This window comes from Opisthocomus hoazin, chromosome 3, assembly GCF_030867145.1.
Source record: "Opisthocomus hoazin isolate bOpiHoa1 chromosome 3, bOpiHoa1.hap1, whole genome shotgun sequence".
Taxonomy (NCBI): Eukaryota; Metazoa; Chordata; class Aves; order Opisthocomiformes; family Opisthocomidae; genus Opisthocomus; species Opisthocomus hoazin.
In genome coordinates this window covers 26,766,398-26,822,449 of record NC_134416.1, presented here as the reverse complement: position 1 = coordinate 26,822,449, position 56,052 = coordinate 26,766,398, and the positions used below count along the sequence as shown (strand labels likewise).

At 50.0% G+C, this 56,052-nt stretch overlaps 6 protein-coding genes across 6 annotated transcripts; all 6 read left to right on the top strand.

The window, feature by feature from the left end:
• The first annotated feature begins 1,161 nt into the window (after positions 1–1,161).
• Positions 1,162–5,664, top strand: LOC142360924 (uncharacterized). Its single transcript, XM_075417239.1, has 5 exons — positions 1,162–1,174; positions 1,279–1,436; positions 2,427–3,448; positions 3,697–3,826; positions 5,557–5,664. The coding sequence occupies exons 1-5, from the start codon at positions 1,162–1,164 to the stop codon at positions 5,662–5,664; spliced, it is 1,431 nt and encodes a 476-aa protein (XP_075273354.1).
• Positions 5,665–10,107: 4,443 nt separating this feature from the next.
• LOC142360923 (syntabulin-like) lies at positions 10,108–17,144 on the top strand. Its single transcript, XM_075417238.1, has 5 exons — positions 10,108–10,129; positions 13,339–13,441; positions 14,321–14,524; positions 15,101–15,250; positions 16,106–17,144. Exons 1-5 carry the CDS (start codon positions 10,108–10,110, stop codon positions 17,100–17,102), a joined length of 1,476 nt encoding a protein of 491 aa, XP_075273353.1. The 3' UTR covers positions 17,103–17,144.
• A 3,314-nt stretch (positions 17,145–20,458) lies between these two features.
• LOC142360922 (uncharacterized) lies at positions 20,459–26,983 on the top strand. Its single transcript, XM_075417237.1, has 5 exons — positions 20,459–20,525; positions 22,588–22,745; positions 23,746–24,680; positions 25,017–25,146; positions 26,876–26,983. The coding sequence occupies exons 1-5, from the start codon at positions 20,459–20,461 to the stop codon at positions 26,981–26,983; spliced, it is 1,398 nt and encodes a 465-aa protein (XP_075273352.1).
• A 1,426-nt stretch (positions 26,984–28,409) lies between these two features.
• LOC142360921 (syntabulin-like) lies at positions 28,410–36,768 on the top strand. The gene is made up of 6 exons (XM_075417236.1): positions 28,410–28,543; positions 32,649–32,671; positions 33,005–33,107; positions 33,987–34,190; positions 34,767–34,916; positions 35,772–36,768. Exons 1-6 carry the CDS (start codon positions 28,410–28,412, stop codon positions 36,766–36,768), a joined length of 1,611 nt encoding a protein of 536 aa, XP_075273351.1.
• A 5,500-nt stretch (positions 36,769–42,268) lies between these two features.
• LOC142360920 (syntabulin-like) lies at positions 42,269–49,525 on the top strand. Its single transcript, XM_075417235.1, has 6 exons — positions 42,269–42,357; positions 45,277–45,299; positions 45,633–45,735; positions 46,616–46,819; positions 47,396–47,545; positions 48,400–49,525. The coding sequence occupies exons 1-6, from the start codon at positions 42,269–42,271 to the stop codon at positions 49,394–49,396; spliced, it is 1,566 nt and encodes a 521-aa protein (XP_075273350.1). The 3' UTR covers positions 49,397–49,525.
• Positions 49,526–51,136: 1,611 nt separating this feature from the next.
• Positions 51,137–55,650, top strand: LOC142360919 (uncharacterized). The gene is made up of 5 exons (XM_075417233.1): positions 51,137–51,149; positions 51,254–51,411; positions 52,322–53,346; positions 53,683–53,812; positions 55,543–55,650. The coding sequence occupies exons 1-5, from the start codon at positions 51,137–51,139 to the stop codon at positions 55,648–55,650; spliced, it is 1,434 nt and encodes a 477-aa protein (XP_075273348.1).
• The last annotated feature ends 402 nt before the right edge of the window (positions 55,651–56,052 follow it).

Below are 56,052 nucleotides of genomic sequence, written 5' to 3'. Positions count from 1 at the left end.
AGAAGGCCTTGTTTAACCCAGCTGGTGGGAGCCACGCAGTCTCGCTGTGCACGCTGAGATGCCACTGTGACCATCAAACCACAAATTCTCCATGTCCAAAACTTCAGATCTGTCCATAGATCAGAGGAGGGCAACACTACCCAACAGATGAAACCGTGGCATTTGTCTGGCCCCACCCAACCTTTCAGCAACACCTCTGGCCACTGTAACCTCGCCGGCCTCCTGTTTTCTCCTCCAGCCATGCAAGTGTAGTATTTCCCGGTGCAGCCCAGAGCAGAAGAGGTCTAGTGAAGCCAGGCAGTGCCATGCATTGCTCTGCAGCTTTTGGGAAGAAGGGAGTTCGTAGTAAGCTGCAAGGGAGCAGGAATAGCTGGCCAGCACGGGGGGAGCCTTTGCAACACTCAAGAGGGTGACACACACCGATGCACACAGAGGCAACGCAGAGACCCCTCATGTCCCTGTGGTGCCCGGGTTCTGAATTACTTGTGTTTGCAAGGAAGAATAGGGGAGGTTCACAAAGGGTTATATTAAGAAAGACAAATCTAACAGACAGTTTGATGTAACACAGTCCCCAGGAGCTCACAAAGATGCCCACGAGAGCATCTTGCTTTCTCTGCCGGTCACTTTCTCTTCCATGCTCTCCTGCCTTCCTGGGTTCCTGCAGGCCAGCTGGCTTGCCTTGTGACACTTCTGCAATACATAGCTCACTTTCACCCAAAGATCACTTTCAAAAGCTTTTTCTTTTAATTGCATGGACACAAGGGCCAAAAGCAATAGCTGGGGGAGGGGGAACGTGCTAATCCAAATTTTACACAACCATGGCATTTCATCATTCCTTTTGGGCCTGGAACACATTACAGAAAATGCCTTATTCCTGCTTCAAAGTACATCTGTTCAAGGCTGAGAGCGCAATATTTTATACCCAATTTTACCAACTTTATTACAATTTTGGATTTCTCTTTTACACTCACTGTTGTGTAAACGATCTTCACTTTGTGTCCTCGTGAAATAGAGCATCATTTAGAGGAAAAAGTGATCTTCAGTTCGAGGAGAGACATTCACCTGCGACTACACGGGTTTCTTTTGCAGTAGGCAGGCAATAAAGCAGCACAAACCTACACTCATGTTCAACATTTCAAAAGGCTGAACTCATTCCAAACCATGTTTCAGGCAGGCTCCATTTAGCAGCAGTGTTTTTAAACGTGCTGTTTATAAGGCGCTAACACCAGAGTAGTGCCAAAGTTGTTTCCTGCCCTTAAAATCTTTCTGTCCTCTCAGCTTTCATAAGGTACTTCTGCTCAGCAAGAGGTGACAGAGCTCCCGTCACCCTCCCGGTAAAAGTCCTTGCTCTGATCTTTACCCAAAACTCAGATGCTTCCAAGCCTCCACCTTTCCTCCTCCATACTGAAGGGTGTAGGCAGCTGAAGGTGCCCTTTGTGAGCAGAGGCCAGAAGTGCCACGATCATTGCTCCACTCTCAGACTTCAGGGGACTGGCCTTTGTTCCGCCATCTACAGAGGATACACCAGCTGTTGCTGCAGACATACCATCGTAATTTTGTTCCCCTCTAATATTTGGTTTTAGCCTTGATCACAGAATCACAGAATCACAGAATGTTCGGGGTTGGAAGTGACCTCTGTGGGTCATCTAGTCCAACCCTCCTGCCGAAGCAGGGTCACCTACAGCAGGCTGCACAGGACTGCGTCCAGGCGGGTCTTGAATATCTCCAGAGAAGGAGACTCCACAGCCTCCCTGGGCAGCCTGTGCCAGGGCTCCGTCACCCTCAGAGGGAAGAAGTTCTTCCTCATGTTTAGACGGAACTTCCTGTGCCTCAGTTTGTGCCCATTGCCCCTTGTCCTGTCACTGGGCACCACTGAAAAGAGTCTGGCCCCATCCTCCTGACAGCCACCCTTGAGATATTTATAAGGTCCCCTGGCAGCCTTCTCTTCTTCACGCTGAACAAGCCCAGCTCCCTCAGCCTCTCCTTGTAGGGGAGATGTTCCAGTCCCCTCACCATCCTCGTAGCCCTCTGCTGGACTCTCTCCAGTAGCTCCTCATCTTTCTTGAACTGGGGAGCCCAGAACTGGACAGAGTACTCCAGATGGGGCCTCCCTAGGGCAGAGTAGAGGGGAAGGAGAACCTCCCTCGACCTACTGGCCACACTCCTCTTGATGCACCTGTAGAAGACTGCTACAAACTGCTTTTGTCTCGACATTGCCATTGTCGTCCCTTCCTGGCCTCTGAAAAAAACGCCTCAACGACCTGCAGGAAAGCACTTGCGCACAGAGTAGCGCGTGGACGGGTCCCACTGTGATTCTGTGATTCTGTGATTCTGAGTTAAGGAACCAGCTCCTGAGGAAGGCAGACTCCTTGGCGGAAACAGAAGTAGCGCTGGCAGGGAAAGGGGTGCGATCGATCTATCCCCAGGAGGACTTGAAGGGAGCAAAAGGGACTGTAGGGAGCCCCCCCCACAAGTACCCGTTGGTTAAAACAGAATTCGTATATGAAGATGACGGTGATAATCGCCCCCTGATTATTACTAAAGAAATCCCTTTTGCGGCAACTGAATTGGCAAAGCTGCGGAAAGATTTTGCAAGAACCACGAGAGAACTGGAGACAGAATATGTCTGGTGGGTGTCCCTGTCGGGGTGGGACAGGATCTTGTTGTTGGAAAGGGAAGCGGAAGGGTACTGGGGCCCGGGCGTGTTCTTAACCCCCAGTGAACGCCGAGCCCTGTGGTCGCTGACTCAGAGGGCCGAGCACTGGGCCGCGGGGTTGAACCCGCTGGAGAGGGGGGATCCCCTGGCCACCACAGGCACGACAGATCAGTTATTGGAAAGTGTGCAGAAAGTGGCTTGCCTTCAGATGATGTATGACCGGGAGCTCAAGCCTAATCTGAGCTCCCCGATGCTGCTGCTGGCAGACCCCGAAAGAATGACTCCCCAGCTACGGGGGCTTCCCGATTCCCTGAAACCCACAGGGATCCAGCGGCAGAGGAGAATTCAAAACACCCCCAGCGAGGGGAGAACCGCGGCTACCCTGGAGGGGGGAGTGACCCCCGACCGTCGGCAGCCGGGGAGCAAAGTGTGGATGTGCGGGGAGATAGCCCAAGAGCTGATTAGCTGTGGGAGGAGATACGGACCTGTTAACCGGCCATATCAAAGGGCTGAAACCAGAGCCCTGCGAGCCGCAGAACAAGGGAGTGGGCAGTCGTTTTTCTCGGGGAGAAGCCCGGATCTGGCTGGGAAAGAAAAGCCCCTAATTCGGCAGGGGATCTGGCAGTTAGGGCTTCAGAAGGGCATTCCCCGGGACCTCATGCATGGACTCCTGACCAAGAAGGTGGAACAGCTTGTGCAGAGATGGTCAGGGCGAGAAATCGCTTTTGGGCCAGATCCTAGTGCCCCACCCTTGGTGAATCTGGGGGGGGGAACGAAACAGGGAAGAAGCTGGTGGGAAACTAAATCCTCCCCTCCCCCAGGGTGAGGGGGGAGGCGGAGGGTGGATGTGTGTAAGACAGCTCACCTGCAATAACAAAGGGGATTTATTGATTACGGTGGCGGTAGGGCCAAAGAGGAGACCGGTAAGCTTTTTGATTGACACCGGAGCACAAATTACTGCGCTAAGCCGGGTCGAGGCAGAACGGTGTGGAATTTCGGTCCCGTCCGAAAGCCTCCGCCTTCCCTCCTCCATGCTGAAGGGTGCAGGCAGCTCAAGGTGCCCTTTGTTACGTGTGGCTGGTGAGGCCAGAGGATTTTGCAGCCCGGGGGGTTTCTCCTCGCCTCCCGGCGGCCGAGACCCCCGAGGCCTCCCCATCCCAGTCCGGCCCGGTTTGCGGGCGCGCGGCGCTGGGGCGGAGCAGGGCGCGGGGCAGCTCCTGCCCCCGCCCCGCGCTCGGGGACCCGGGGCCGGGCGGCCCCGCTGCCGGGGGCGTCTGACGGCCCCGCCGGGCCCGCCCCGCCCCGCCCCGCCGCCCCGCGCCCGGCAGCCGCGCAGAGCCCGCCGCGCCCCGCCATGGGCTGCTCCAGCAGCGCCCGCAGCCGCCCCGCCGGGCCGCCGCCGCGGGGTGAGCCGGGCCGGGCCGGGCCGTGCTGGGCCGCGGGGAGCCGGGCGGGGTGGGGGGTCCCCGCGAAGCCCGCCGGGGGAGGGGGTCCCGTCGGGGGGCTGGCGCCGCGGCTGGGCGTCCCGCGGGGGCCGGGAGCACGGCGGGGTCCCTGGGCGTGCGGTGGGGCCCGGGGCCGGGGACGTCGCACGCTGCTGCTGCTCGCAGGTGGCCGGGTCGCCGCTTCCCACAGAATCACAGAATAGTGGGGGTTGGAAGGGACCTCTGTGGGTCATCTAGTCCAACCCTCCTGCCGAAGCAGGGTCACCTACAGCAGGCTGCACAGGACCTTGTCCAGGCGGGTCTTGAATATCTCCAGAGAAGGAGACTCCACAACCTCCCTGGGCAGCCTGTGCCAGGGCTCCGTCACCCTCAGAGGGAAGAAGTTCTTCCTCATGTTCAGACGGAACTTCCTGTGCCTCAGTTTGTGCCCATTGCCCCTTGTCCTGTCACTGGGCACCACTGAAAAGAGCTTGGCCCCATCCTCCTGACACCCACCCTTCAGATATTTGTAGGCATTTATAAGGTCCCCTCGCAGCCTTCTCTTCCTCAGGCTGAACAAGCCCAGTTCCCTCAACCTCTCCTCGTAGGGGAGATGCTCCAGTCCCCTCACCATCCTCGTAGCCCTCCGCTGGACTCTCTCCAGTAGCTCTTCATCTTTCTTGAACTGGGGAGCCCAGAACTGGACAGAGTACTCCAGATGAGGCCTCACCAGGGCAGTGTAGAGGGGAAGGAGAACCTCCCTCGTCCTGCTGGCCACACTCTTCTCGATGCACCCCAGGATCCCATTGGCTTTCTTGGCAGCCAGGGCACACTGCTGGCTCATGGTTAACCTGTCGTCCACCAGGACACCCAGGTCCCTCTCCGCAGAGCTGCTCTCCAGCAGGTCCACCCCAAGCCTGTACTGGTGCATGAGGTTGTTCCTCCCCAGGTGCAGGACCCTGCACTTGCCCTTGTTGAACCTCATCAGGTTCCTCTCTGACCAGCTTTCCAGCCTATCCAGGTCACGCTGAATGGCAGCACAGCCTTCTGGTGTATCTACCACACCTCCCAGTTTGCTGTCGTCAGCAAACTTGCTGAGGGTACATTCTAACTCTTCATCCAGGTCGTTGATGAAGAAGTTAAACAAGACTGGGCCCAGTACTGACCCCTGGGGGACACCACTTGTCACCAGCCTCCAACTAGACTCAGCGCGGCTGATGACAACCCTCTGAGTTCTGCCATTCAGCCAGTTCTCTATCCACTTCACCGACCACTCATCCAGCCCACACTTCCTCAGCTTCCCTAGGAGGATATCATGGGAGACTGGGGCCCATCCCGCGGGCTGGGGTTTTGCTTGAGTTTACAGACAGGTCCTTTAGTGTAACGCCTTGGAAATCCAGTGCTTCCCCCCGTTCCCCCTTCAAAATAATGCGGGCCGGCAGGTTCTGACCCCGCGATCCTTCCTGCTGCTCACAGACTCTGCACGTCCACCCCAGCGCAGTCTGCGGCGCCGGCAGCGCTCCGGTGCCTCTGGTTTGGCTCCAGCCGCCGGGCGTTAACTTTGGGTGGAAGCCGGGTTTGTAGGATGCTCCAGAAGAGTGTCCTTGCTGTTCAGTGGAAGTTAAAGAAAACTTTGTTTCCCTATTCATCGTATTTGGAAGTTTGGAAATGCTTTTATAAGACCCCGAATGCTGCAGTTACAGCTACTGGCTTCTCCAGAAAGATACATCCTGAAGACAGATACGTAAAAGTTGTTTGCGTTTAGTTCGGCTGCATTTCTTCCCTGTGTTCTTGAGTCATTATCTGTTGCTGTTACTCTGGCTGCGGCATCCATGTTTTCTGCATGCGTTTATTCTCCGTGTGCTGTCTCGTGGTGGGGTGGTTTGCGGCTGCCGAGGTGACAACAGGTCGTGTGGGGCGAGCGCTGTCGCACCGCTGCCGACCCAGCACACGCCGGCGAACCGAGGAGCCCCGCTCTGAGATGGACATCAGAACCACAGGCATTCCCCTCCACCCCCACACCTCTCCTTCCAGCAGACATTAACTTTTCTTCTGCACAAAAGCGCTGTTGTCCGCTATGCACGCTTTTCCCAGAGGAATGCCACTGGAAACACAAACAGTGAAAAGTGCTGTTAACTGAACAGAGAATTTTCACACTAGCTTTATTCACTACACAATCTTTTTTGTTATACTACCTATGCAAGGGGTGTAAGGTGTCAATAAACACATAGCTGACGAGAGCAAAGGAAAAAAACACCACAACAATCCGCTCATTTTACTCCCCCACTTCGTCTAGAACACATCACTGAGTGGCACAGGGGCAACAAGGACCCATACTCCAAGTGGCACATTGCAGCTCTCTCCTGTCTTGCATAAGTAGTAAGAGACTGGCATGAGGAGGTCACTCCTGCTTCGGAGTCAGTTGATTTTATATGAAAAATCTGCTAAGATGTTTGCAGGAGGACTTTAAAAATAAAAATGAAGCTTCACTCACTTGAAAAAGTGAAATTTAACACAGATTCGGTAAGAATAAAGAATTATTTATTAGAATAAAGAATTGTAATTTAGAGTAGATTTTCTTATATTCCCCACACCTCTGAATTCATGCAGAAGGGAAGAAGCTACCTACACCCCAGCCAGCGTGTGGAGACAGCAGAGTTCCAAAAAGCCTTACGAGGTGTTAAGCAATGCTGCTATTCGTCTGCGATTCTGAAGTGAGGAGAGTCACAGCAGACCGTGTTTCTTCTCCCCCTGATAAACCGCAGGACGCAGAACTGCTCTGCACAGACAAGTGCTTTCCGTGCCATCTACTGGCTGAGTCATTTTATTGGACTTCAGTTACGCCCAAATGAGAAGAGACCTTTGCAGCACCACAGGTAGAGGAACAGAAGTCACAAAAGAATTCAACAAGTAGCTTACCACACAGTGACTGCCTCTCCACTCGTTTTTCACTTGGTCGTTACTCAAAACATTGATCTCTACTCCAAACCTCCTGCATGTTTTGGACATTATGCTACTACCGTCGAGGGTCAGAAAGGTTTCATTTCTCCATAAAGGAAGAGCCTATGACAAACTGCAGCCATATCTGGCTCACTTTGTCCGGGTTCCAAAGCAAGGAGTTCAGCACAGACTGGACGGAATGATGTAAGTTGTTTAAACCAGGAAAGGACCCATTCCTGGTGTCACTCGTGCTTTGCATTCCTAACACAAGTTACGTCCAAAAAGACCTAAACCTCTCTCCTCAGTTAGCAGAACACTAATTATAATCACAACACTGTTAGAGATATGCTTCTTCTAGGATGTTTTTATTTACTGTATGCATACTGAAAAACTGTAATAAGAATGGTTTCATAGCATTTGGTCTTTGACCTCACCGCAATTAAAATGCACCACCATTTAGCTTACCTGTTCCCACTGGGAGGAAAAACTTCATTGGTATTAGAAAGTCGAAAGGTGCAGATAGGTATCTACAATTTGCAGAACAAGCCAACATCGAACTAACTTCAGTGAACTGAAAATCCAGTTTATCATCCACTACGCTGCTTCATCACTGACTGGAGAATTTCAGTGCATCCCAGCCCAGAACCTGCTGGGGGGGGACGGGGGAGCGGGGCAAGGAGTCAACAGAGTGCAGGAACTTCTCAGGCACTAGTAGCCTACTCCTCAGCACTGTCCGCCAGCATGCTTCGATTCCAGGAAGCATGTGGCTTACTACGCATGCTCCTTGCAACTGCTCGGCATCTGCACTGAGTCACCAGTGACGTGCAGAAACAAAGTCCACAACTCACAGAGAGTTATAAAGCAGGTATGTTTCTTATGGCGCCGGGTGCAAGGGGGATCGCTCCTCCTGACTTGCACACCAAGTCACAAAGCATGCACCTATTTATTACAAAGTTTATCTAAGTAGGCTGGACTATTGTAATTGTTTCTAGGAATAGGCGTGATTCTTGTAATTATTTCTAGGAATTCATTATCACCCAGATCCGCAGCTTTGCAAGGCACAATTTGTGCTTTTCCTGCCCTATCCTTCATGTCTCCATACCGTGCCGTTTCACATCTAGTGAGTTAATAGGAATGAAAGAATGAAAAGAGTAACTTATAACAATTAGTATTCCATTAGAAATGTCATTTAACTTTGAGCCGTTGTAAGCGTTGTTGTACTCAGCATGTGTTGCCAGTATGTTCTTCTCTGCTTCTTGATAGTGAATTTGTCAAGTCATAAGTGTGAGCCGTGGGTTAGGATGTCCCAGTCTGAACACAATCATCTTTGCAGGCTTTAGGACGGTTAGGAATTTGAGGAGAGACAGGTGGAGCAGACTGTGTTGGACTGAAATTGGTTCTGAGTACGGTGCAGGTGCGGTTGCTTTTTTACTCAACATTGGAGCTGACTGTAGTTAAGAAAAAGGAGGCAAGGGAAGTGACCCTGGGCATCTGGGAATATGACAGTTCGAGTCAAATAAGCTAAACAGATTAGACTGGAAATGCAGGTGTTAGCTGCAAATGATGGCTAGATGTTAAAAATGCCTAGCTGGTAAAATGTAATGCTATTCCCACTTATTACGTTGCCTTGTCTGGTATGTGAGGTTTAGATTCCCAGGAGACTAAATGTGCAGGAACTTCTTCTTGGGGACACCCTGTGCAAGCAAATAGTGGTGGTGAATTAATCCGTTAGGGTAAAAATAGCAGAATAGTTTATCCATATTGCTACTCTACTTCCATACGTGTCTGTACTCTAAAGGCAGTCGCTTTGGTTGTTTTAAAAACAAAATGTAAAAGCTGTGATTGAAGTTATGTTACTGACATGTGGCCATATGACTTTACAGATCTCTTGTCAGCTCGCTCCCTCTCTTCAGTAGAGTGGTGTGGGAATAATAGTGTCTGACACTGATACGTACCTATGTATGTGCTTCACTTCAAAAACAGAGGAGTTGGTGTCTAAGTTCTGCAAGAGGAATGCCTTAGAGGTAGCTCTGGAAATATACTTCACCCTCACGAACTTGACTTTTCTGGTTGCAGAAGCATGCAATGATAGGACTTTGTTTTCTCTTGGGAAGACTGATAAAGTATCAGAAAGACACATTTGACTGGTGCATTTGTGCAAGAACATTGTATCTTGTATTTGCATGGCTTTTGTTCGTTCCCTGTACCAGATTTCTGCAAGCAGTGGGAAAAATAATAGAACTGTTGTCCCCGTTGTTCAGGAACAGTGGTACAGAACACCAGGTTACCGAACGTGCTAACTTGAGTAGATCCTGTGGCATGCAAAGAGCTTCCTTGTTCTTCATAACTGCTAGTTGGTACTTCTACCTCTTACGTTGAAATACTTTTTAAAATGCTGCTGGTGTACTATGTATTTGAAGGCAAACTCACATTCATTGGTTGTTGGAAAAAAAAACCAAACAAAACAACAAAAAATACTCAAGAGAAAACCAGTATTTGGAGGTAGCAATCTGGCTTGACTGATCCCTAAAATAAATGGGCGTGCCTCATTTGAAAAGCAGGATGGTGCAAAGGTAAGAGCGATGAGAAGACTGGTGACCTCAGCGTAATGTGTCTCTCTTTCTGCTGTTACTTAGCAGTACTTTATAGCCCACATTCCAAGACTGCGCCTTTCTGGGACAGGGGAAATGAAGAACAAGGTTATGTCAAAGAACATTTAACTCGGTTACAAATGCACGATTTCATCAGAGTACGCCGTGCTCCCATCCTGCAACCAGTCATAACCTTGCTTGCGCTGTGAAGGTGGGAAGGTTTGTGCTTCTGTTCCTGAGACTGTGCAGATAGTTCAATGTGTGGCTGCTGTCATGTGCATAAGCATACTGAAGTGGGGAAATGAGCTACACCTGATTCAGTGTTCTTGAAATATGTGGTCATAGAACAAAAAATGGACTGAAGATGGACCGGAGAACGTACGGTCGTAGGCAAGGTGCTCCATCATTTGCTATCAACTTACTTCACTCGGTCCTCGGTCCTTACTTCACTCGGTACATATGTTCAGGACCGAGTGAAGTAAGTTGATAGCAAATGATGGAGCACCTTGCCTACGACCGTACGTTCTCCATGTCTATGGAGATACATAGTGGTCAATGACACATGCTTCTGGAAGGCTTTCCACCTGCTTCTTAAAACCTCACCTTGGCAAGCAAAAACGAGGATGTCGTTGAACATGTGTCATCTTTCCCCGATCTAAGTGCATGGTTCAAATGCTACACTTCTGTCCCACACCTGACAGCAGACAACGTAACCATCCTGACATTCGGGTCCAATGGCACACAACGCTTGTTTCCTCTACAGTTTTCATCTCACTCTTCTCCCTTTCTTACACATGGACCTCGTAATATTCTTTGGGACAGTAAAGTTCCTGAGATCTTTTCTTCCTTCTCTTTGCCTTTCATTTTCGACCTACACAAAATAGCTACTGCTGCTGTTTTGAAATCAAAGTGTTTCCGGATAATGATGCTCCATGCACTGAGCCCTCCTGCATATTTTACTGATGGGATCCACTTTAATTTCACATCCGTTGCTGTGGAGTGGTGCAGATTTGCTGGAGTTGCCGGCACAGGGAGCTGCGAAGGACCCGGTCGCCAGGGGTGCCGGAGGATGGGGAGATGCATGCGCACACCTCTCCCTCCAGCAGCGAGGATGCCGTGTCCAGGCACCAGCCCGTGCTACCCTCCGAGCTCGCGTCCTGGAGCCGGGCGTGGAGGGCCGTGGGGTGAGGCTGCTGGGCGGCGGTGGGGTGGCAGGGGCTGCTGGGGGCCCTCTATTTGCATTGGTCCAGCCCCCCGCCTGCTTCATAATGGCCAGGTCTCCATGGCGCCAGTGTTAGGGAACGGTCCCTCCCAGTGGGCCAGCAGACCCGGCACAGCCGGCAGGTCCCCTTGGAGCTCCTCTGTCTGCCATAGATCCCTCGGGGTCTGTGGTCCCGAAGAGGTAACATCTGCACCTGCGGGCCTCCTCGGACAGGCTTCAGGCGCTGTGGGCTGCGGACGGGGAGGTCTCTCCTCATCTGGTCCAGCGACTGGTCCCATTGCTGCGGGAGGCAGAACAGCCTAAACAGGTGGATCTGCCATTACTTTTCTTCTAGGGGTTACGGCAGCTGTTTTGGGCATGGAGGAGATGTGGATTCACGGTCTTGAGCCAAACTGGGTAGAGCGGAGACGGCTTGTGATTTATCTGACCTCAATTCCCTATCTTTAATGTCGCTGTAATCTTGCTTGCACAAGTGCACTGAGGGCCTATTTTGTTCTAAAGGAGATATGATGAATAAGACCAGTCAATCTAGTGTGCCATCTTTCTAACCTGACGTATAAGCGTTTACTTCAGGAGAAGAGAAATAGTACCTTGAGCTCAGTGGTTATACTGACTAACTGTCCGTTGACTAAAAATGGGAGGCAAGGCTGGCTTGGAGATGGGTGTCTGCGTTAGGGACGTCCACGTTTAGTCAGACGAATTCCACTCCTGTCTCCCGTGTTCCTCGTCAGGTCTCTGACCACTCTGCTGTTAGCTCTTATCGAAGCCAAGTACAATCTCTGTCTCTTTTACATCTCTTGGTGTGTTTTTTTTTTTTTTGAACAGAAAGGAAAGTCAGTCGTAGACGTTCGGTTGCAGAAGAAAGTTTGCGTTTGAACCACGCATGTATCTTCAAGTAGGTCTAATTAGATGCCTTTTCGTCTTCTGCTCATCCCTGATAAGCTTAGGCACTGTCCGTTTGTCCTGTTTCTCAGGACCCCTGCCCAAGGTGCCTAGCATTGCACAGGGAGATTCTGTATCTCATTTTACACTGGGAATTCCCAGGAATGAAGTATTTGTAGAAGGCAAGCTAAGTAAATTGCACGGAAGTGAAAAAAGCGCTTGGTACCTTCCAAGAGATAATACTGGAATAGAGTCAGAAAACACATGTTTTGAGCAAAAGATACCTAGAAAGCGAAGTAAAACTTATTAGCGTAGAGCTATTGCTTTAGTTTGGATTTACATATGTTTTAGGTTTCAACTTTGAATTTCCATAAATTTGCTTGAATTGTTGTTGAAAACATGTTCAAATAGCCAAGTGTTTCTTTCAAATGGGAAGAAGCAAAGTAGCAGCTACAAAGAGTGTTTCAGCTTTCAAGTGGTCTGCGTTTTTGAGCCCAAATCTACAAGTCCCTGTTAAATGACAGTGGCCTAGAAAAACAACCTTGCAATTCTGTGTCGCCAATTTTATAATCCACCCCCCTCTAAAAATTGTATTAGATGTTGCTTAGTAGAGACATAGGCAATTAGTGGTTGGGCTGTGGCCTCTCAAGACATGTATCTCTTTTTGTTCAGAAGACTCTCGGGCTGCAGCAAGCGCCCACAAGTCCCAGCGAAAACGGAGGACGCAAAATACAAGCCAGCAGGTTGCCACGGAGGATCCGGCAAGTAGAAGGTGAAAGCCTGAGTCCCACCTGTCCTACAAAATGACCTGCCCAGCTGTGGGCTGGTGGCACAATCCACCTCCAGTGCAGGGTCTCGATGGCGAGAAGCTGGGCACAGCAGTGCCCGAGGGTACCAACAGGCGTAGCCTTCCCTGGCCACTGCGCTGGCCAAGGAAGCCACCACTCCCCACTCTTGGGTGGACACCCACCCTACTGCTTGCCAGTGCTCGCTCAGCAGGCAGATCCCTTCATCACATTTCAGCTGATTGCATGGTGCAGCAACAGCTGGTAACTTGGGCAGCTGGCAAAGATGCGCTCAGAGGGGATGTGGAGCAGAACTTTCAGTGTGACCCTCCATAAATCCTGATATACCCTGCTAGGCTATACACATTTATACATACACACATGTATGCGTACATCATCTCAGAAACCAAAACAGAAGCGGCTTTCTTCACAGCAAGGAGCATTTTCATGCGGTTTAAAGCAAGAGAAATCTCTACTTGCAGTTGTGTGCTCCTGAAGGAGCCACGTGAGCAGCCGCATTCGTCTGCTGATGGCTCTGAGAAAGCAAACAGGTTGTCACAACAAATGTGCCTAGCCGACTCCTAAAATGGCTTCTGTAGCGTGAGGGTTTTGTGTCCGAATGTTTTTTCTGCTCTTGTCGAAGTGCCAGTTCTGAAGCAATGTTGAAAATCTGGAACAGATCCAGCGCTTGTCCTCAGGGACGTTTGAAAATTCATGCAACTGCTGAAATTCACACAGGACGGACAAAGGAAGGGTGCTCGTGATTCACCGTTATTTTGAAAACAGTCTTTGAGTTAGAATTTCCATCATGTTTTCACTCTTCCCTTTTCCTTTCCAGGAACTGAAGCCGATTTGAGCTCTTCAAGCAGCACAGGCAGTATTTCAGCACCTGAAGCCCGTGTGACTGCTGCTGGAAGCCAAAGATCTTCTTTTTCTCGCAAGTAAGCAAAGCAGCTTTTGCTGAATCTTGCAAGTGTTGCTAGTGCAAAGACAGACTACTGGGTAAGGTCTTGCAGTTAATACACACACAACTACTATTGTGAGTTTTAAACCAATTTTTATTGAACATTACTTAAGCGCTCCCTAGATTATATCTCAACAAGGAAAGGTATTGGCTGGGAGCAAAAAACAATACGAAGTATAATTTAAAGCCCTAAAATTACCTGACTTTCAGAAAGAATAGATATCATTTCGTATATTACTATACTGCCCTGCTTAATTGAACAGAAGTCCTCTGTAACAAGGCTCCTTCAGATGCATTGCTGTGTTAGGCGCAGCCTGTGCAAATGCTGCCTCACACAAGGGTTGATGCTGTACTGCACAAAGCGGAAGGAGATGTCTCCTTTGCAATATGTTCTTTTTCAACCGTTCCACTTAACTCTCTATGAAACATGTCAGTGCTGTCACAAACCACAGTCCTGCACTTCATTGTAAAACAATGATAAAATCACCCAAACCGCAGCAGTATGAGGCAGGTTTGCAGCAGCCCCTCACCCACCTGTTCCTTATAAACTGTTCCATTTTCAGAGAAGGGGAAGCTCAGGGGACGTGGGTGATCCGACGGAGTCACTGGGAACTGTGAGATCCGCAGAGAAAAGTGAAAATGGCCAAGGTTTCCCTAGGTCACGTAGTTCAGACTGAGCACCCCACAGCTAGTGAAAAAACGTGCAGTGGCTGATGACTTCAGGACTTTCTTGCGGGCACTCACAGTTCTCTGTCTAGTTTAGTGTTCAGACAACTCTGTGTGTAAAAGAAGACACACAAAGAGTTGCGCGACGAGGATAATCCAATATGCTTTAACCATTCTGGTTCCCCTCCAGTCGTGGCCCTTACGGTCAGAATAACGGATCCTTATCCTGCAAGTCCGCAGCCAGCCCACCTGCTTCCCGTCAGAAGGAGCCTCTGTCAGCCCTGTGCAAAAACCAGCTGACTCCTGCCAACATCCGTCAGAATTACAGGGCTTCTTCAGGCACCAGCAGCAGCTCAGGCTCCTACAAAGGAAGCGACAGCAGCCCAGCGCTGAGGCAAGTCTTTATTTCAGCGTCCCGGTGTTGAGCGCAACGAATTGCCTTCTCTGCTCTGTAACGGGGGCTCGGCTGTGCAAGTTGCCGAGCAGGTCACCGTGCTTCTCAGCATAGGTGTGACTGCTCGTGTTGGTGGCTTGACAGCCAGCAGGCTGCTCCATCCCACGGAAAAACTTGATTGTCTCAGCAGTGTAAAACTGAAGGTTCCTTTCTGTCAAAGCCCTTTGAGTTTTTTTGAGGCGCTCCCTCACCTGGCTGTGTCTACAGCTGGGTGCTTGCTCTTGGGCATGCCACCAATTTCGAGCGAGGGGACAGCTGGGTATTTTAAAGTTCAATGTCTCGTGTGATGTAATGGCACTGACACCAAGCAAAATAAGTAGTAGATTTTGCACTACAGCCACAGATCAGCCGTTTCCTCGAGTACTTTGATTTGCCAGAGGGAGTCACTTGTGCGGACTCTGAGGAGCCCCAGAGGAGGCAAGCTTTGTATCAGTCAACGGGACACTTTTCTTTTGGCTAGGACCGCAGAACTGTAGCAGTGATGTTATGTGACGCTTTGGGTTTTTTTCTTTTCAGGTGTTCAGGGGGATGCCATGCTTGTGGTGCCCACTACAAGATTAAGCCACCAAATCCAGAGCAGGATTTGACTGCTCTGCAGCAGAAAGAAGCTACATTGCGGCATTTGAAAACAAAGCTGAAGGAATCGGAGAGCAAACTTAAAGAAAGGTACATTTCACTTCAGAAATCAGTTAGAAAGGTTTGTTCAGAAGCATCTAGGGGCGGGAATCCTGAACGTTTTTACTCATTTCTGGACCACATAAATTGTTGATGAAGAAATCTGAACTATTATCCGTCTGATGAGGTTGTTTTCAGGTATTTCAGGTTTCATAGCATGTTCAGTGAAGCTGTACCATGCAGCTGAGTTCTGAATATGTCTGACTTTTCTCTTGTTTTGAACTTTCCCAACTGAATAATTTTCAAGGATAATTTTTCACCAGTCTGATTTAGCATTGAGACCTGTGATACATCCAATAGTTTCTACCTGCCAGCATGTATTTCCTGAGTCTCCTGTTCTACCTCACTCCGCGAAACAGGACTCCAAATGTCCCCCTTCTCCCCTAAAGAAAGAAAAGCTCTTACACGGACCAGCATGCCCGTCTGTGTTTTTGTCGCTTCAATATTGAAGTTTTCTCAGCAGCCCTTTGTATGGACGCTGAGCAAAGAAGTGACAATGTGCATTACACAGCAACAGATGTCGTCTTTTCTACTAAAACCGCGCCCTCCTGAGAGCCGGCTCTCCGCACACACAACCCAAGCGGGCACACAGCGGGGTCTGAACGGAGCCCCAAGGCAGAGTCCCAGGGACCCTGCGGTCCAGTTCGGGATAGCCCGACCTCTGCATCAGCGAGGGCTGGATCTCACACAGAGATCTCTCCCCACTCGCTTGCAAGCCTTGGAAGGAATCTGCTTCCTTCCTGGAGAGTCTCTGCAGCGCAGCCACCCCCAGTGCGCTGGAGCCTCATGTTGTCTCTTGAACTGACCACCCAGCAGAGCTGTTACACCATTTTTCTTTTGCTACAGGGAAATAGAAATAGCAGAGCTCAAAGCTCAGCTGGGACGCATGAAGGAAGACTGGATTGAAGAAGAGTGTAAGCATGTGGAGGGGGATCTGGCCTTAAACGAAGCAAGAAGCAAAATTAAGCAGCTCGAGCAGGTTATTGAAGCCATGAAAAACAATGCTGTTGAGAAAGACCAAAAAATTCAGAAATACTTCTTAGACATCAGCATTGAAAATAAGAAACTGGAATCTTTGCTGCAGAGCATGGAAATGGCTCAGAACAGCTCTGCGATGGACGAGCAGTGCCTGCAGTACAGCTGTGACGCAGAGGGGAAGCCATCAGCGTTGTGTGCCACGATGCCAGAGAGCCTCATGGCAGAGGACCAAGCTCTGGAGGAGGTGGCAGATAGCAGGCTTCTTCTTAGTGAGGACACATCTAATGGGACTGATTCAGCTGAAGAGAGCTGGAGCAGCACAGGTTGTGAGTGGAGTGATCCCGCTCCCTCCAGTTGTGTTGTGAAGAAACTGATGCTTGACAGTGTTGCAGATGAAAAACTAACTTCTTCGCGGCAGGAGGAGAAAAGCAGCAGTGTGATGGTGGAACAGGCCGTCCAGACTGACGCGGTGCCATATAGCCTAGATGTGGAGCAGCTCATTCAGAACGTCTTCAGAGCTCAGGATGCCTGTTCTCCTGTGCAGTCTCTATGCAGGAAGGTGGAGCACAGAGTTGGTGAAAACCATTTCATGAAAGAACTTGATTTTACAGACCCTCATGATGATGAAGCCTTTGGGTATGTCAATACTTGCTCGCAGGCAGGAAGAAAGAGGAGATATTGGAGCAGCAGTCTCCTGAGAGATGTTCCGGCTGTAGCTGCCCCTGTTGTATCAACTGTCATGTGGGCTTTCAGTACTCAGAGAGGAGGATTAGATTACATTTACAATATTGGAGCATTGCTTCGTGGTTGCTGCCTCGTAGCCCTGCACTCTTTACGCCATACGCTCTTCAGTGTCAAAACTTAAAGTCCACTCTGTCCCCAGGCCCCAGCTGGCCTCAGCACTGAGAATGAGGGATGAGATAGATAGGTCATAAAAAGTTATTGAATATTCTGGCAGAGCCCACGATTTTGCTACATATACCTGTATTGTGTTTTAACTTATTGTTTACTGAATTGCTTTATTATAGATAACCTTTATAATCAGAAGTTCAGTAAAGCATGTTAGAAATATTAAAGGTGTGCGAGTATCTTCTTGAAGTACAGCTGCAGAGAACACCCCATCTCAGCTGAGCTGCCAGGCCCAGGCTGCGCAGGGGCAGGCACTGCGTCAGGGCATAAGGACCCATCAGGACCCAGAGACCGGAGTTAGGCTGAGAAAACCTAAGTACAGCTCCAAGCATAAGCGCTCAGCTGGAGAAGAAGGCTCCGGTCGGTCTGCGATTGTACACGCCACCTGCTCTGCCACACCCATGCTGCATTCACAGATACAAGTGACCTGATCTTTAACCCAGTGCAATCTTCTGGAAGCTTGTAACTTCTCATTTCTGCACTGCCAGGAGAGTATCAGTCTTCCTGGCGTTTAACAGAAGTCCAGAAGGCCTTGTTTAACCCAGCTGGTGGGAGCCACGCAGTCTCGCTGTGCACGCTGAGATGCCACTGTGACCATCAAACCACAAATTCTCCATGTCCAAAACTTCAGATCTGTCCATAGATCAGAGGAGGGCAACACTACCCAACAGATGAAACCGTGGCATTTGTCTGGCCCCACCCAACCTTTCAGCAACACCTCTGGCCATTGTAACCTCGCCGGCCTCCTGTTTTCTCCTCCAGCCATGCAAGTGTAGTATTTCCCGGTGCAGCCCAGAGCAGAAGAGGTCTAGTGAAGCCAGGCAGTGCCATGCATTGCTCTGCAGCTTTTGAGAAGAAGGGAGTTCGTAGTAAGCTGCAAGGGAGCAGGAACAACTGGCCAGCATGGGGGGAGCCTTTGCAACACTCAAGAGGGTGACACACACCGATGCACACAGAGGCGACGCAGAGACCCCTCACGTCCCTGTGGTGCCCGGGTTCTGAATTACTTGTGTTTGCAAGGGAGAATAAGGGAGGTTCACAAAGCCTAGCTGTATGGTCTTCCCAGCTGATGTCAGGGTGTTTGAAGTCTCCCATGAGAACCAGGGCCTGTGACTGTGACGCTGCTTGCAGTTGCCTGTAGAAGGCCTCGTCAACCTCCTCCTCCTGGTCAGGTGGCCTGTAGTACACACCCACCGTAATGTCACCCGTGTGAGCCTGTCCCTTAATTCTAACCCACAAGCTCTCAACTCCTTCTTCATCTGCCTCCAGGCCAAGCTCAATGCATTCCAGTTGCTCCTTCACATATAGAGCAACTCCCCCACCTCTCCTTGTTGGCCTGTCTTTCCTAAAGGGTCTGTAGCCATCCATGACAGCGTGCCAGTCATGCGAGTTGTCCCACCACGTTTCTGTGATGGCGACCAAGTCGTAGCCGTCCTGCTGTACAATGGCTTCCAGCTCCTCCTGTTTATTGCCCATGCTACGTGCATTGGTATAGACACACTTGAGCTGGGCTGTCAATCTCACCCCTGGCCTTGGCACACCAAGCCTAGGCTCATCCCTAGTGAACGGGGTGATGTCCCCTTCCCCCTTCGAACCTAGTTTAAAGCCCTCTCAATGAGCCCCGCCAGCTCGTGGCCAAGAATCCTTTCTCCCCTTTGAGATAGTTGCGATCCGCCTGCTGCCAGCAGGCCCGGTGCGATCTACACCTCCCCGCGATCAAAGAAGCCAAAATTTGACTGATGGCACCAGTCCCTGAGCCACCTGTTAACCAGGTGAGTTTTCCTGCCCCTTTCAGTGCTGTTCCCTGCCACTGATGGGATGGAGGAAAACACCACCTGCGCCCCTGATCCCTCAACCGGTCGCCCCAGTGCCCTGAAGTCCCTTTTGATGGCCTTGGGACTTCTCTCTGCTGTCTCGTCCCCGCCAACCTGCATTACCAAGAGGGGGCAGTAATCAGAGGGCCGCACCAGACCAGGGAGTTTCTTCACAACATCCCTAACCCGGGCCCCAGGGAGGCAGCAGACTTCCCTGTGGGATGGGTCCGGTCGGCAGATCGGGCCCTCTGTTCCCCTCAGAAGGGAATCGCCTATGAACAAAATTTCAAATGGACTGATGCCCTCTTTGCTCCTGGGTTTTACTCTGATTCTCAGTAAAGCTAAGGGTAGAGCTTTGTCCCAAGACAAATTTGCCTCCTGACCAATTTTTGCCAGTTGTTGTTTGATCAAATGATTCATTTTTTCTATTTGGCCACTTGCCTGTGGTCTGTAGGGGGTGTGTAGCTGCCAATCAATACGCAATATTTTACTGATGTGTTGTACTACATGTGTGCAAAAATGTGACCCTCTATCCGAGGATATGATTGCTGGCACCCCAAACCGTGGTATGATTTCATTTAACAAAATTTGTACCACTTCCCGAGCCTTATTTGTTCTACAGGGAAATGCTTCAGGCCATCTGGAAAACGTGTCTGTTATAACCAATAAGTATCAATACCCCCCTTTTCTTGGAAGTTCTGAAAAATCTATTTGCCAATGTTGCCCTGGTATGTTCCCCTTTCCAGTTTTCCCAAAGTGTACTTTGCATGTTGTATTTGGATTATTTCTCAGACAAATTTCACACATTTGGGTTGCTTGTTTTACAGTAGCACACAGGTTTCTGCCTACTATTCTCTTGTTGAGATCCTTATATAGTGCATCTGCTCCCCAGTGAGTTTTGTTGTGTTCTTTTCTGACTACTTCCCATAATAGATTGGAAGGTATAACTATACGATTATCTGGTATTAAATACATCTTACCTTGTTCACTTGCTCCCAAATCTTTTACTAATTTCATATCTTTTTTTGAATATTTAAATTCCATTTCTGTATCTACGAGTTTACCATCTGGTACCAGTGCCAAGGTTTTTACAGAATCTCTTTCTGCTGCCCTTTTAGACTCTTGATCTGCTAGTTTATTTCCCAGTTCCTGTTCAGTGTTACCTTTTTGATGCCCTCTGCAATGCATTATTGCCACTTGTTCTGGTAGATGTATAGCTTCCAAAAGCTGTAAGATTTCTTTTGCATGCTTGATCTGTTTACCTTGAGCTGTAAGCAGTCGTCGTTATTTCCACAATGCTCCATGAGCATGGACGACCCCGAAGGCGTATTTGGAGTCTGTCCAAATATTTATTTTCTTTCCTTTCGCCAATTCTAAGGCTCTGGTTAAAGCGATTATCTCTGCCTTTTGAGCAGACGTACCTGCAGGTAAAGGTTCTGCCTCGATTACCTTGTGTGCGGGGGTTACTGCATACCCTGCTTTATGAGCCCCGTCCTTTATGAAGCTGCTTCCATCGGTGAACCAGGAGTCTTCTGCGCTTTCCAATGGTTCCTCCTTTAAACCAGGTCTGCTGGAATAGACTGTTTCAATAGTCTCCAAGCAGTCGTGCATCAGAGGTTCCATAGTGGCGGAAGCTTTACTAAGAAAAGATGCTGGATTTACAATGTTAGCTGTCACAATCTTAATATCATCTTGTTCCACCAAAATAGCCTGGTACTTTAGGAATCGGGATGGTGAGAGCCAATGGCCCCCCTTTTGTTCAAATACTGCAGAAACTGTATGTGAGACTATGACTGTCATTTTCTGGCCCATAGCAAACTTACGAGCTTCTTGAATGTTAAGGACAACTGCTGCAACAGCTCGCAGACACCCAGGCCATCCTTTGCTTACCTCATCCAATTGCTTGGAGAAATATGCCACTGCTGTCTTGGACGGCCCCAGCTGTTGAGCCAGCACTCCCAGGGCAATGCCTTGTCTCTCGTGAGAAAATAACCAAAAGGGTTTTAGAACATTTGTAAGTCCGAGAGCCGGGGCTCTCATAAGTTCTCTTTTTAATTGTTCACAAGCTCTTTTTACACCTCCGGTCCAAATCAGTTGTCTGGCATTGTTTTTCAACAGTTCATAGAAGGGTTTTACCATTAATGCATAATTATATATCCATAGTCTACACCATCCTGTCATTCCTAAAAAGGTTCGTAATTCTTTTACCGTTTGTGGTTCTGGAGTCGGCAGACTGCTTCTTTCCTCTCTCTTCCCAGTTCTTGTTGTCCTCTTGAGATTTTGAGTCCGAGGTTAAGTCACTTGTTGTTGAATCATCTGAGCTTTCTGTTGAGAAACTCAATAACCATTAAGTCCCAGAAAATTAAGAAGACTCACTGTCCATTTTTTGCAATCCCCCTCTGTTTCGGCAGTGATGAGGAGATCATCGACATATTGTGACAAAGTCCCCTTTTGTGTCAGAGGATTCCATTTTTCGAGATCCCGAGCTAGCTGATTCCAAAGATGGTAGGGCTATTTTTGAAACCTTGGGGTAACACTGTCCGGGTTAACTGGGTTTTTCGTCCAGAATCTGGATTTTCCTATTCAAAAGCGAACAGGCTCTGACTGTTTGAGGCCAGAGGTCTAGTGAAGCCAGGCAGTGCCATGCATTGCTCTGCAGCTTTTGGGAAGAAGGGAGTTCGTAGTAAGTTGCAAGGGAGCAGGAATAGCTGGCCAGCACGGGGGGAGCCTTTGCAACACTCAAGAGGGTGACACACACCGATGCACACAGAGGCGACGCAGAGACCCCTCACGTCCCTGTGGTGCCCGGGTTCTGAATTACTTGTGTTTGCAAGGAAGAATAGGGGAGGTTCACAAAGGGTTATATTAAGAAAGACAAATCTAACAGACAGTTTGATGTAACACAGTCCCCAGGAGCTCACAAAGATGCCCACGAGAGCATCTTGCTTTCTCTGCCGGTCACTTTCTCTTCCATGCTCTCCTGCCTTCCTGGGTTCCTGCAGGCCAGCTGGCTTGCCTTGTGACACTTCTGCAATACATAGCTCACTTTCACCCAAAGATCACTTTCAAAAGCTTTTTCTTTTAATTGCATGGACACAAGGGCCAAAAGCAATAGCTGGGGGAGGGGGAACGTGCTAATCCAAATTTTACACAACCATGGCATTTCATCATTCCCAGAGATCTCCTTTTGGGCCTGGAACACATTACAGAAAATGCCTTATTCCTGCTTCAAAGTACATCTGTTCAAGGCTGAGAGCGCAATATTTTATACCCAATTTTACCAACTTTATTACAATTTTGGATTTCTCTTTTACACTCACTGTTGTGTAAACGATCTTCACTTTGTGTCCTCGTGAAATAGAGCATCATTTAGAGGAAAAAGTGATCTTCAGTTCGAGGAGAGACATTCACCTGCGACTACACGGGTTTCTTTTGCAGTAGGCAGGCAATAAAGCAGCACAAACCTACACTCATGTTCAACATTTCAAAAGGCTGAACTCATTCCAAACCATGTTTCAGGCAGGCTCCATTTAGCAGCAGTGTTTTTAAACGTGCTGTTTATAAGGCGCTAACACCAGAGTAGTGCCAAAGTTGTTTCCTGCCCTTAAAATCTTTCTGTCCTCTCAGCTTTCATAAGGTACTTCTGCTCAGCAAGAGGTGACAGAGCTCCCGTCACCCTCCCGGTAAAAGTCCTTGCTCTGATCTTTACCCAAAACTCAGATGCTTCCAAGCCTCCACCTTTCCTCCTCCATACTGAAGGGTGTAGGCAGCTGAAGGTGCCCTTTGTGAGCAGAGGCCAGAAGTGCCACGATCATTGCTCCACTCTCAGACTTCAGGGGACTGGCCTTTGTTCCGCCATCTACAGAGGATACACCAGCTGTTGCTGCAGACATACCATCGTAATTTTGTTCCCCTCTAATATTTGGTTTTAGCCTTGATCACAGAATCACAGAATCACAGAATGTTCGGGGTTGGAAGTGACCTCTGTGGGTCATCTAGTCCAACCCTCCTGCCGAAGCAGGGTCACCTACAGCAGGCTGCACAGGACTGCGTCCAGGCGGGTCTTGAATATCTCCAGAGAAGGAGACTCCACAGCCTCCCTGGGCAGCCTGTGCCAGGGCTCCGTCACCCTCAGAGGGAAGAAGTTCTTCCTCATGTTTAGGCGGAACTTCCTGTGCCTCAGTTTGTGCCCATTGCCCCTTGTCCTGTCACTGGGCACCACTGAAAAGAGTCTGGCCCCATCCTCCTGACAGCCACCCTTGAGATATTTATAAACATTTATAAGGTCCCCTGGCAGCCTTCTCTTCTTCACGCTGAACAAGCCCAGCTCCCTCAGCCTCTCCTTGTAGGGGAGATGTTCCAGTCCCCTCACCATCCTCGTAGCCCTCTGCTGGACTCTCTCCAGTAGCTCCTCATCTTTCTTGAACTGGGGAGCCCAGAACTGGACAGAGTACTCCAGATGGGGCCTCCCTAGGGCAGAGTAGAGGGGAAGGAGAACCTCCCTCGACCTACTGGCCACACTCCTCTTGATGCACCTGTAGAAGACTGCTACAAACTGCTTTTGTCTCGACATTGCCATTGTCGTCCCTTCCTGGCCTCTGAAAAAAACGCCTCAACGACCTGCAGGAAAGCACTTGCGCACAGAGTAGCGCGTGGACGGGTCCCACTGTGATTCTGTGATTCTGTGATTCTGAGTTAAGGAACCAGCTCCTGAGGACGGCAGACTCCTTGGCGGAAACAGAAGTAGCGCTGGCAGGGAAAGGGGTGCGATCGATCTATCCCCAGGAGGACTTGAAGGGAGCAAAAGGGACTGTAGGGAGCCCCCCCCACAAGTACCCGTTGGTTAAAACAGAATTCGTATATGAAGATGACGGTGATAATCGCCCCCTGATTATTACTAAAGAAATCCCTTTTGCGGCAACTGAATTGGCAAAGCTGCGGAAAGATTTTGCAAGAACCACGAGAGAACTGGAGACAGAATATGTCTGGTGGGTGTCCCTGTCGGGGTGGGACAGGATCTTGTTGTTGGAAAGGGAAGCGGAAGGGTACTGGGGCCCGGGCGTGTTCTTAACCCCCAGTGAACGCCGAGCCCTGTGGTCGCTGACTCAGAGGGCCGAGCACTGGGCCGCGGGGTTGAACCCGCTGGAGAGGGGGGATCCCCTGGCCACCACAGGCACGACAGATCAGTTATTGGAAAGTGTGCAGAAAGTGGCTTGCCTTCAGATGATGTATGACCGGGAGCTCAAGCCTAATCTGAGCTCCCCGATGCTGCTGCTGGCAGACCCCGAAAGAATGACTCCCCAGCTACGGGGGCTTCCCGATTCCCTGAAACCCACAGGGATCCAGCGGCAGAGGAGAATTCAAAACACCCCCAGCGAGGGGAGAACCGCGGCTACCCTGGAGGGGGGAGTGACCCCCGACCGTCGGCAGCCGGGGAGCAAAGTGTGGATGTGCGGGGAGATAGCCCAAGAGCTGATTAGCTGTGGGAGGAGATACGGACCTGTTAACCGGCCATATCAAAGGGCTGAAACCAGAGCCCTGCGAGCCGCAGAACAAGGGAGTGGGCAGTCGTTTTTCTCGGGGAGAAGCCCGGATCTGGCTGGGAAAGAAAAGCCCCTAATTCGGCAGGGGATCTGGCAGTTAGGGCTTCAGAAGGGCATTCCCCGGGACCTCATGCATGGACTCCTGACCAAGAAGGTGGAACAGCTTGTGCAGAGATGGTCAGGGCGAGAAATCGCTTTTGGGCCAGATCCTAGTGCCCCACCCTTGGTGAATCTGGGGGGGGGGAACGAAACAGGGAAGAAGCTGGTGGGAAACTAAATCCTCCCCTCCCCCAGGGTGAGGGGGGAGGCGGAGGGTGGATGTGTGTAAGACAGCTCACCTGCAATAACAAAGGGGATTTATTGATTACGGTGGCGGTAGGGCCAAAGAGGAGACCGGTAAGCTTTTTGATTGACACCGGAGCACAAATTACTGCGCTAAGCCGGGTCGAGGCAGAACGGTGTGGAATTTCGGTCCCGTCCGAAAGCCTCCGCCTTCCCTCCTCCATGCTGAAGGGTGCAGGCAGCTCAAGGTGCCCTTTGTTACGTGTGGCTGGTGAGGCCAGAGGATTTTGCAGCCCGGGGGGTTTCTCCTCGCCTCCCGGCGGCCGAGACCCCCGAGGCCTCCCCATCCCAGTCCGGCCCGGTTTGCGGGCGCGCGGCGCTGGGGCGGAGCAGGGCGCGGGGCAGCTCCTGCCCCCGCCCCGCGCTCGGGGACCCGGGGCCGGGCGGCCCCGCTGCCGGGGGCGTCTGACGGCCCCGCCGGGCCCGCCCCGCCCCGCCCCGCCGCCCCGCGCCCGGCAGCCGCGCAGAGCCCGCCGCGCCCCGCCATGGGCTGCTCCAGCAGCGCCCGCAGCCGCCCCGCCGGGCCGCCGCCGCGGGGTGAGCCGGGCCGGGCCGGGCCGTGCTGGGCCGCGGGGAGCCGGGCGGGGTGGGGGGTCCCCGCGAAGCCCGCCGGGGGAGGGGGTCCCGTCGGGGGGCTGGCGCCGCGGCTGGGCGTCCCGCGGGGGCCGGGAGCACGGCGGGGTCCCTGGGCGTGCGGTGGGGCCCGGGGCCGGGGACGTCGCACGCTGCTGCTGCTCGCAGGTGGCCGGGTCGCCGCTTCCCACAGAATCACAGAATAGTAGGGGTTGGAAGGGACCTCTGTGGGTCATCTAGTCCAACCCTCCTGCCGAAGCAGGGTCACCTACAGCAGGCTGCACAGGACCTTGTCCAGGCGGGTCTTGAATATCTCCAGAGAAGGAGACTCCACAGCCTCCCTGGGCAGCCTGTGCCAGGGCTCCGTCACCCTCAGAGGGAAGAAGTTCTTCCTCATGTTTAGACGGAACTTCCTGTGCCTCAGTTTGTGCCCATTGCCCCTTGTCCTGTCACTGGGCACCACTGAAAAGAGCTTGGCCCCATCCTCCTGACACCCACCCTTCAGATATTTGTAGGCATTTATAAGGTCCCCTCGCAGCCTTCTCTTCCTCAGGCTGAACAAGCCCAGTTCCCTCAACCTCTCCTCGTAGGGGAGATGCTCCAGTCCCCTCACCATCCTCGTAGCCCTCCGCTGGACTCTCTCCAGTAGCTCTTCATCTTTCTTGAACTGGGGAGCCCAGAACTGGACAGAGTACTCCAGATGAGGCCTCACCAGGGCAGTGTAGAGGGGAAGGAGAACCTCCCTCGTCCTGCTGGCCACACTCTTCTTGATGCACCCCAGGATCCCATTGGCTTTCTTGGCAGCCAGGGCACACTGCTGGCTCATGGTTAACCTGTCGTCCACCAGGACACCCAGGTCCCTCTCCGCAGAGCTGCTCTCCAGCAGGTCCACCCCAAGCCTGTACTGGTGCATGAGGTTGTTCCTCCCCAGGTGCAGGACCCTGCACTTGCCCTTGTTGAACCTCATCAGGTTCCTCTCTGACCAGCTTTCCAGCCTATCCAGGTCACGCTGAATGGCAGCACAGCCTTCTGGTGTATCTACCACACCTCCCAGTTTGCTGTCGTCAGCAAACTTGCTGAGGGTACATTCTAACTCTTCATCCAGGTCGTTGATGAAGAAGTTAACAAGACTGGGCCCAGTACTGACCCCTGGGGGACACCACTTGTCACCAGCCTCCAACTAGACTCAGCGCGGCTGATGACAACCCTCTGAGTTCTGCCATTCAGCCAGTTCTCTATCCACTTCACCGACCACTCATCCAGCCCACACTTCCTCAGCTTCGCTAGGAGGATATCATGGGAGACTGGGGCCCATCCCGCGGGCTGGGGTTTTGCTTGAGTTTACAGACAGGTCCTTTAGTGTAACGCCTTGGAAATCCAGTGCTTCCCCCCGTTCCCCCTTCAAAATAATGCGGGCCGGCAGGTTCTGACCCCGCGATCCTTCCTGCTGCTCACAGACTCTGCACGTCCACCCCAGCGCAGTCTGCGGCGCCGGCAGCGCTCCGGTGCCTCTGGTTTGGCTCCAGCCGCCGGGCGTTAACTTTGGGTGGAAGCCGGGTTTGTAGGATGCTCCAGAAGAGTGTCCTTGCTGTTCAGTGGAAGTTAAAGAAAACTTTGTTTCCCTATTCATCGTATTTGGAAGTTTGGAAATGCTTTTATAAGACCCCGAATGCTGCAGTTACAGCTACTGGCTTCTCCAGAAAGATACATCCTGAAGACAGATACGTAAAAGTTGTTTGCGTTTAGTTCGGCTGCATTTCTTCCCTGTGTTCTTGAGTCATTATCTGTTGCTGTTACTCTGGCTGCGGCATCCATGTTTTCTGCATGCGTTTATTCTCCGTGTGCTGTCTCGTGGTGGGGTGGTTTGCGGCTGCCGAGGTGACAACAGGTCGTGTGGGGCGAGCGCTGTCGCACCGCTGCCGACCCAGCACACGCCGGCGAACCGAGGAGCCCCGCTCTGAGATGGACATCAGAACCACAGGCATTCCCCTCCACCCCCACACCTCTCCTTCCAGCAGACATTAACTTTTCTTCTGCACAAAAGCGCTGTTGTCCGCTATGCACGCTTTTCCCAGAGGAATGCCACTGGAAACACAAACAGTGAAAAGTGCTGTTAACTGAACAGAGAATTTTCACACTAGCTTTATTCACTACACAATCTTTTTTGTTATACTACCTATGCAAGGGGTGTAAGGTGTCAATAAACACATAGCTGACGAGAGCAAAGGAAAAAAACACCACAACAATCTGCTCATTTTACTCCCCCACTTCGTCTAGAACACATCACTGAGTGGCACAGGGGCAACAAGGACCCATACTCCAAGTGGCACATTGCAGCTCTCTCCTGTCTTGCATAAGTAGTAAGAGACTGGCATGAGGAGGTCACTCCTGCTTCGGAGTCAGTTGATTTTATATGAAAAATCTGCTAAGATGTTTGCAGGAGGACTTTAAAAATAAAAATGAAGCTTCACTCACTTGAAAAAGTGAAATTTAACACAGATTCGGTAAGAATAAAGAATTATTTATTAGAATACAGAATTGTAATTTAGAGTAGATTTTCTTATATTCCCCACACCTCTGAATTCATGCAGAAGGGAAGAAGCTACCTACACCCCAGCCAGCGTGTGGAGACAGCAGAGTTCCAAAAAGCCTTACGAGGTGTTAAGCAATGCTGCTATTCGTCTGCGATTCTGAAGTGAGGAGAGTCACAGCAGACCATGTTTCTTCTCCCCCTGATAAACCGCAGGACGCAGAACTGCTCTGCACAGACAAGTGCTTTCCGTGCCATCTACCGGCTGAGTCATTTTATTGGACTTCAGTTACGCCCAAATGAGAAGAGACCTTTGCAGCACCACAGGTAGAGGAACAGAAGTCACAAAAGAATTCAACAAGTAGCTTACCACACAGTGACTGCCTCTCCACTCGTTTTTCACTTGGTCGTTACTCAAAACATTGATCTCTACTCCAAACCTCCTGCATGTTTTGGACATTATGCTACTACCGTCGAGGGTCAGAAAGGTTTCATTTCTCCATAAAGGAAGAGCCTACGACAAACTGCAGCCATATCTGGCTCACTTTGTCCGGGTTCCAAAGCAAGGAGTTCAGCACAGTCTGGACGGAATGATGTAAGTTGTTTAAACCAGGAAAGGACCCATGCCTGGTGTCACTCGTGCTTTGCATTCCTAACACAAGTTACGTCCAAAAAGACCTAAACCTCTCTCCTCAGTTAGCAGAACACTAATTATAATCACAACACTGTTAGAGATATGCTTCTTCTAGGATGTTTTTATTTACTGTATGCATACTGAAAAACTGTAATAAGAATGGTTTCATAGCATTTGGTCTTTGACCTCACCACAATTAAAATGCACCACCATTTAGCTTACCTGTTCCCACTGGGAGGAAAAACTTCATTGGTATTAGAAAGTCGAAAGGTGCAGATAGGTATCTACAATTTGCAGAACAAGCCAACATCGAACTAACTTCAGTGAACTGAAAATCCAGTTTATCATCCACTACGCTGCTTCATCACTGACTGGAGAATTTCAGTGCATCCCAGCCCAGAACCTGCCGGGGGGGGACGGGGGAGCGGGGCAAGGAGTCAACAGAGTGCAGGAACTTCTCAGGCACTAGTAGCCTACTCCTCAGCACTGTCCGCCAGCATGCTTCGATTCCAGGAAGCATGTGGCTTACTACGCATGCTCCTTGCAACTGCTCGGCATCTGCACTGAGTCACCAGTGACGTGCAGAAACAAAGTCCACAACTCACAGAGAGTTATAAAGCAGGTATGTTTCTTATGGCGCCGGGTGCAAGGGGGATCGCTCCTCCTGACTTGCACACCAAGTCACAAAGCATGCACCTATTTATTACAAAGTTTATCTAAGTAGGCTGGGCTATTGTAATCGTTTCTAGGAATAGGCGTGATTCTTGTAATTATTTCTAGGAATTCATTATCACCCAGATCCGTAGCTTTGCAAGGCACAATTTGTGCTTTTCCTGCCCTATCTTTCATGTCTCCATACTGCCGTTTCACATCTAGTGAGTTAATAGGAATGAAAGAATGAAAAGAGTAACTTATAACAATTAGTATTCCATTAGAAATGTCATTTAACTTTGAGCCGTTGTAAGCGTTGTTGTACTCAGCATGTGTTGCCAGTATGTTCTTCTCTGCTTCTTGATAGTGAATTTGTCAAGTCATAAGTGTGAGCCGTGGGTTAGGATGTCCCAGTCTGAACTCAATCATCTTTGCAGGCTTTAGGACGGTTAGGAATTTGAGGAGAGACAGGTGGAGCAGACTGTGTTGGACTGAAATTGGTTCTGAGTACGGTGCAGGTGCGGTTGCTTTTTTACTCAACGTTGGAGCTGACTGTAGTTAAGAAAAAGGAGGCAAGGGAAGTGACCCTGGGCATCTGGGAATATGACAGTTCGAGTCAAATAAGCTAAACAGATTAGACTGGAAATGCAGGTGTTAGCTGCAAATGATGGCTAGATGTTAAAAATGCCTAGCTGGTAAAATGTAATGCTATTCCCACTTATTACGTTGCCTTGTCTGGTATGTGAGGTTTAGATTCCCAGGAGACTAAATGTGCAGGAACTTCTTCTTGGGGACACCCTGTGCAAGCAAATAGTGGTGGTGAATTAATCCGTTATATATATATATATATAATATTCTTTGGGACAGTAAAGTTCCTGAGATCTTTTCTTCCTTCTCTTTGCCTTTCATTTTCGGCCTACACAAAATAGCTACTGCTGCTGTTTTGAAATCAAAGTGTTTCCGGATAATGATGCTCCATGCACTGAGCCCTCCTGCATATTTTACTGATGGGATCCGCTTTAATTTCACATCCGTTGCTGTGGAGTGGTGCAGATTTGCTGGAGTTGCCGGCACAGGGAGCTGCGAAGGACCCGGTCGCCAGGGGTGCCGGAGGATGGGGAGATGCATGCGCACACCTCTCCCTCCAGCAGCGAGGATGCCGTGTCCAGGCACCAGCCCGTGCTACCCTCCGAGCTCGCGTCCTGGAGCCGGGCGTGGAGGGCCGTGGGGTGAGGCTGCTGGGCGGCGGTGGGGTGGCAGGGGCTGCTAGGGGCCCTCTATTTGCATTGGTCCAGCCCCCCGCCTGCTTCATAATGGCCAGGTCTCCATGGCGCCAGTGTTAGGGAACGGTCCCTCCCAGTGGGCCAGCAGACCCGGCACAGCCGGCAGGTCCCCTTGGAGCTCCTCTGTCTGCCATAGATCCCTCGGGGTCTGTGGTCCCGAAGAGGTAACATCTGCACCTGCAGGCCTCCTCGGACAGGCTTCAGGCGCTGTGGGCTGCGGACGGGGAGGTCTCTCCTCATCTGGTCCAGCGACTGGTCCCATTGCTGCGGGAGGCAGAACAGCCTAAACAGGTGGATCTGCCATTACTTTTCTTCTAGGGGTTACGGCAGCTGTTTTGGGCATGGAGGAGATGTGGATTCACGGTCTTGAGCCAAACTGGGTAGAGCGGAGACGGCTTGTGATTTATCTGACCTCAATTCCCTATCTTTAATGTCGCTGTAATCTTGCTTGCACAAGTGCACTGAGGGCCTATTTTGTTCTAAAGGAGATATGATGAATAAGACCAGTCAATCTAGTGTGCCATCTTTCTAACCTGACGTATAAGCGTTTACTTCAGGAGAAGAGAAATAGTACCTTGAGCTCAGTGGTTATACTGACTAACTGTCCGTTGACTAAAAATGGGAGGCAAGGCTGGCTCGGAGATGGGTGTCTGCGTTAGGGACGTCCACGTTTAGTCAGACGAATTCCACTCCTGTCTCCCGTGTTCCTCGTCAGGTCTCTGACCACTCTGCTGTTAGCTCTTATCGAAGCCAAGTACAATCTCTGTCTCTTTTACATCTCTTGGTGTGTTGTTTTTTTTTTGAACAGAAAGGAAAGTCAGTCGTAGACGTTCGGTTGCAGAAGAAAGTTTGCGTTTGAACCACGCATGTATCTTCAAGTAGGTCTATTTAGATGCCTTTTCGTCTTCTGCTCATCCCTGATAAGCTTAGGCACTGTCCGTTTGTCCTGTTTCTCAGGACCCCTGCCCAAGGTGCCTAGCATTGCACAGGGAGATTCTGTATCTCATTTTACACTGGGAATTCCCAGGAATGAAGTATTTGTAGAAGGCAAGCTAAGTAAATTGCACGGAAGTGAAAAAAGCGCTTGGTACCTTCCAAGAGATAATACTGGAATAGAGTCAGAAAACACATGTTTTGAGCAAAAGATACTTAGAAAGCGAAGTAAAACTTATTAGCGTAGAGCTATTGCTTTAGTTTGGATTTACATATGTTTTAGGTTTCAACTTTGAATTTCCATAAATTTGCTTGCATTGTTGTTGAAAACATGTTCAAATAGCCAAGTGTTTCTTTCAAATGGGAAGAAGCAAAGTAGCAGCTACAAAGAGTGTTTCAGCTTTCAAGTGGTCTGCGTTTTTGAGCCCAAATCTACAAGTCCCTGTTAAATGACAGTGGCCTAGAAAAACAACCTTGCAATTCTGTGTCGCCAATTTTATAATCCACCCCCCTCTAAAAATTGTATTAGATGTTGCTTAGTAGAGACATAGGCAATTAGTGGTTGGGCTGTGGCCTCTCAAGACATGTATCTCTTTTTGTTCAGAAGACTCTCGGGCTGCAGCAAGCGCCCACAAGTCCCAGCGAAAACGGAGGACGCAAAATACAAGCCAGCAGGTTGCCACGGAGGATCCGGCAAGTAGAAGGTGAAAGCCTGAGTCCCACCTGTCCTACAAAATGACCTGCCCAGCTGTGGGCTGGTGGCACAATCCACCTCCAGTGCAGGGTCTCGATGGCGAGAAGCTGGGCACAGCAGTGCCCGAGGGTACCAACAGGCGTAGCCTTCCCTGGCCACTGCGCTGGCCAAGGAAGCCACCACTCCCCACTCTTGGGTGGACACCCACCCTACTGCTTGCCAGTGCTCGCTCAGCAGGCAGATCCCTTCATCACATTTCAGCTGATTGCATGGTGCAGCAACAGCTGGTAACTTGGGCAGCTGGCAAAGATGCGCTCAGAGGGGATGTGGAGCAGAACTTTCAGTGTGACCCTCCATAAATCCTGATATACCCTGCTAGGCTATACACATTTATACATACACACATGTATGCGTACATCATCTCAGAAACCAAAACAGAAGCGGCTTTCTTCCCAGCAAGGAGCATTTTCATGCGGTTTAAAGCAAGAGAAATCTCTACTTGCAGTTGTGTGCTCCTGAAGGAGCCACGTGAGCAGCCGCATTCGTCTGCTGATGGCTCTGAGAAAGCAAACAGGTTGTCACAACAAATGTGCCTAGCCGACTCCTAAAATGGCTTCTGTAGCGTGAGGGTTTTGTGTCCGAATGTTTTTTCTGCTCTTGTCGAAGTGCCAGTTCTGAAGCAATGTTGAAAATCTGGAACAGATCCAGCGCTTGTCCTCAGGGATGTTTGAAAATTCATGCAACTGCTGAAATTCACACAGGACGGACAAAGGAAGGGTGCTCGTGATTCACCGTTATTTTGAAAACAGTCTTTGAGTTAGAATTTCCATCATGTTTTCACTCTTCCCTTTTCCTTTCCAGGAACTGAAGCCGATTTGAGCTCTTCAAGCAGCACAGGCAGTATTTCAGCACCGGAAGCCCGTGTGACTGCTGCTGGAAGCCAAAGATCTTCTTTTTCTCGCAAGTAAGCAAAGCAGCTTTTGCTGAATCTTGCAAGTGTTGCTAGTGCAAAGACAGACTACTGGGTAAGGTCTTGCAGTTAATACACACACAACTACTATTGTGAGTTTCAAACCATTTTTTATTGAACATTACTTAAGCGCTCCCTAGATTATATCTCAACAAGGAAAGGTATTGGCTGGGAGCAAAAAACAATACGAAGTATAATTTAAAGCCCTAAAATTACCTGACTTTCAGAAAGAATAGATATCATTTCGTATATTACTATACTGCCCTGCTTAATTGAACAGAAGTCCTCTGTAACAAGGCTCCTTCAGATGCATTGCTGTGTTAGGCGCAGCCTGTGCAAATGCTGCCTCACACAAGGGTTGATGCTGTACTGCACAAAGCGGAAGGAGATGTCTCCTTTGCAATATGTTCTTTTTCAACCGTTCCACTTAACTCTCTATGAAACATGTCAGTGCTGTCACAAACCACAGTCCTGCACTTCATTGTAAAACAATGATAAAATCACCCAAACCGCAGCAGTATGAGGCAGGTTTGCAGCAGCCCCTCACCCACCTGTTCCTTATGAACTGTTCCATTTTCAGAGAAGGGGAAGCTCAGGGGACGTGGGTGATCCGACGGAGTCACTGGGAACTGTGAGATCCGCAGAGAAAAGTGAAAATGGCCAAGGTTTCCCTAGGTCACGTAGTTCAGACTGAGCACCCCACAGCTAGTGAAAAAACGTGCAGTGGCTGATGACTTCAGGACTTTCTTGCGGGCACTCACAGTTCTCTGTCTAGTTTAGTGTTCAGACAACTCTGTGTGTAAAAGAAGACACACAAAGAGTTGCGCGACGAGGATAATCCAATATGCTTTAACCATTCTGGTTCCCCTCCAGTCGTGGCCCTTACGGTCAGAATAACGGATCCTTATCCTGCAAGTCCGCAGCCAGCCCACCTGCTTCCCGTCAGAAGGAGCCTCTGTCAGCCCTGTGCAAAAACCAGCTGACTCCTGCCAACATCCGTCAGAATTACAGGGCTTCTTCAGGCACCAGCAGCAGCTCAGGCTCCTACAAAGGAAGCGACAGCAGCCCAGCGCTGAGGCAAGTCTTTATTTCAGCGTCCCGGTGTTGAGCGCAACGAATTGCCTTCTCTGCTCTGTAACGGGGGCTCGGCTGTGCAAGTTGCCGAGCAGGTCACCGTGCTTCTCAGCATAGGTGTGACTGCTCGTGTTGGTGGCTTGACAGCCAGCAGGCTGCTCCATCCCACGGAAAAACTTGATGGTCTCAGCAGTGTAAAACTGAAGGTTCCTTTCTGTCAAAGCCCTTTGAGTTTTTTTGAGGCGCTCCCTCACCTGGCTGTGTCTACAGCTGGGTGCTTGCTCTTGGGCATGCCACCAATTTCGAGCGAGGGGACAGCTGGGTATTTTAAAGTTCAATGTCTCGTGTGATGTAATGGCACTGACACCAAGCAAAATAAGTAGTAGATTTTGCACTACAGCCACAGATCAGCCGTTTCCTCGAGTACTTTGATTTGCCAGAGGGAGTCACTTGTGCGGACTCTGAGGAGCCCCAGAGGAGGCAAGCTTTGTATCAGTCAACGGGACACTTTTCTTTTGGCTAGGACCGCAGAACTGTAGCAGTGATGTTATGTGACGCTTTGGGTTTTTTTCTTTTCAGGTGTTCAGGGGGATGCCATGCTTGTGGTGCCCACTACAAGATTAAGCCACCAAATCCAGAGCAGGATTTGACTGCTCTGCAGCAGAAAGAAGCTACATTGCGGCATTTGAAAACAAAGCTGAAGGAATCGGAGAGCAAACTTAAAGAAAGGTACATTTCACTTCAGAAATCAGTTAGAAAGGTTTGTTCAGAAGCATCTAGGGGCGGGAATCCTGAACGTTTTTACTCATTTCTGGACCACATAAATTGTTGATGAAGAAATCTGAACTATTATCTGTCTGATGAGGTTGTTTTCAGGTATTTCAGGTTTCATAGCATGTTCAGTGAAGCTGTACCATGCAGCTGAGTTCTGAATATGTCTGACTTTTCTCTTGTTTTGAACTTTCCCAACTGAATAATTTTCAAGGATAATTTTTCACCAGTCTGATTTAGCATTGAGACCTGTGATACATCCAATAGTTTCTACCTGCCAGCATGTATTTCCTGAGTCTCCTGTTCTACCTCACTCCGCGAAACAGGACTCCAAATGTCCCCCTTCTCCCCTAAAGAAAGAAAAGCTCTTACACAGACCAGCGTGCCCGTCTGTGTTTTTGTCGCTTCAATATTGAAGTTTTCTCAGCAGCCCTTTGTATGGACGCTGAGCAAAGAAGTGACAATGTGCATTACACAGCAACAGATGTCGTCTTTTCTACTAAAACCGCGCCCTCCTGAGAGCCGGCTCTCCGCACACACAACCCAAGCGGGCACACAGCGGGGTCTGAACGGAGCCCCAAGGCAGAGTCCCAGGGACCCTGCGGTCCAGTTCGGGATAGCCCGACCTCTGCATCAGCGAGGGCTGGATCTCACACAGAGATCTCTCCCCACTCGCTTGCAAGCCTTGGAAGGAATCTGCTTCCTTCCTGGAGAGTCTCTGCAGCGCAGCCACCCCCAGTGCGCTGGAGCCTCATGTTGTCTCTTGAACTGACCACCCAGCAGAGCTGTTACACCGTTTTTCTTTTGCTACAGGGAAATAGAAATAGCAGAGCTCAAAGCTCAGCTGGGACGCATGAAGGAAGACTGGATTGAAGAAGAGTGTAAGCATGTGGAGGGGGATCTGGCCTTAAACGAAGCAAGAAGCAAAATTAAGCAGCTCGAGCAGGTTATTGAAGCCATGAAAAACAATGCTGTTGAGAAAGACCAAAAAATTCAGAAATACTTCTTAGACATCAGCATTGAAAATAAGAAACTGGAATCTTTGCTGCAGAGCATGGAAATGGCTCAGAACAGCTCTGCGATGGACGAGCAGTGCCTGCAGTACAGCTGTGACGCAGAGGGGAAGCCATCAGCGTTGTGTGCCACGATGCCAGAGAGCCTCATGGCAGAGGACCAAGCTCTGGAGGAGGTGGCAGATAGCAGGCTGCTTCTTAGTGAGGACACATCTAATGGGACTGATTCAGCTGAAGAGAGCTGGAGCAGCACAGCTTGTGAGTGGAGTGATCCCGCTCCCTCCAGTTGTGTTGTGAAGAAACTGATGCTTGACAGTGTTGCAGATGAAAAACTAACTTCTTCCCGGCAGGAGGAGAAAAGCAGCAGTGTGATGGTGGAACAGGCCGTCCAGACTGACACGGTGCCATATAGCCTAGATGTGGAGCAGCTCATTCAGAACGTCTTCAGAGCTCAGGATGCCTGTTCTCCTGTGCAGTCTCTATGCAGGAAGGTGGAGCACAGAGTTGGTGAAAACCATTTCATGAAAGAACTTGATTTTACAGACCCTCATGATGATGAAGCCTTTGGGTATGTCAATACTTGCTCGCAGGCAGGAAGAAAGAGGAGATATTGGAGCAGCAGTCTCCTGAGAGATGTTCCGGCTGTAGCTGCCCCTGTTGTATCAACTGTCATGTGGGCTTTCAGTACTCAGAGAGGAGGATTAGATTACATTTACAATATTGGAGCATTGCTTCGTGGTTGCTGCCTCGTAGCCCTGCACTCTTTACGCCATACGCTCTTCAGTGTCAAAACTTAAAGTCCACTCTGTCCCCGGCCTCCAGAACCCTGCAGACAAATGAACACAAGGACATCGCAAACATGAACAGCTATAGCACAGTCAAGCAAAGAGTGATTTTTCAGTCCTTCTGGCAAGTCAGTCCTCCATAGTCAAGAACAACAGTGAAGGTCATCAGTACATTTCAGTCAAGAAGAAAAAAAAAGAGGACGTGGCCAACAGGCTGACTGCGCAGAGGGAAAAGGAGGAGCGTGTGGCAGCAGGAGGGAAAGAAGCAAACGCAGGGGGTGTGCAACATCTCTCAAGGAACTCCAACTGACAGAAAAGACAATGAGAGAGCAGCAGCTAGACAAAAGGTTTAGGAAAAAGGCTTTCATGTCTGTTGGGGATAAAAATCAAGACAGAGGAAGGAGGAAAGAAGATACAGCAGAGGAAAAAAGATGGCACAGATAGCAATGCATGGGATTTTAACACGCAAGAGGCTCCGTACGAGCGCACCGAATACTTGCTGGCATTAACTCAGCACATGGAAGACAAGACAGGAGTAATTCCTAGAGCAGCTGTGCTCCAGCACCGGCACAGAGATGGAGGGAAGAACAGCAACAGAGTGCGAGTGCAGAGCAGGAGAGGGAGAAGCAATGCAGGAGGGCTGACGTGCAAGAGGGCGGCAACACCTCGCAGTTTCTAAAATGGCTGCAGACTCAAAAAACAGTTGCGCCTTGATGATATATTCAGGGTCTTTGGTCATAACTTGCTATTAACTAGCCCGTGTTCTATTATTTTTAATAAATATTTATTTCCATCTCTTTTACATTGTCTCAGAAATAGCAATAGTAAGCGCTGAACTAACTTTTCTAAAAGATGAGATGTAGCTTCCAACAGGTTGCACCTGAAGCAGGCAACAGATAGTAGGTTTCCCTGCTCTGCGTCAGTAGTGAAAGAATTATGATTCGTACCTCCTCGCTTCACCAGAGCGGTTAAAAGGACAGACACTGCTTGTTATTGAAGCGTATTCACAGACTTTCTCCTTATCTCTCACCCTCCGCCAGATACTTTGGTCTGCTTGCCATGCCCCTGTGTAGTCTGCACTGACTGTCATCATCCACTCCACTCCAGCCAGAACACTAGTGCAGAAAATCTGCACAAAAGTGTGTCTTGTTGACTTCTAAAATGTATTTCAAAAATCAGCATGTCTCAAGGACTTCTTTTATCTATTACAATTGCCATCAAATCAGTTGACTTGTGCAAGATTTTCAGCAATATGACAAGCATGTTAAACATGTTGAAAAACTTTTCTCGGTGACTAAGGCCACTAAAGGCTAATTCTTACTCTCTTGCTTTCTCAAGGACTTCTCTGTAGAACAAAATTTGTGTCAGAATCTACTTACAACTCTGTTAAAGATTCTATTTTTCTAGGCAGAGATGATCTAGTCATAAAGCCCCCCCTTCCCTTCCCATTCTTTTACAGGCAACAAGTCTCAGGCACCGAATTTGCTGTCTTCACTCTTCTGTCACAGGAGAAGAAATCTGTACAACCCGTGAGTTCAGGGATAAGAGCATCCACGCAACAGAAGATGGGCAAGGCATTCACTGAAGCTCTGAGATGGACATCAGAACCACAGGCATTCCCCTCCACCCCCACACCTCTCCTTCCAGCAGACATTAGCTTTTCTTCTGCACAAAAGCGCTGTTGTCCGCTATGCACGCTTTTCCCAGAGGAATGCCACTGGAAACACATACAGTGAAAAGTGCTGTTAACTGAACAGAGAATTTTCACACTAGCTTTATTCACTACACAATCTGTTTTGTTATACCGCCTATGCAAGGGGTGTAAGGTGTCAATAAACCCATAGCTGACGAGAGCAAAGGAAAAAAACACCACAACAATCCGCTCATTTTACTCCCCCACTTCGTCTAGAACACATCACTGAGTGGCACAGGGGCAACAAGGACCCATACTCCAAGTGGCACATTGCAGCTCTCTCCTGTCTTGCATAAGTAGTAAGAGACTGGCATAAGGAGGTCACTCCTGCTTTGGAGTCAGTTGATTTTATATGAAAAATCTGCTAAGATGTTTGCAGGAGGACTTTAAAAATAAAAATGAAGCTTCACTCACTTGAAAAAGTGAAATTTAACACAGATTCGGTAAGAATAAAGAATTATTTATTAGAATAAAGAATTCTAATTTAGAGTAGATTTTCTTATATTCCCCACACCTCTGAATTCATGCAGAAGGGAAGAAGCTACCTACACCCCAGCCAGCGTGTGGAGACAGCGGAGTTCCAAAAAGCCTTACGAGGTGTTAAGCAATGCTGCTATTCGTCTGCGATTCTGAAGTGAGGAGAGTCACAGCAGACCATGTTTCTTCTCCCCCTGATAAACCGCAGGACGCAGAACTGCTCTGCACAGACAAGTGCTTTCCGTGCCATCTACTGGCTGAGTCATTTTATTGGACTTCAGTTACGCCCAAATGAGAAGAGACCTTTGCAGCACCACAGGTAGAGGAACAGAAGTCACAAAAGAATTCAACAAGTAGCTTACCACACAGTGACTGCCTCTCCACTCGTTTTTCACTTGGTCGTTACTCAAAACATTGATCTCTACTCCAAACCTCCTGCATGTTTTGGACATTATGCTACTACCGTCGAGGGTCAGAAAGGTTTCATTTCTCCATAAAGGAAGAGCCTACGACAAACTGCAGCCATATCTGGCTCACTTTGTCCGGGTTCCAAAGCAAGGAGTTCAGCACAGACTGGACGGAATGATGTAAGTTGTTTAAACCAGGAAAGGACCCATTCCTGGTGTCACTCGTGCTTTGCATTCCTAACACAAGTTACGTCCAAAAAGACCTAAACCTCTCTCCTCAGTTAGCAGAACACTAATTATAATCACAACACTGTTAGAGATATGCTTCTTCTAGGATGTTTTTATTTACTGTATGCATACTGAAAAACTGTAATAAGAATGGTTTCATAGCATTTGGTCTTTGACCTCACCGCAATTAAAATGCACCACCATTTAGCTTACCTGTTCCCACTGGGAGGAAAAACTTCATTGGTATTAGAAAGTCGAAAGGTGCAGATAGGTATCTACAATTTGCAGAACAAGCCAACATCGAACTAACTTCAGTGAACTGAAAATCCAGTTTATCATCCACTACGCTGCTTCGTCACTGACTGGAGAATTTCAGTGCATCCCAGCCCAGAACCTGCCGGGGGGGGACGGGGGAGCGGGGCAAGGAGTCAACAGAGTGCAGGAACTTCTCAGGCACTAGTAGCCTACTCCTCAGCACTGTCCGCCAGCATGCTTCGATTCCAGGAAGCATGTGGCTTACTACGCATGCTCCTTGCAACTGCTCGGCATCTGCACTGAGTCACCAGTGACGTGCAGAAACAAAGTCCACAACTCACAGAGAGTTATAAAGCAGGTATGTTTCTTATGGCGCCGGGTGCAAGGGGGATCGTTCCTCCTGACTTGCACACCAAGTCACAAAGCATGCACCTATTTATTACAAAGTTTATCTAAGTAGGCTGGACTATTGTAATTGTTTCTAGGAATAGGCGTGATTCTTGTAATTATTTCTAGGAATTCATTATCACCCAGATCCGCAGCTTTGCAAGGCACAATTTGTGCTTTTCCTGCCCTATCCTTCATGTCTCCATACCGTGCCGTTTCACATCTAGTGAGTTAATAGGAATGAAAGAATGAAAAGAGTAACTTATAACAATTAGTATTCCATTAGAAATGTCATTTAACTTTGAGCCGTTGTAAGCGTTGTTGTACTCAGCATGTGTTGCCAGTATGTTCTTCTCTGCTTCTTGATAGTGAATTTGTCAAGTCATAAGTGTGAGCCGTGGGTTAGGATGTCCCAGTCTGAACACAATCATCTTTGCAGGCTTTAGGACGGTTAGGAATTTGAGGAGAGACAGGTGGAGCAGACTGTGTTGGACTGAAATTGGTTCTGAGTACGGTGCAGGTGCGGTTGCTTTTTTACTCAACATTGGAGCTGACTGTAGTTAAGAAAAAGGAGGCAAGGGAAGTGACCCTGGGCATCTGGGAATATGACAGTTCGAGTCAAATAAGCTAAACAGATTAGACTGGAAATGCAGGTGTTAGCTGCAAATGATGGCTAGATGTTAAAAATGCCTAGCTGGTAAAATGTAATGCTATTCCCACTTATTACGTTGCCTTGTCTGGTATGTGAGGTTTAGATTCCCAGGAGACTAAATGTGCAGGAACTTCTTCTTGGGGACACCCTGTGCAAGCAAATAGTGGTGGTGAATTAATCCGTTAGGGTAAAAATAGCAGAATAGTTTATCCATATTGCTACTCTACTTCCATACGTGTCTGTACTCTAAAGGCAGTCGCTTTGGTTGTTTTAAAAACAAAATGTAAAAGCTGTGATTGAAGTTATGTTACTGACATGTGGCCATATGACTTTACAGATCTCTTGTCAGCTCGCTCCCTCTCTTCAGTAGAGTGGTGTGGGAATAATAGTGTCTGACACTGATACGTACCTATGTATGTGCTTCACTTCAAAAACAGAGGAGTTGGTGTCTAAGTTCTGCAAGAGGAATGCCTTAGAGGTAGCTCTGGAAATATACTTCACCCTCACGAACTTGACTTTTCTGGTTGCAGAAGCATGCAATGATAGGACTTTGTTTTCTCTTGGGAAGACTGATAAAGTATCAGAAAGACACATTTGACTGGTGCATTTGTGCAAGAACATTGTATCTTGTATTTGCATGGCTTTTGTTCGTTCCCTGTACCAGATTTCTGCAAGCAGTGGGAAAAATAATAGAACTGTTGTCCCCGTTGTTCAGGAACAGTGGTACAGAACACCAGGTTACCGAACGTGCTAACTTGAGTAGATCCTGTGGCACGCAAAGAGCTTCCTTGTTCTTCATAACTGCTAGTCGGTACTTCTACCTCTTACGTTGAAATACTTTTTAAAATGCTGCTGGTGTACTATGTATTTGAAGGCAAACTCACATTCATTGGTTGTTGGAAAAAAAAACCAAACAAAACAACAAAAAATACTCAAGAGAAAACCAGTATTTGGAGGTAGCAATCTGGCTTGACTGATCCCTAAAATAAATGGGCATGCCTCATTTGAAAAGCAGGATGGTGCAAAGGTAAGAGCGATGAGAAGACTGGTGACTTCAGCGTAATGTGTCTCTCTTTCTGCTGTCACTTACTTAGCAGTACTTTATAGCCCACATTCCAAGACTGCGCCTTTCTGGGACAGGGGAAATGAAGAACAAGGCTATGTCAAAGAACATTTATCTCGGTTACAAATGCACGATTTCATCAGAGTACGCCGTGCTCCCATCCTGCAACCAGTCATAACCTTGCTTGCGCTGTGAAGGTGGGAAGGTTTGTGCTTCTGTTCCTGAGACTGTGCAGATAGTTCAATGTGTGGCTGCTGTCATGTGCATAAGCATACTGAAGTGGGGAAATGAGCTACACCTGATTCAGTGTTCTTGAAATATGTGGTCATAGAACAAAAAATGGACTGAAGATGGACCGGAGAACGTACGGTCGTAGGCAAGGTGCTCCATCATTTGCTATCAACTTACTTCACTCGGTCCTCGGTCCTTACTTCACTCGGTACATATGTTCAGGACCGAGTGAAGTAAGTTGATAGCAAATGATGGAGCACCTTGCCTACGACCGTACGTTCTCCATGTCTATGGAGATACATAGTGGTCAATGACACATGCTTCTGGAAGGCTTTCCACCTGCTTCTTAAAACCTCACCTTGGCAAGCAAAAACGAGGATGTCGTTGAACATGTGTCATCTTTCCCCGATCTAAGTGCATGGTTCAAATGCTACACTTCTGTCCCACACCTGACAGCAGACAACGTAACCATCCTGACATTCGGGTCCAATGGCACACAACGCTTGTTTCCTCTACAGTTTTCATCTCACTCTTCTCCCTTTCTTACACATGGACCTCGTAATATTCTTTGGGACAGTAAAGTTCCTGAGATCTTTTCTTCCTTCTCTTTGCCTTTCATTTTCGGCCTACACAAAATAGCTACTGCTGCTGTTTTGAAATCAAAGTGTTTCCGGATAATGATGCTCCATGCACTGAGCCCTCCTGCATATTTTACTGATGGGATCCGCTTTAATTTCACATCCGTTGCTGTGGAGTGGTGCAGATTTGCTGGAGTTGCCGGCACAGGGAGCTGCGAAGGACCCGGTCGCCAGGGGTGCCGGAGGATGGGGAGATGTATGCGCACACCTCTCCCTCCAGCAGCGAGGATGCCGTGTCCAGGCACCAGCCCGTGCTACCCTCCGAGCTCGCGTCCTGGAGCCGGGCGTGGAGGGCCGTGGGGTGAGGCTGCTGGGCGGCGGTGGGGTGGCAGGGGCTGCTGGGGGCCCTCTATTTGCATTGGTCCAGCCCCCCGCCTGCTTCATAATGGCCAGGTCTCCATGGCGCCAGTGTTAGGGAACGGTCCCTCCCAGTGGGCCAGCAGACCTGGCACAGCCGGCAGGTCCCCTTGGAGCTCCTCTGTCTGCCATAGATCCCTCGGGGTCTGTGGTCCCGAAGAGCTAACATCTGCACCTGCGGGCCTCCTCGGACAGGCTTCAGGCGCTGTGGGCTGCGGACGGGGAGGTCTCTCCTCATCTGGTCCAGCGACTGGTCCCATTGCTGCGGGAGGCAGAACAGCCTAAAAAGGTGGATCTGCCATTACTTTTCTTCTAGGGGTTACGGCAGCTGTTTTGGGCATGGAGGAGATGTGGATTCACGGTCTTGAGCCAAACTGGGTAGAGCGGAGACGGCTTGTGATTTATCTGACCTCAATTCCCTATCTTTAATGTCGCTGCAATCTTGCTTGCACAAGCGCACTGAGGGCCTATTTTGTTCTAAAGGAGATATGATGAATAAGACCAGTCAATCTAGTGTGCCATCTTTCTAACCTGACGTATAAGCGTTTACTTCAGGAGAAGAGAAATAGTACCTTGAGCTCAGTGGTTATACTGACTAACTCTCCGTTGACTAAAAATGGGAGGCAAGGCTGGCTCGGAGATGGGTGTCTGCGTTAGGGACGTCCACGTTTAGTCAGACGAATTCCACTCCTGTCTCCCGTGTTCCTCGTCAGGTCTCTGACCACTCTGCTGTTAGCTCTTATCGAAGCCAAGTACAATCTCTGTCTCTTTTACATCTCTTGTTTTTTTTTTTTTTTTTTTTGAACAGAAAGGAAAGTCAGTCGTAGATGTTCGGTTGCGGAAGAAAGTTTGCGTTTGAACCACGCATGTATCTTCAAGTAGGTCTATTTAGATGCCTTTTCGTCTTCTGCTCATCCCTGATAAGCTTAGGCACTGTCCGTTTGTCCTGTTTCTCAGGACCCCTGCCCAAGGTGCCTAGCATTGCACAGGGAGATTCTGTATCTCATTTTACACTGGGAATTCCCAGGAATGAAGTATTTGTAGAAGGCAAGCTAAGTAAATTGCACGGAAGTGAAAAAAGCGCTTGGTACCTTCCAAGAGATAATACTGGAATAGAGTCAGAAAACACATGTTTTGAGCAAAAGATACTTAGAAAGCGAAGTAAAACTTATTAGCGTAGAGCTATTGCTTTAGTTTGGATTTACATATGTTTTAGATTTCAACTTTGAATTTCCATAAATTTGCTTGAATTGTTGTTGAAAACATGTTCAAATAGCCAAGTGTTTCTTTCAAATGGGAAGAAGCAAAGTAGCAGCTACAAAGAGTGTTTCAGCTTTCAGGTGGTCTGCATTTTTGAGCCCAAATCTACAAGTCCCTGTTAAATGACAGTGGCCTAGAAAAACAACCTTGCAATTCTGTGTCGCCAATTTTATAATCCACCCCCCTCTAAAAATTGTATTAGATGTTGCTTAGTAGAGACATAGGCAATTAGTGGTTGGGCTGTGGCCTCTCAAGACATGTATCTCTTTTTGTTCAGAAGACTCTCGGGCTGCAGCAAGCGCCCACAAGTCCCAGCGAAAACGGAGGACGCAAAATACAAGCCAGCAGGTTGCCACGGAGGATCCGGCAAGTAGAAGGTGAAAGCCTGAGTCCCACCTGTCCTACAAAATGACCTGCCCAGCTGTGGGCTGGTGGCACAATCCACCTCCAGTGCAGGGTCTCGATGGCGAGAAGCTGGGCACAGCAGTGCCCGAGGGTACCAACAGGCGTAGCCTTCCCTGGCCACTGCGCTGGCCAAGGAAGCCACCACTCCCCACTCTTGGGTGGACACCCACCCTACTGCTTGCCAGTGCTCGCTCAGCAGGCAGATCCCTTCATCACATTTCAGCTGATTGCATGGTGCAGCAACAGCTGGTAACTTGGGCAGCTGGCAAAGATGCGCTCAGAGGGGATGTGGAGCAGAACTTTCAGTGTGACCCTCCATAAATCCTGATATACCCTGCTAGGCTATACACATTTATACATACACACATGTATGCGTACATCATCTCAGAAACCAAAACAGAAGCGGCTTTCTTCACAGCAAGGAGCATTTTCATGCGGTTTAAAGCAAGAGAAATCTCTACTTGCAGTTGTGTGCTCCTGAAGGAGCCACGTGAGCAGCCGCATTCGTCTGCTGATGGCTCTGAGAAAGCAAACAGGTTGTCACAACAAATGTGCCTAGCCGAGTCCTAAAATGGCTTCTGTAGCGTGAGGGTTTTGTGTCCGAATGTTTTTTCTGCTCTTGTCGAAGTGCCAGTTCTGAAGCAATGTTGAAAATCTGGAACAGATCCAGCGCTTGTCCTCAGGGACGTTTGAAAATTCATGCAACTGCTGAAATTCACACAGGACGGACAAAGGAAGGGTGCTCGTGATTCACCGTTATTTTGAAAACAGTCTTTGAGTTAGAATTTCCATCATGTTTTCACTCTTCCCTTTTCCTTTCCAGGAACTGAAGCCGATTTGAGCTCTTCAAGCAGCACAGGCAGTATTTCAGCACCGGAAGCCCGTGTGACTGCGGCTGGAAGCCAAAGATCTTCTTTTTCTCGCAAGTAAGCAAAGCAGCTTTTGCTGAATCTTGCAAGTGTTGCTAGTGCAAAGACAGACTACTGGGTAAGGTCTTGCAGTTAATACACACACAACTACTATTGTGAGTTTTAAACCAATTTTTTTTGAACATTACTTAAGCGCTCCCTAGATTATATCTCAACAAGGAAAGGTATTGGCTGGGAGCAAAAAACAATACGAAGTATCATTTAAAGCCCTAAAATTACCTGACTTTCAGAAAGAATAGATATCATTTCGTATATTACTATACTGCCCTGCTTAATTGAACAGAAGTCCTCTGTAACAAGGCTCCTTCAGATGCATTGCTGTGTTAGGCGCAGCCTGTGCAAATGCTGCCTCACACAAGGGTTGATGCTGTACTGCACAAAGCGGAAGGAGATGTCTCCTTTGCAATATGTTCTTTTTCAACCGTTCGACTTAACTCTCTATGAAACATGTCAGTGCTGTCACAAACCACAGTCCTGCACTTCATTGTAAAACAATGATAAAATCACCCAAACCGCAGCAGTATGAGGCAGGTTTGCAGCAGCCCCTCACCCACCTGTTCCTTATAAACTGTTCCATTTTCAGAGAAGGGGAAGCTCAGGGGACGTGGGTGATCCGACGGAGTCGCTGGGAACTGTGCGATCCGCAGAGAAAAGTGAAAATGGCCAAGGTTTCCCTAGGTCACGTAGTTCAGACTGAGCACCCCACAGCTAGTGAAAAAACGTGCAGTGGCTGATGACTTCAGGACTTTCTTGCCGGCCACTCACAGTTCTCTGTCTAGTTTAGTGTTCAGACAACTCTGTGTGTAAAAGAAGACACACAAAGAGTTGCGCGACGAGGATAATCCAATATGCTTTAACCATTCTGGTTCCCCTCCAGTCGTGGCCCTTACGGTCAGAATAACGGATCCTTATCCTGCAAGTCCGCAGCCAGCCCACCTGCTTCCCGTCAGAAGGAGCCTCTGTCAGCCCTGTGCAAAAACCAGCTGACTCCTGCCAACATCCGTCAGAATTACAGGGCTTCTTCAGGCACCAGCAGCAGCTCAGGCTCCTACAAAGGAAGCGACAGCAGCCCAGCGCTGAGGCAAGTCTTTATTTCAGCGTCCCGGTGTTGAGCGCAACGAATTGCCTTCTCTGCTCTGTAACGGGGGCTCGGCTGTGCAAGTTGCCGAGCAGGTCACCGTGCTTCTCAGCATAGGTGTGACTGCTCGTGTTGGTGGCTTGACAGCCAGCAGGCTGCTCCATCCCACGGAAAAACTTGATTGTCTCAGCAGTGTAAAACTGAAGGTTCCTTTCTGTCAAAGCCCTTTGAGTTTTTTTGAGGCGCTCCCTCACCTGGCTGTGTCTACAGCTGGGTGCTTGCTCTTGGGCATGCCACCAATTTCGAGCGAGGGGACAGCTGGGTATTTTAAAGTTCAATGTCTCGTGTGATGTAATGGCACTGACACCAAGCAAAATAAGTAGTAGATTTTGCACTACAGCCACAGATCAGCCGTTTCCTCGAGTACTTTGATTTGCCAGAGGGAGTCACTTGTGCGGACTCTGAGGAGCCCCAGAGGAGGCAAGCTTTGTATCAGTCAACGGGACACTTTTCTTTTGGCTAGGACCGCAGAACTGTAGCAGTGATGTTATGTGACGCTTTGGGTTTTTTTCTTTTCAGGTGTTCAGGGGGATGCCATGCTTGTGGTGCCCACTACAAGATTAAGCCACCAAATCCAGAGCAGGATTTGACTGCTCTGCAGCAGAAAGAAGCTACATTGCGGCATTTGAAAACAAAGCTGAAGGAATCGGAGAGCAAACTTAAAGAAAGGTACATTTCACTTCAGAAATCAGTTAGAAAGGTTTGTTCAGAAGCATCTAGGGGCGGGAATCCTGAACGTTTTTACTCATTTCTGGACCACATAAATTGTTGATGAAGAAATCTGAACTATTATCCATCTGATGAGGTTGTTTTCAGGTATTTCAGGTTTCATAGCATGTTCAGTGAAGCTGTACCATGCAGCTGAGTTCTGAATATGTCTGACTTTTCTCTTGTTTTGAACTTTCCCAACTGAATAATTTTCAAGGATAATTTTTCACCAGTCTGATTTAGCATTGAGACCTGTGATACATCCAATAGTTTCTACCTGCCAGCATGTATTTCCTGAGTCTCCTGTTCTACCTCACTCCGCGAAACAGGACTCCAAATGTCCCCCTTCTCCCCTAAAGAAAGAAAAGCTCTTACACAGACCAGCGTGCCCGTCTGTGTTTTTGTCGCTTCAATATTGAAGTTTTCTCAGCAGCCCTTTGTATGGACGCTGAGCAAAGAAGTGACAATGTGCATTGCACAGCAACAGATGTCGTCTTTTCTACTAAAACCGCGCCCTCCTGAGAGCCGGCTCTCCGCACACACAACCCAAGCGGGCACACAGCGGGGTCTGAACGGAGCCCCAAGGCAGAGTCCCAGGGACCCTGCGGTCCAGTTCGGGATAGCCCGACCTCTGCATCAGCGAGGGCTGGATCTCACACAGAGATCTCTCCCCACTCGCTTGCAAGCCTTGGAAGGAATCTGCTTCCTTCCTGGAGAGTCTCTGCAGCGCAGCCACCCCAGTGCGCTGGAGCCTCATGTTGTCTCTTGAACTGACCACCCAGCAGAGCTGTTACACCGTTTTTCTTTTGCTACAGGGAAATAGAAATAGCAGAGCTCAAAGCTCAGCTGGGACGCACGAAGGAAGACTGGATTGAAGAACAGTGTAAGCATGTGGAGGGGGATCTGGCCTTAAACGAAGCAAGAAGCAAAATTAAGCAGCTCGAGCAGGTTATTGAAGCCATGAAAAACAATGCTGTTGAGAAAGACCAAAAAATTCAGAAATACTTCTTAGACATCAGCATTGAAAATAAGAAACTGGAATCTTTGCTGCAGAGCATGGAAATGGCTCAGAACAGCTCTGCGATGGACGAGCAGTGCCTGCAGTACAGCTGTGACGCAGAGGGGAAGCCATCAGCGTTGTGTGCCACGATGCCAGAGAGCCTCATGGCAGAGGACCAAGCTCTGGAGGAGGTGGCAGATAGCAGGCTGCTTCTTAGTGAGGACACATCTAATGGGACTGATTCAGCTGAAGAGAGCTGGAGCAGCACAGGTTGTGAGTGGAGTGATCCCGCTCCCTCCAGTTGTGTTGTGAAGAAACTGATGCTTGACAGTGTTGCAGATGAAAAACTAACTTCTTTGCGGCAGGAGGAGAAAAGCAGCAGTGTGATGGTGGAACAGGCCGTCCAGACTGACGCGGTGCCATATAGCCTAGATGTGGAGCAGCTCATTCAGAACGTCTTCAGAGCTCAGGATGCCTGTTCTCCTGTGCAGTCTCTATGCAGGAAGGTGGAGCACAGAGTTGGTGAAAACCATTTCATGAAAGAACTTGATTTTACAGACCCTCATGATGATGAAGCCTTTGGGTATGTCAATACTTGCTCGCAGGCAGGAAGAAAGAGGAGATATTGGAGCAGCAGTCTCCTGAGAGATGTTCCGGCTGTAGCTGCCCCTGTTGTATCAACTGTCATGTGGGCTTTCAGTACTCAGAGAGGAGGATTAGATTACATTTACAATATTGGAGCATTGCTTCGTGGTTGCTGCCGCGTAGCCCTGCACTCTTTACGCCGTACGCTCTTCAGTGTCAAAACTTAAAGTCCACTCTGTCCCCGGGCCCCAGCTGGCCTCAGCACTGAGAATGAGGGATGAGATAGATAGGTCATAAAAAGTTATTGAATATTCTGGCAGAGCCCACGATTTTGCTACATATACCTGTATTGTGTTTTAACTTATTGTTTACTTAATTGCTTTATTATAGATAACCTTTATAATCAGAAGTTCAGTAAAGCATGTTAGAAATATTAAAGGTGTGCGAGTATCTTCTTGAAGTACAGCTGCAGAGAACACCCCATCTCAGCTGAGCTGCCAGGCCCAGGCTGCGCAGGGGCAGGCACTGCGTCAGGGCATAAGGACCCATCAGGACCCAGAGACCGGAGTTAGGCTGAGAAAACCTAAGTACAGCTCCAAGCATAAGCGCTCAGCTGGAGAAGAAGGCTCCGGTCGGTCTGCGATTGTACACGCCACCCGCTCTGCCACACCCATGCTGCATTCACAGATACAAGTGACCTGATCTTTAACCCAGTGCAATCTTCTGGAAGCTTGTAACTTCTCATTTCTGCACTGCCAGGAGAGTATCAGTCTTCCTGGCGTTTAACAGAAGTCCAGAAGGCCTTGTTTAACCCAGCTGGTGGGAGCCACGCAGTCTCGCTGTGCACGCTGAGATGCCACTGTGACCATCAAACCACAAATTCTCCATGTCCAAAACTTCAGATCTGTCCATAGATCAGAGGAGGGCAACACTACCCAACAGATGAAACCGTGGCATTTGTCTGGCCCCACCCAACCTTTCAGCAACACCTCTGGCCACTGTAACCTCGCCGGCCTCCTGTTTTCTCCTCCAGCCATGCAAGTGTAGTATTTCCCGGTGCAGCCCAGAGCAGAAGAGGTCTAGTGAAGCCAGGCAGTGCCATGCATTGCTCTGCAGCTTTTGGGAAGAAGGGAGTTCGTAGTAAGCTGCAAGGGAGCAGGAATAGCTGGCCAGCACGGGGGGAGCCTTTGCAACACTCAAGAGGGTGACACACACCGATGCACACAGAGGCAACGCAGAGACCCCTCACGTCCCTGTGGTGCCCGGGTTCTGAATTACTTGTGTTTGCAAGGAAGAATAGGGGAGGTTCACAAAGGGTTATATTAAGAAAGACAAATCTAACAGACAGTTTGATGTAACACAGTCCCCAGGAGCTCACAAAGATGCCCACGAGAGCATCTTGCTTTCTCTGCCGGTCACTTTCTCTTCCATGCTCTCCTGCCTTCCTGGGTTCCTGCAGGCCAGCTGGCTTGCCTTGTGACACTTCTGCAATACATAGCTCACTTTCACCCAAAGATCACTTTCAAAAGCTTTTTCTTTTAATTGCATGGACACAAGGGCCAAAAGCAATAGCTGGGGGAGGGGGAACGTGCTAATCCAAATTTTACACAACCATGGCATTTCATCATTCCCAGAGATCTCCTTTTGGGCCTGGAACACATTACAGAAAATGCCTTATTCCTGCTTCAAAGTACATCTGTTGAAGGCTGAGAGCGCAATATTTTATACCCAATTTTACCAACTTTATTACAATTTTGGATTTCTCTTTTACACTCACTGTTGTTTAAACGATCTTCACTTTGTGTCCTCGTGAAATAGAGCATCATTTAGAGGAAAAAGTGATCTTCAGTTCGAGGAGAGACATTCACCTGCGACTACACGGGTTTCTTTTGCAGTAGGCAGGCAATAAAGCAGCACAAACCTACACTCATGTTCAACATTTCAAAAGGCTGAACTCATTCCAAACCATGTTTCAGGCAGGCTCCATTTAGCAGCAGTGTTTTTAAACGTGCTGTTTATAAGGCGCTAACACCAGAGTAGTGCCAAAGTTGTTTCCTGCCCTTAAAATCTTTCTGTCCTCTCAGCTTTCATAAGGTACTTCTGCTCAGCAAGAGGTGACAGAGCTCCCGTCACCCTCCCGGTAAAAGTCCTTGCTCTGATCTTTACCCAAAACTCAGATGCTTCCAAGCCTCCACCTTTCCTCCTCCATACTGAAGGGTGTAGGCAGCTGAAGGTGCCCTTTGTGAGCAGAGGCCAGAAGTGCCACGATCATTGCTCCACTCTCAGACTTCAGGGGACTGGCCTTTGTTCCGCCATCTACAGAGGATACACCAGCTGTTGCTGCAGACATACCATCGTAATTTTGTTCCCCTCTAATATTTGGTTTTAGCCTTGATCACAGAATCACAGAATCACAGAATGTTCGGGGTTGGAAGTGACCTCTGTGGGTCATCTAGTCCAACCCTCCTGCCGAAGCAGGGTCACCTACAGCAGGCTGCACAGGACTGCGTCCAGGCGGGTCTTGAATATCTCCAGAGAAGGAGACTCCACAGCCTCCCTGGGCAGCCTGTGCCAGGGCTCCGTCACCCTCAGAGGGAAGAAGTTCTTCCTCATGTTTAGACGGAACTTCCTGTGCCTCAGTTTGTGCCCATTGCCCCTTGTCCTGTCACTGGGCACCACTGAAAAGAGTCTGGCCCCATCCTCCTGACAGCCACCCTTGAGATATTTATAAACATTTATAAGGTCCCCTGGCAGCCTTCTCTTCTTCACGCTGAACAAGCCCAGCTCCCTCAGCCTCTCCTTGTAGGGGAGATGTTCCAGTCCCCTCACCATCCTCGTAGCCCTCTGCTGGACTCTCTCCAGTAGCTCCTCATCTTTCTTGAACTGGGGAGCCCAGAACTGGACAGAGTACTCCAGATGGGGCCTCCCTAGGGCAGAGTAGAGGGGAAGGAGAACCTCCCTCGACCTACTGGCCACACTCCTCTTGATGCACCTGTAGAAGACTGCTACAAACTGCTTTTGTCTCGACATTCCCATTGTCGTCCCTTCCTGGCCTCTGAAAAAAACGCCTCAACGACCTGCAGGAAAGCACTTGCGCACAGAGTAGCGTGTGGACGGGTCCCACTGTGATTCTGTGATTCTGTGATTCTGAGTTAAGGAACCAGCTCCTGAGGAAGGCAGACTCCTTGGCGGAAACAGAAGTAGCGCTGGCAGTGAAAGGGGTGCGATCGATCTATCCCCAGGAGGACTTGAAGGGAGCAAAAGGGACTGTAGGGAGCCCCCCCCACAAGTACCCGTTGGTTAAAACAGAATTCGTATATGAAGATGACGGTGATAATCGCCCCCTGATTATTACTAAAGAAATCCCTTTTGCGGCAACTGAATTGGCAAAGCTGCGGAAAGATTTTGCAAGAACCACGAGAGAACTGGAGACAGAATATGTCTGGTGGGTGTCCCTGTCGGGGTGGGACAGGATCTTGTTGTTGGAAAGGGAAGCGGAAGGGTACTGGGGCCCGGGCGTGTTCTTAACCCCCAGTGAACGCCGAGCCCTGTGGTCGCTGACTCAGAGGGCCGAGCACTGGGCCGCGGGGTTGAACCCGCTGGAGAGGGGGGATCCCCTGGCCACCACAGGCACGACAGATCAGTTATTGGAAAGTGTGCAGAAAGTGGCTTGCCTTCAGATGATGTATGACCGGGAGCTCAAGCCTAATCTGAGCTCCCCGATGCTGCTGCTGGCAGACCCCGAAAGAATGACTCCCCAGCTACGGGGGCTTCCCGATTCCCTGAAACCCACAGGGATCCAGCGGCAGAGGAGAATTCAAAACACCCCCAGCGAGGGGAGAACCGCGGCTACCCTGGAGGGGGGAGTGACCCCCGACCGTCGGCAGCCGGGGAGCAAAGTGTGGATGTGCGGGGAGATAGCCCAAGAGCTGATTAGCTGTGGGAGGAGATACGGACCTGTTAACCGGCCATATCAAAGGGCTGAAACCAGAGCCCTGCGAGCCGCAGAACAAGGGAGTGGGCAGTCGTTTTTCTCGGGGAGAAGCCCGGATCTGGCTGGGAAAGAAAAGCCCCTAATTCGGCAGGGGATCTGGCAGTTAGGGCTTCAGAAGGGCATTCCCCGGGACCTCATGCATGGACTCCTGACCAAGAAGGTGGAACAGCTTGTGCAGAGATGGTCAGGGCGAGAAATCGCTTTTGGGCCAGATCCTAGTGCCCCACCCTTGGTGAATCTGGGGGGGGGGAACGAAACAGGGAAGAAGCTGGTGGGAAACTAAATCCTCCCCTCCCCCAGGGTGAGGGGGGAGGCGGAGGGTGGATGTGTGTAAGACAGCTCACCTGCAATAACAAAGGGGATTTATTGATTACGGTGGCGGTAGGGCCAAAGAGGAGACCGGTAAGCTTTTTGATTGACACCGGAGCACAAATTACTGCGCTAAGCCGGGTCGAGGCAGAACGGTGTGGAATTTCGGTCCCGTCCGAAAGCCTCCGCCTTCCCTCCTCCATGCTGAAGGGTGCAGGCAGCTCAAGGTGCCCTTTGTTACGTGTGGCTGGTGAGGCCAGAGGATTTTGCAGCCCGGGGGGTTTCTCCTCGCCTCCCGGCGGCCGAGACCCCCGAGGCCTCCCCATCCCAGTCCGGCCCGGTTTGCGGGCGCGCGGCGCTGGGGCGGAGCAGGGCGCGGGGCAGCTCCTGCCCCCGCCCCGCGCTCGGGGACCCGGGGCCGGGCGGCCCCGCTGCCGGGGGCGTCTGACGGCCCCGCCGGGCCCGCCCCGCCCCGCCCCGCCGCCCCGCGCCCGGCAGCCGCGCAGAGCCCGCCGCGCCCCGCCATGGGCTGCTCCAGCAGCGCCCGCAGCCGCCCCGCCGGGCCGCCGCCGCGGGGTGAGCCGGGCCGGGCCGGGCCGTGCTGGGCCGCGGGGAGCCGGGCGGGGTGGGGGGTCCCCGCGAAGCCCGCCGGGGGAGGGGGTCCCGTCGGGGGGCTGGCGCCGCGGCTGGGCGTCCCGCGGGGGCCGGGAGCACGGCGGGGTCCCTGGGCGTGCGGTGGGGCCCGGGGCCGGGGACGTCGCACGCTGCTGCTGCTCGCAGGTGGCCGGGTCGCTGCTTCCCACAGAATCACAGAATGTTCGGGGTTGGAAGGGACCTCTGTGGGTCATCTAGTCCAACCCTCCTGCCGAAGCAGGGTCACCTACAGCAGGCTGCACAGGACCTTGTCCAGGCGGGTCTTGAATATCTCCAGAGAAGGAGACTCCACAGCCTCCCTGGGCAGCCTGTGCCAGGGCTCCGTCACCCTCAGAGGGAAGAAGTTCTTCCTCATGTTTAGACGGAACTTCCTGTGCCTCAGTTTGTGCCCATTGCCCCTTGTCCTGTCACTGGGCACCACTGAAAAGAGCTTGGCCCCATCCTCCTGACACCCACCCTTCAGATATTTGTAGGCATTTATAAGGTCCCCTCGCAGCCTTCTCTTCCTCAGGCTGAACAAGCCCAGTTCCCTCAACCTCTCCTCGTAGGGGAGATGCTCCAGTCCCCTCACCATCCTCGTAGCCCTCCGCTGGACTCTCTCCAGTAGCTCTTCATCTTTCTTGAACTGGGGAGCCCAAAACTGGACAGAGTACTCCAGATGAGGCCTCACCAGGGCAGTGTAGAGGGGAAGGAGAACCTCCCTCGTCCTGCTGGCCACACTCTTCTTGATGCACCCCAGGATCCCATTGGCTTTCTTGGCAGCCAGGGCACACTGCTGACTCATGGTTAACCTGTCGTCCACCAGGACACCCAGGTCCCTCTCCGCAGAGCTGCTCTCCAGCAGGTCCACCCCAAGCCTGTACTGGTGCATGAGGTTGTTCCTCCCCAGGTGCAGGACCCTGCACTTGCCCTTGTTGAACCTCATCAGGTTCCTCTCTGACCAGCTTTCCAGCCTATCCAGGTCACGCTGAATGGCAGCACAGCCTTCTGGTGTATCTACCACACCTCCCAGTTTGCTGTCGTCAGCAAACTTGCTGAGGGTACATTCTAACTCTTCATCCAGGTCGTTGATGAAGAAGTTAAACAAGACTGGGCCCAGTACTGACCCCTGGGGGACACCACTTGTCACCAGCCTCCAACTAGACTCAGCGCGGCTGATGACAACCCTCTGAGTTCTGCCATTCAGCCAGTTCTCTATCCACTTCACCGACCACTCATCCAGCCCACACTTCCTCAGCTTCCCTAGGAGGATATCATGGGAGACTGGGGCCCATCCCGCGGGCTGGGGTTTTGCTTGAGTTTACAGACAGGTCCTTTAGTGTAACGCCTTGGAAATCCAGTGCTTCCCCCCGTTCCCCCTTCAAAATAATGCGGGCCGGCAGGTTCTGACCCCGCGATCCTTCCTGCTGCTCACAGACTCTGCACGTCCACCCCAGCGCAGTCTGCAGCGCCGGCAGCGCTCCGGTGCCTCTGGTTTGGCTCCAGCCGCTGGGCGTTAACTTTGGGTGGAAGCTGGGTTTGTAGGATGCTCCAGAAGAGTGTCCTTGCTGTTCAGTGGAAGTTAAAGAAAACTTTGTTTCCCTATTCATCGTATTTGGAAGTTTGGAAATGCTTTTATAAGACCCCGAATGCTGCAGTTACAGCTACTGGCTTCTCCAGAAAGATACATCCTGAAGACAGATACGTAAAAGTTGTTTGCGTTTAGTTCGGCTGCATTTCTTCCCTGTGTTCTTGAGTCATTATCTGTTGCTGTTACTCTGGCTGCGGCATCCATGTTTTCTGCATGCGTTTATTCTCCGTGTGCTGTCTCGTGGTGGGGTGGTTTGCGGCTGCCGAGGTGACAACAGGTCGTGTGGGGCGAGCGCTGTCGCACCGCTGCCGACCCAGCACACGCCGGCGAACCGAGGAGCCCCGCTCTGAGATGGA

Coding starts and splice junctions, on each gene's coding strand:
- LOC142360924 (XM_075417239.1), top strand. Junction 3,449..3,696: donor ACGAAACAGGGAAGAAGCTG/GTGGGAAACTAA, acceptor TCCATGCTGAAG/GGTGCAGGCAGCTCAAGGTG. Junction 3,827..5,556: donor CCCCATCCCAGTCCGGCCCG/GTTTGCGGGCGC, acceptor TGCTGCTCACAG/ACTCTGCACGTCCACCCCAG.
- LOC142360920 (XM_075417235.1), top strand. CDS start 42,269: ATGGACCGGAGAACGTACGGTCGTAGGCAAGGTGCTCCATCATTTGCT. Junction 42,358..45,276: donor CTCGGTCCTTACTTCACTCG/GTACATATGTTC, acceptor CTCTACTTGCAG/TTGTGTGCTCCTGAAGGAGC. Junction 45,300..45,632: donor TGTGCTCCTGAAGGAGCCAC/GTGAGCAGCCGC, acceptor TTTCCTTTCCAG/GAACTGAAGCCGATTTGAGC.
- LOC142360919 (XM_075417233.1), top strand. Junction 51,412..52,321: donor GGCAGCTGAAGGTGCCCTTT/GTGAGCAGAGGC, acceptor TGTGATTCTGAG/TTAAGGAACCAGCTCCTGAG. Junction 53,813..55,542: donor CCCCATCCCAGTCCGGCCCG/GTTTGCGGGCGC, acceptor TGCTGCTCACAG/ACTCTGCACGTCCACCCCAG.
- LOC142360922 (XM_075417237.1), top strand. CDS start 20,459: ATGAAGCTGCTTCCATCGGTGAACCAGGAGTCTTCTGCGCTTTCCAAT. Junction 20,526..22,587: donor TGGTTCCTCCTTTAAACCAG/GTCTGCTGGAAT, acceptor CTGTCCTCTCAG/CTTTCATAAGGTACTTCTGC. Junction 22,746..23,745: donor GGCAGCTGAAGGTGCCCTTT/GTGAGCAGAGGC, acceptor ATCTATCCCCAG/GAGGACTTGAAGGGAGCAAA.
- LOC142360923 (XM_075417238.1), top strand. CDS start 10,108: ATGGAGCACCTTGCCTACGACC. Junction 13,442..14,320: donor AGATCTTCTTTTTCTCGCAA/GTAAGCAAAGCA, acceptor GTTCCCCTCCAG/TCGTGGCCCTTACGGTCAGA. Junction 14,525..15,100: donor GACAGCAGCCCAGCGCTGAG/GCAAGTCTTTAT, acceptor TTTTCTTTTCAG/GTGTTCAGGGGGATGCCATG.
- LOC142360921 (XM_075417236.1), top strand. CDS start 28,410: ATGCTACTACCGTCGAGGGTCAGAAAGGTTTCATTTCTCCATAAAGGA. Junction 33,108..33,986: donor AGATCTTCTTTTTCTCGCAA/GTAAGCAAAGCA, acceptor GTTCCCCTCCAG/TCGTGGCCCTTACGGTCAGA. Junction 34,191..34,766: donor GACAGCAGCCCAGCGCTGAG/GCAAGTCTTTAT, acceptor TTTTCTTTTCAG/GTGTTCAGGGGGATGCCATG.